The sequence below is a fragment of the Rattus rattus genome, chromosome 9 (genome assembly GCF_011064425.1).
Source record: "Rattus rattus isolate New Zealand chromosome 9, Rrattus_CSIRO_v1, whole genome shotgun sequence".
NCBI lineage: Eukaryota > Metazoa > Chordata > Mammalia > Rodentia > Muridae > Rattus > Rattus rattus.
Window position 1 is genome coordinate 82,720,816 of NC_046162.1, and position 70,987 is coordinate 82,791,802.

Consider the following 70,987-nt stretch of genomic DNA (forward strand, 5'->3'; position numbering starts at 1 on the left):
ACCACTGAGCCATCCCTCCAGCCCTAGCTCTGGCTTTTATGATCTGTAAGTGGCAAAGAGGATAGTTCCATCTCAAGAGCTTGGAAATAGGAATAGCGGAGAAAAACCTTCCATTTTCCTTTGTAAAAAGCTTTTTAAATTCCATTTATCTATCGTGTGTGTGTGTGTGTGTGTGTGTGTGTGTGTGTGTGCGTGCGCGTGCATGCACGGGCATGCGTGTTAGTATGACTAAACACCTGCATGGCTGTGGTCGCAGTGCGTATGTGGAAATCAGAGAGGTGAACTTTAAGCCATCCTGGTAGTCCTGAGGTTTCTTGAACATTTACACTGTCTCTGGCTCTGTTTTAAGCACTTTGGCCTATGTTAATTAATCTTCAGGGGGAAGCTTGTCAGACATTACAGATGAGGGAACTGAGATACAGGGAGATCAAATAAGTCATGTGAAGTCCTAGAGAAAGATACAGGCTCCTCCGGACTCCAGAGCCCAGCACTTCGCCTTGCTTCTGCTGATAACATTAGTAGCAAACACACAAAGCTATTGAGCTGACGATCACACGGTGACTCACTGCTCAGTGACCCTGCAGCAGGTATCACCATCGTCCCCGTTTCACAGACAAGGAAGCTGGGCACAGAGTGATCAGAGCAGTGGCAGCTTTTTGGCAAAGTCATGGGCAGTCAGGCTGGGTAGTTTTTTGCCCACTAGTTTCATATTCAACAACAGATGGATGTCTGTTCTGCTTTTTGCCATTCTTACTTTGTTCTGAGAAAGAATATTCAAGGTGATCCTTGCATACTTGGAGAATATGAGGCTAGCCTGGGGTACCTGAAAACATGGGGAAGGACGGACAGAGAGAGGGAGGGAGGGAGAGAGAGAGAGACAGAGAGAGACAGAGAGAGAGACACACACAGAGAGAGACAGAGAGAGACAGAGACAGAGACAGAGACAGAGACAGAGACAAAGACAGGAGAAAAAATAGTGACAGAGGATTGGGTGGATTAGCATTCTTGACCAAAACTTGGAGCAGGTGCCACAGAGACTATGACGCCCTGGAGAAAAGCTCTTTCCTTCTTCAAGGGAAGCAGGTACCTCCCATTCTTGCTTCCTGGTGCTATCTCATTGATCCTTAAGCACTGGTAGAGATGGAGAAAATGTCTTACTCTTTTTTTTTTTTTCTATTCTTTTTTTCGGAGCTGGGGACCGAACCCAGGGCCTTGCGCTTCCTAGGCAAGCGCTCTACCACTGAGCCAGTCTTACTCTTTTTAGTTTGTTCGTTTTGTTTTTTGGGATAGGAATTCTCTGTCATAGCACTAGCTGTCCTAAAACTAGCTTTGTAAACGAGGCTAGCCTCAAACTCAGAGATCTACCTGCCTTTGCCTCCTGAGTGCTGCCTGGGCCACCACCACTGCAAATGTCTTCTTTTGTGGAAGAACCTCACTTAGGATGTCTGGCATAGTTCCAAAGCAGTGAGTGCCTCAGGGAATGTTCATTCAGCAGACAGTTCTTCATAAGACAAACCAGCCAGGCAAAATGACTCACAGCCTGAGGCCAGTCAGGTTAGCTAGGGCTGGAGAGCAAGACAGTGGAGATGGAGGAGGAAGAGGAGGGGAGGGGAGAAAGGAGAGAGAAGGGAGAGAGAGAGACCCTCCGCTTCCTGAGTTAGTATTAAGCCTTTTGGGTCAATATGACCCTAGGGAGATGGCAGGACTGGGTCCTGGGGACCAGCTCCTCAGCAGCTTCCACATTTAGCTTGCAGGGATTTCTCCCCTTGCCCACAGCACGGCTCAAGTCTCTTGGCTGGGAGTGTCATGTTCCTGCAGCTGGTCCTCTGGGGGAAGGTCTGGGATCAGCCTGGAAGAACTGAGACTGGGAGGGGGCCGGAGGAGGAAGAAGAAGAGGAAGAGGAGGGGGAGGAGGGGGAGAGGAGGAGGAGGAAGAGGAGGAGGAGGAGGAGGAGGAGGACTGGTTTATTTGTGTGTGCATCTTGGATTAGTGTTTTCATCTAATTGCTTCGTCCTCCCCAGTGTTGGGATCACAGGCACGTGTACCACAGTAAGTCTTTTCCTTACTTTTTTGTGCAGAGATATGCCTGCTCACTATGGTAGAGATTGAATTAAGCCAATTCTGTGCATTCAGTGGGAAGCCCAGACAAAGAGTAGGAGTTTTGAATAGTCCTAATGGACCCTCCTTCTCATTGTATATTAGTTGTGGGGAAAGAGGGGAGGGAAGAAGGAGAGAGAGAAAACTAGGTAGGCACCCTGTCAGAACTAATGTCATCTCTGTGAGTCAGAGAGGCATTTGTGCTTTCAGACGTGATACTCTGAGGACATTGCCCATGTAATATTCCAGGCAACGGTGAAGAATGTCATGAGACAATGTTAAGCAAACACAAAATGAGAAACTTTCACCTAAAAACAAAGTAAGGCAGGGGTCTGTATATTTAAAAAAAACCTTTTTCTGTGTATTAGTACTGGGTCTGCATGTGTGTCCATGCACCGTGTGCATGCCTGATGCCCACTGACATCAGAGGAGGGCATTGGATCCCCTGGAACTGAAGTTACAGGCGGTCATGAGCTGCAAGGGTGCTGGGAATTGAACACAGGTCCTCTGGAAAATCAAGCAGTGTTCTTAACCACCAAGCCATCACTCCAGACTCCACAAGGGTCTGGAGTCTGTATCTTTTTAAAATATCAGCTATATAATATGCAATGCGTTGGAGGGAAGAAGATATATTAATTATTTATATCTTTGCTGGGATCAACCTGCAAAAAGCAGCTTCAGGGAAGGTTTTCTTTTGACTCACAGTTTGGAGGAGCGCAGTTGACATGGCTGCTTGTCTACAGACCAACAAGGAGGGAAGAAAGCAATGACAAGACTCGTCTAGCTTCCTCCTCCCTCCCTTTGTTCAGCTGAGGTCCCCAGCTCAAAGGATGATACTATCCATATTCAGAGTCATCCTCTAAAAACCTCCTCATAGAGCCCAGCTGTGTGCCTCATCAACACCGTGTCTGGTCAAGCTGACAATCAAATTAACTGTTACGGAAAAAAGTTCGAATACCAGTGGATGATTAAATGAAAGTAACATATGTGAAGTTAATGCCCAGGCTGTGGTGTAAAAGTGTTTGGAAACATATAAGAGACGTCTTTACAGGTCACAGCTATGAAAACCGGAAAGTCCAGGAAAATAGCAACAACAAACTAACAAACAAGAGTTAGAAGAGCCCTCTGCAGTGGTTCAGGCCTTTAATCCCAGCACTCAAGGCAGGAGGAGCAGGAAGATATCGCCGATTTAAGGTCAGGGAAGTTTACATAGCAAGTCCTCAGCCAGACCAGGCCAGGTCTACATAAAAAGTAGTAAGTAAGTAAGTAAATAAATAAATAAATAAAATATCCATGGTGATTTAGCATGAGGAAGAATGTGAATTCTGCAATGCTAGGTAAAGGCATATAGGTGTTTACTATAAAGTTGAAAGCATTGGGGTTGGGGATTTAGCTCAGTGGTAGAGCACTTGCCTAGCAAGCACAAGGCCCTGGGTTCGGTCGCCAGCTCTGAAAAAAAAAAAAGAAAGAAAGAAAAAAACAAAACAAAACATGTCACCTCTGTTTTACTTTTTTGTTTGTTTGTTTGTTTGGTATTTGTTTTGTTTTGTTTTGCTTTGAGTTTTCCCTGCATAAACTCCGCATCATCTCTGGGGTCTGGGGTAAGGAGTGAGTTCCAAAAGAGCAAAAGCATTTAGCTACATTATAAAAATAGTTAAACGGGAGTGAAAAGCATTTCTAGCATATGGAACAGTATGACCAAAGGAAGCGGGTGTGGTACGTATAGATGTCCCTGGTAAAGCGGGTGCACGGGTAGCCTAGCAGTCGACCTTCCATGACAAGTGGGTTGCAAAATGTGTTCCTCCATTCCTTCATACCCTCGCTTGCTCTCAAAGGATATGGATGTAAGATACATAAACCGACTCAGCCAGCCAGCCTTAGAGGAGCTAGCGCCGGATTTGGAAAACCATGGAATTGAATTTTGCCTGTCTACGTGGAATGATTACAAACCATCTTGCCAAGTGTAGAAGCGAAGTAGCTTTCCACATACAAGCTTCTGCAGACGCATTTGCCCGCAATCTGTGAATGAGCAAGAGGATAAAACCAACCAATCAGGGCTCAGTACACCTCAGCCAATCCCAGCTCAGCGATGTTCTAGGCAGGGCGGGGCTGACACTCCGAAAGAGTTGTTTGTTGGCCTGGCGCCCCTCCCCCACCGCCCTGGCATTCAGTTCGAGGGAGAAAGAGGCCTGGAAGCTGCAGAGAGGCCCGCAAAGTAGATTAAACCAACTAAAGGTGCAGGCAGAGAACGCTAAACCTGGACTGCTGCAGCCATGGTAATGCCGCATTTGCCTAGTGCACTGTGCCCAGGACATCGTAGGAGGGCGGAAACTGCCTCAGGAGAAAGAAGGTCTAGAACAGTGATTTCTCAAGCTTCCTAATGCTGCGACCCTTTAATATGAAGTTCTTCATGTTGTGGTGACCCACAACCATAAAATTACGTTCGTTGCTACTTCATAACTGCAATTTTGCTACTATTGTAAGTCGTAATGTAAATATTTTTGAATTGTTAAAGGGGTCTCGACCCCACAGCTTGAGAACTGCTGGTCTAAAAGAATGCATGGGTGCACTCCCTTTCTTCCTGGGAAAGAAAAGGGAGGATGCCGTTGAGGTGGGATTGCTCAAGAAACGTGTACCCCAGTACCTCCAGTAGACACAGTTAAGATGGGGAGGGGAGGGAGAAATGCCTTTCCAAAATGCACCATACCCAGACTGGTACATAGCCGGTCTCTTGGCCTCCTGGTTCTTTTGGGATGCTAGCATAAAGCCCCCAGGCCACACCTCAAGCTAATCTCCAGCTGGTAGTCTTCCATCGGATTTCCTCATTCCAGTGATGTGGCCTAACAACAGCACCCCACCCCCGCACCCCCACCCCCTACAAATTGATATGGTCATAAAGGAGGCAGGAAATAAGAGGGCTGGGGGTGTGACTCAGTACAGAGCACTTGATCACTATGTATGAGCCTCGATGCCCAGCACCGCCCAAACAAAAGGACTTGGTAAGGACAGGATGCATTGAATTTGAGGTTCTAGGTGCTGGTGAGTTCTGTTCCTCCAGAGAACTCGGGCTCGATTCCAGGAACCCATGTGGAGCCTATCAACTGTAACTCCAGTTGCCGATGGTCAGTGGTGAGAGACACTAAGGGCACTAGGCACACATATGTACAAACATACATGCGGGCAAAACACTCATATACATAAAATAAAATCTTTTGAGTTTGAGGTCCCATACTCTGTATCAGGTCTTGTGCTAAGCACTTTATATTCACTAATATCGAAATTAAACTAGGTCTGTAATTAATGTTATTTGTCAACTGGGCAGGATCCAGAATCATCTGGAGACAGACCTCTATGCATGTCTATTCTGATTATGACGAGGTAGAAAGACCCACCTACTACGAGTGGCCTCATTCTCTTTTTTAAAGGTATCTTTAAATTTTAATTATTTTTAATTACATGCACATGCGTTTGTCTGTGTGCATGTATGTACACAGTGTTCCCAGAGGCCAGGGGTGTTGGATGTCCTAGAGCTGGAATTAAAGGCAGTTGTGAGCTTCCAGATGCTGGTGCTGGGAATCAAACTTGGGTCCTCTGGTCCCGCCTTAGAGGCTCAAAGAGAAACTAGACTCTACTCCCCAAGTTCAGTCAGCATTCAGACCCGAGGGACGCAGCATCGGCAGGGGCCAGGCCAGAGGTAGTGAGATTTACAGATTCACATAGGTGTGAATGGTATTTTTTGAGGCTATAAAACACTTTAAAGAAGAAATGGACAGGAAGCTGGGTCAGTCCAAGGACTGACCACACCTTCTGTCCAGTGGTCCTTGAAGATAATAAAGTGCAAACCTCTACCCTCTATATCCTGACCTCAGGTTTCTCCAGAGGACCAAATTATGGGGCCCCTGAAGAACAGAAACAGATGCATGGGGCTGGATCAACTAGCAACTCAGTGAAATGAAAGTTCCCTATTCCCAAGGCAAAACCATTACAAGGAATATGATTCCTCTAGCTGTATTCAGAATCAATCAGGAGACTAAAAGCAAGTATAACAGGAAATCTGGAGGCACCGAAAGGTTTCCACTAAATGAAGTATCAGAATATGGCCAGATACTTTGCAATATCGTCATTTGGGTACTTGTCACATCTGCCTTAACCACCCCCCTGGAGGCCTTACATGACAATTAATGTCTACCCTTGCCTTATTGTCAGTCCTTAGTGGAGCTGGGTCACAGGGGTGCTTACCCTTCTGTAGTCTGATGCCTTTCCACCTGCCCTCTTCTGTGGCACCATGGCACCAAACACCCCTCCCTTCCCAGCCCAGTAACAGGAAGTGTATACCTGGGAAGGAGGCGCACACCTGGGGAGTAATACGTCAATCGTTTTTCTACCATCGCAGGGGACCGAGGAAGCTTCTGCAGCATTAAGCAATCCATCATAACAGTTGTGACTGGTTAACTTTAATTTGTCAAAATAAATCTGCAGTATTTTGCATGTTAGTAATACAGTGCTGGTATTGACAGGTAAAATCATCATCTGCGTACATAGAAACCTTCATTTAGGAGCACACCTTAGGAGGGAAATGAATACACAGTAAAAGGTAGATGCAGGCCAAGCAGCGAGCCCTAGAGCAAGCAGAACAGGCTGGATGTCAGAGTTGAAGATTATCTAATACAACTGTTTAGCTGCCAATCTGATAAAGGGGAAGCTCTCCGCTGGGTTACAACCAGGAGGGAAAACATACTCTGCCTTTTGTAGAGTGGTGGCCGTCGGTGCCTTCTGACACACGGTTGAATCAGTTCATCAGCATCACAACTCAGTTTCAGTTCCAAGACACAGGATTTCACCCCACAGCCTGTTTGTGCCCCCTCTGCAATGCCCTACCCTCGCCCATCCCACTTCAACTCTCTCCCTCCCCAAAGAAGACACAGCGTGGCTTTATTATTGCAGACAAGCTTCTTACGTGAATAAAGTATGCATACAAAATAGCATTTTAACCGAAGTCATACAATGAAGTCTCACTCCTGTTTACAATCATTTCTAGTAGATACCTTTTGTTCCGTCAGAACTAATACTTTCAGGATCTTGTGACCACGCTGAAGCCTGGGGGAAGGGCCCACACCTGCCCACTTTGAGGACTGCTCCTTGGCCACTGTGGAGGAGGCCTGGGTTGTCTGGCCAGAAAGACCATGACTGCCAGCACAAGAGATGACAAGGCCCAGCGGGCAGAGCACATGCCAGGAAATGAGGGTTTCCTCCGCACGTGACCACTGCCCTCCAGGGCCTCAGCAGTGCCATTCCTAGGCCTTCCCCCATGAGCCCTTGCAGGAGCTCACACATAATGATCTACACTTAAAAACAAACCATTTTCAACTGTGGATAAGAACTGTTGTAACAAAGTCATAGCTACATATTTTTCTCTACATTTTGTTTATTGAGACAAACTAATTAAAAGGCACAAACATAGGGCATGTTTACATGGACATTATAACAAACATATACATTAAAAGTGTAGGAATGTGTTGCCTTCCTGCTAAACAGAAAGTTCCTAAGCTTTATATATACAAAAGTTGTACAATTTAATGTCCTAAAGTACAAAAGATCATTTATAAAATTATTTTACACTAGGTACTATTTATTTTAATTTCTTTACTATGTAGTTCATCCCCTAGAACTGTTTTGTATAGTGACACACAGATACCTGTCCCTGATGTAGGAAGTCTGCCTCAGACGCATGGTATTTTGATGTTTGTACTGACACAGTGGGGTATAAACAAACGGAAGTCATCTGGTGTGACAGTCCTGCATGCGTTCTGCAGGGCTAAAACTCATTTCCATATCTCTTAAATGCAAGATTAAAAATGAAAAAGACCCAAAACATATAGCAATGTAAAAAAACAATTACAGCATCTTGGTTTGAATGAACTCTTCTCTAACGCAATGCTTTGAAAACATGAAGTGTGGCATGATGGTGTATAGAGTGTCTGTTCCCCGAGCTTTTGGTTTCTACCGTATGTACAGGGGTAAAGCATCCTGCTAAGAAACAAAAAGCACATGTCTCAACGTGCACAATCATTGCAGGTGTTTCCATGGAGCATGCAGACAGCTGCCTCCCTGAAAACTCCAGAAAGCGGATACAAAGGAAAAGAACGTGATGTCCATATTTACAAAGCTGAACAAATCTGCACAATACTTGATTAAACAGAAGGAGGGGGATACACTCTGCTGTTCTGAAGGGGCATACTACCTAGTTAGTGGTTAGAATAAAAACTGTATACAATTTCATATAAGACATAAACTCTAGTGAGCATCTAGCACACCTGTGCCTGTTGTAGCATCAACAGACGCTGATTGGGAGAGAGAGGGGCATGTCACATCCCAGTGCCTCCAATGTCTTCCAATTTAAAGCAATAGATTTAAACTGTTCCAAAGTTCTCGTCACTCTTGAACAGGATCTACTGACCCGCTAAGGAGCCTGCTGCGTGCACACCTGACTTCCCCTCAGTCAGCCGCAGCCTTTTCTCATCAAAACACAATTTGTTGGTTTGTTTTTTTTTTTAAAGTTTTTGTTTTTTTTTAAAAAAGTCAACTACAATGCTATATTCCATCAGGATTAATATGCTGAGCAATATTTACATCTCCAAATATCAGGTCACAATCCCTATTATATGTTGAAGTTAGAATGATAAATTATCATATGCTTTGCATATCAGAGCTGGTATCACCTTTCCCATAGGGAATGCTGCCTGAAATTAACATATTCCCAAAGGTAAAATGCATATTCTCTGAGATGCATTTTATTATGACGGTGCCTCTATTCACTCATACAAACAAAACCACAGACACTGCTACACGGCTCTCAGTCTGTGGGTCAGACTCCAGGTTAAAACCACCCACCTTGTACCGAGGGAGAAACTCTGCTAGTGTTTACAATAAAATGATTCTGATGTATTAAAAACAAATAATGCTTCTTTATTTTGAATGGATTTTATGATTGGTTTGAATTCTGGCACTCACCTTGCCAGCTACTTTCCTGCGTAAGCAATGCTGTCAGCTAAAGGGTTCCTGGTTAGACTAAAGTGGTCCAGTGAGACGTTACACACACCCTACTTTGAACAACCCCAGCAAAACTGGAGCTACTACACTCTTATTAACTAATATAATAAAACCTCCCAATTTCATAGTCTGCTTTTGCTTTAATCAACTAAAGGTAAGTTGCTGGTAAATATTTACTTTTACCCACATTTTGACTTTATAATACTGTTTACCAAGGCGGTGACGTAGGCAAAGCTTGGGGCAGGAAAGGCATACTTTCTACAGGCCTCATTGCTATATTGAGAGGGGCAGCTAATGTCATAGGCGTGGGCAGGTTCATTGGCGAGGTGATGGTGACCGGGTGTGCTATGTTCACTGGGGCCGTTACAGGGGTCGGGAGGTTGACTGGGGTAGTGAGTGTTAAAGGAGAGGTCATGGACAACGGGCTGGTTATGGTTACAGGATGCCCTATGTTCATTGGGCTGGTTATATTAACTGCACTTGAAACATTTACTGGGCTTCTCATGCTCATTGCAGCTGCCACTGTGACTGGGTTTGACATAGTCCCAGACGACACAGAGGATGTTATATTGAATGGAGTAGTGAGAGTCACAGGTGTCGTAGCAGCCGTAGAGGTTTGGCACAGGTTGGCAGCTTCTAAAAGGAGAAGACAAAAGGGGGACTTTAGACTCTCAAAACTATAAGCAAAATTCAGCTTCTGAACTAATTCCTCTTAATTTAAAAGAACATGTAATAAATCAAATTACAGTTTCTACGAAGTGATCAAATACAAAGCAAGGACCTCCTAAGCACACCCTGGGGCCAGGGAGCCCACTATATGGACCTCATCTCTGATGCTTGGGAAGACCTGAGCGGCTTGTTTAGCCCTGAACTTCTGACTTCAGTTCGGAGTTACTTACCTACCTCACAGAGATGCTGAGAGGCTCTTAGCTTCTGCAAGTCATTCTAAGTAGGGCTAAACGTTCTCACGTCCTTCATGCAGTTCTCCTGAGTTCTATAGTCTTTCCTGGGAAGAGTCAACCAGCAGCAGGCCAGCAGGAAAGAGCTTGTCTACACAGAGCTGTGCCAGCAATTTCTCAGAAGGCACTGTACCTAGCAGGGTGTACTCATGCACACAACATGTCTAGGGCTTCTTAGATGTAAAGCCACATTCTGTTGAGGTTTTAGAACGGATAAAGAATGATGACCACTATTTCAGTGTCTGTCTGAGTCACTATAAATAATGTAATTTGTAATGTTTCTTTTCTTTCCGAGACAGGGTCTCACTATGTAGCCTTTGCTGGTCTGGAACAGGCTATGTAGACCAGGCTGGTTTCAAACTCACAGAGATCTTCTACCTCCTCTACTTCCCCAATGTTGGGAGTAAAGGCGTGCACCACCACGCCTGGTTTATAAAGCTTTTTATATTAAGGGAGAAGCTACTACTCCGTACTGTCTTCCTCTTTCCTCCCCACCCCACTTCCTCTTCCTTCGAATGCTGATGTAATTATCTAGGTAATGCCCAGCATCATCTAACTGTACACATTATCTATGTAATTATCTAGTAATGCCCAGTACCATCTAACTGTACACATTACGCACACCTCTAAGCACACCAAATAGGGCTAAGAAAAGCAAGGAAGTCCTGTGGCCTGTTGAGGAACCCCAGCCCTTGTTACCCAGCAAAGCTTCAATAGTTCTTTACAAGACTCCTGGGGCTGGAGAGCTGGCTCAGCAGTGAAGAGTACATGCTACCCTTGCAGACAGCCTGGGTTCTACCAGCACTACGTGGTGGCTCAGAACAATCTGTGACTCCAGTTATAGAGGAGCCGAAGCCTATTCTGGCTGCTGCTGGCATCAGGTATGCACATGGTACACAGACATACATTAAGGCAAAACATTCATACACATAAATAATAAATCTTAATTTATGAAAATCCCTAGAAGGTGACAATGCACCTCCCTCCCCCTCAAGAAAATCCAGTACCTCCTATCAATATGACATAAAAGGGCAGTAAGGAGACAGACCTTGGACGCCCATTCAAATCTACAGCTTGAGGTGTGCACAGCGTCAAACTGCTTCGGGTCAGTGAGCAGCCCTCTTTGATTGGTATGACTTAGCTGTGTGCACCACACTACACACTAGGAGCTGCCACACAAGACTGACGATGGAAACCAGCCAGAGAGGCTTCATATTTTTTTTTAAATAGACTGTTGGGACATTCGATTGAGAAACTGAAACAGCCTGGGAAATTTATAAAGCTAAAGTTTCCTCAACGATTATCTGATTTTTATCCAGGTTTGGGAATTTAACATTTATTCAGGTATAATATTTAAAGGACACTTCTGGCTAGGTGTGGCTCTCTGGATTTGAGGCCAGCCTAGTCTACATAGGGAGCTTCAGGACAGCCAGGGCTACACAGTGAGAACCTGTCTCAAAAAAACAAAAACAAACAAAAAAGTGACATTTCTGATTCATGTTTAGATTTTCATTAGGTTTTCAATATAGCAGTCTCCTCTCTCCCAAAATGTGTTACTAACAGAGAGCAACTCCAGCTACAAAGAGGAACACAATAGCATTCTGTTTAATGCATCAGAAGATGAGCTGAACAAGTCTCATTGTGCAAAGCAAACAGAAAAGACTCAAGTGCAACGGAACACAGCGTGCATGGAGTGGGATGGGAGAGGCACACGTGCTTTCTGCTTCCTGGGTGATGATGTCACTGCTGAGGTTCTTCTCATCTCTGCTCAAAGGAAGGCGTTTCTGTCTCGGGTGCCACTTCCCTGCCTCCCCTCCTCCAGTCTTCTTTTCACTCTAGAGGATCAAACTTTTGGTACTGTACACAGAAGGGAAATGTTTACCACTGAACTGTGCCCAGCCCTCAAGCATCCTCTTACTACAAACACTTTGACTCCTTCTCTAGTGAAAACATCCTTTGCAGTATTACTTCCAAGGATTCCACAGTTATCATTATTCTCTACAATGTCCTCAACAGCAGAGGTGCGGACATGCTAAGGTAGGGCCAGCCCTTCAAAGGTCTAATGGAGACCCAGAGCCAAGACCAGAGACGGCAGGAGAGTAAGGTCTGAGTTACGCACCAAGCAGTCACGGCAAGAGCAGCCCTAAGAAGTAGAAGATGAGCTGTGAGGAGACAAACTTACACAAGGGTAGCTCCTTCACCTCAAAATGAAAAAAGAAGCCCATGATGGGCATCATGGTGCACGCCTTTACTCCCAGCACTTGGAAAGCAAAGGCAGGCCAATCTCTGTGACTTTGAGGCCAGCTTAACTTAGTCTACATCCAGAGTTCCAGAACAGCCTGGCCTAGAGAAAGAGACCATGTCTCAAAACAAATTGGAAAAAAAAAAAAAAAAAAAAAGGAGCCCAGTCTTGACTGTACATGTTACAAAAAGTAAGTCCACAGGAAGAACAAGGAACGAAGCACTGAGGACATTTCCCAGTAATAAAGTCCTAAACGGAGGCTCTGTTGCCAATAGACTGCACTAAACCCTGTCCAGTAAAGCAGCACTGTGAGCAGTGTAGCAGGGTGGACAGTGCTGTGCTGCCCAGACTCCGTTACTGGACTACTAAACCCAACACTGCTGAGCCATGCCCGAGCACTGACAGCCCTTTCTTACCTTTCTTCCTCGCTTTGACAGCTTCTTCCCACAGTCTCAGTGTCTCTACCTGCTTCCCTGGCCAGCTCGTCACATGTTGTTGCTGCTGTTGCTGCTGCTGCTGCTGCTGCTGCTGCTGCTTCTGATTGCTGGTCTCCTCACTCATGCAAGCTATTCCAAAGACAAAGCACAAACACTGTGTTTACCTTGAAAAAGTGCAGCCACATTTTCAAATCTAAACCTAGGAACTAGAGATGTAGGTCAGCTGTAACAGTGCTTAGCTAACATGCAGGAGGGCCTGGGTTCCACTCTCAGCAAAAGACCCTGTCAGAAACAACAGCAAAGAAACTCAAGCCAGGCGTGGTGGCACAGTTTTAATCCCAGCACTCAGGAGGCAGAGGCAGACGGATCTCTATGAGTTCTCAATCAATCTGATAGTCTACACTGTGAGTTCCGGGCCAGCCAAGACTATTATACAGTAAGACCCTGTTCCAAAACCCAACAAACACACCCAAAACCAGATGCTTTGACTCCCTGTGCCTCTATAACCGCTGTCATTTAACTAACAGCTCTTGATACAGTACATCCCCTCCCCCCATGTATCTATATCAAGCAAGACAAATAAGCTCGCTAAAAATCAGGACACTAAGGCCACGAAGCTGGCTCAGCAGGTAAAGGCATCTGGCTTCACGTCTGATGACGTCAACCCCTGGGGCCTACATGGTGGAAGGAGAGAACCAAATCTCCGAAGTTCCCTCTGGTCTCTATGCTTGCACATGGCCTGTGTGCCCATCAAATATCATTCTCAATAATCTACACAACTAGAGAAAGCTGCTATAAGAAAGAGAATAATTCTTAGCTATATTAAAAAGGAATTATCTTTGCAAAAGGAAGTTGGATAATGTAAGCATGGGTTTAGTAATCTATCAAACATATTTATCACAAAGACACACATTAAATGTAAATTTTCATAAAGTGTAACATGCTAGATAATAAACCCAATGTACTCACAAAGATGCACAAGTAGATGAGATTAGAACACATTAAAATTAGCCAAGTATGGTGGCACATAGCTTTAAAACTAGTACATGGGAGGCAGAGGAAGGCGGATATCTGAGTTCCAAGTCAGTCAGGGCTACAAAAACAAAACTAAACAAAACAAAATACATACTTAACCTTTCCATTTATTTATGCCATTTGTGAATATTTACTTATACAACCTGACATTTCTGTTGCATGAAATACATATGTAATAGTATACAGAATTATGAAAATAACTTTGTTCTAGTGGTTAGGGAAATTTGCAAAATAAAAAGTTGGATAAATTAAGCATTAAATTTTATCCTTAAGTCTCTGGAATATTTTGTCTTCAATTCTGAAATTAAGGCAAGCCAAATATTCAAACCTGTCATGATATGACCCCCCTCCGTGTGTCTGTGTGCGTGTTTGGACAAAAGGTCTCATGTAGCCCAGGCCGGTGTCAAATTGTTTCTGTTGGTGATGCTAGCTTTAAACTCCTAATCCTCCCAATTCCATCTCCCAAGTGCTAGGATTCTAAGTATGTGCCACCATCCTTGGCTTGTTTTTTTACTACTACTACTACTACTACTACTACTACTACTACTACTACTATTATTATTATTATTATTATTATTATTATTATATTAAGTTATACTACATTATTTTGAGATAGTCTCGTGTATAGCCTCACATGTACTGTATAGTGAGCTCTGATCTTGGACTTCTGATACTCCTGCTTCCACCTCCCATGCTCTAGGAATACAGGTGTGAAGGGCACGCACACTCAGCTGCTTCAACTCTAAGCACCAGCGCTCCTATGGAGCCTCCTAAACAACCCTGAAGCAGCTGGAGTGAAACTCTGCCCTGCGGTGTTATTAGTAGTAGACAAGTGTGGAACTGAAGCAAGTGAATGGAGAGTGTAGCATTGTTGTTTGCATGTATGCATTTAAAGCACTGTTCCAGCACCAATGCGCTCTCTCCCATGATAGGAGGAAACAAGAGAAACATTAATACAGTCCTGAGAGTACAGTACAGTTATCTTTGATACACTGAAAACCCTAGATTTCTATCACTATGAAATGCAAAGCAATCTGAAACGCCACCTACTTTTGCTGATGCCTTGTTTACACGTGTTACAGTTGATACTTTGGCTCTGCCCATGTGTCTTTAAGTGGCTGGTGATATACGCTGCACTCAAGAGCTTCCCACAGATGTTACATGATACCTTGCCTTCATGGCGCACCATGTGTGTCCGTAGTCTGTCTTTGGTGGCAAAGGCAGCAGTGCACGTCTGCATGAGGGAGGAAAACTTTTTTTAAATATAGACTATCCTGTTCAACTCATTTTAAAGTACGTATATTTTACACATTACCCTACACAAATCAGCAAGCTGGCTGAAGTAGTATAATTTTCATTGCATGTGTTACTGAGAATCACAGATCACACTAAAACATCTGGTGAATTTTAGATGCTTGTGTCTTGGGGGAAGAAAACACATCAGCACAGAGCAGTGAAAAGATGTGAGGCCCACACTTAGTTAAACCTAGATTTAGGGCTGGAGGTGGGGCTCAATGATAGAGTACCGGCATCATGGGTTCAATTCCCAGCACTGCAGGGACAAAACAATACAAAACAAAAAGCCTAGACTTAAACTGAGTTGTGCAAATCACTAAGCGGTGCAATCCTGAACAAGACAGTTAGCTACCTGACGCCTCCTGGAGCAGGACTGACAGCTATCACAACATCCCTGCAGGACTAAGGGCCCGATCCTCACTCAGTGGCACTCGCCTCCTTCCTCCAGTTAGATCCTTCTTGGAGCTCAAGTCATTTACTTAATAAAGCAGTCGTTAACGAACAACTGCAGGGTGAACTAAAGAACTTCCAGCAACAGACTAAGATCGGGAACGCCTGAGACAGTCATTTGATTTAGCAAAATTCTCAATTTTTTCATTACCACAGTTTATATCAAATAAAATCACCCATCTAAATATATATTTTTTAATTTTCCAATTTGGTAACAGCATACGAAAATCCAGAAAATTCAGTTATCCCAGTTATAACAGAAAATGCACTATAAAATGACCCTCTTCTTTTGGCTGGAGACATGGCTGTTGTTTAAGAACAGTGGATGCTCTTGCAGAGGACGCACGTTTAGTTCCCAGCACTCACACGGTGGCTCACGAGCATCTGTAACTCCAGGTCCAGGACTGGACACCTTCTTTTCCCTGCTTGGGCACCAGGCATGCACACGGGTGCATATGTAAGTATATAGGCAAATGTTCATATACATAAAAAATTTTTAAAAAATTACAAAAGGGGCTGGCGACATGGCTCAGCAGTTAAGAGCACTGCCTGCTCTTGTTCATGACCCAAGTTCAGTTCCTAGCATCCACGCAGCGCACAACCATCTGTAACTCTAACTCCAGGAGATCTGATAACTTTCTTCTAACCTGCTCAGGCTCTGCACACACGACACACAGTCATACACTTAGGTATATACACATGCACATTTTTTTTATTATTTACAAAAATCATTTCCCATCTATCACCAAATAATGCCATTGCTTAAGGAAAGAGAGCTACATAAAATGTGTCTACACAAGATAATATATTTAAAAACCATCTTTTATTATAAAAATATACTGTGTTACATATTATAAAACTAGAATTCCAATGAACCAACCACATTCACTCCCATCAGTGACTTGAAGACACACAGGAGCACAAGATTCAACTGGCTCCCTCTCTTTGGATAATGTGCACCAAGGGCTATGTGAGGATAAGTCATTTTAACTCTTACTTGGCATTTGAAGGGTCTTTCTGTTGAATGCACATGTTTTACATGACAGCTTAGGTGGTCAGGCCTGTAAAAGAGTTTCAAACAGAAGATGTAGTGGAACACTCAGAGAGAATGCTACTTATGTGACACTGCACCTTGGCGACTACAGTGAGCATTCTGCAGAAAGCAAGAATTACCAACTCCCTCCACCCTCAGTGCAAATCTCCTTACCTCTCCTATCACAAACACAGACCTTAATCCCTCCCGTTATGTTTCCTCAGAGCATACTAAGTCCTGACTCTTTACGATCACAAACACTCAAGAGTTTTAGTTCAACACCAGAAGTAACTACCACTAAGTCAACTCTGATAGCTTTTTCTAAAAAATGAAATACACACATAAAAAATGAGGAGAGTTGGGGTACAGTAGGAATGATCTTCCTAAAAACTGCAATAAGGTCGGGCTGGAGAGATGGCCCAAAGGTTAAGATCACTGACTGCTCTTCCAGAGGCCCTGAGTTCAATTCCCAGCAACCACATACTGGCTCACAGCCGTCTGTAATGAGATGTAGTGCCCTCTTCTGGACTGCAGGCACACACGTAAGCAGAAAGAAAAGAATATTCAAGGTCACCCCAACTAACAGGAAAGTTTCTTTGATCGCACAGTGATTCTTCCATCTGGCTCGCCAGTGGACGTAGACAGTGTGGGGTATTTGGAGTTAGAAGAATCCATGTGCCAAATGAAGGCCTGGAGCTATCAAAGGCCCTCCTTAAACGACAGAACAGGTGAACTGCTGTGTCTCCACCTGTCAATCACACCATCCCAGCGTTAGACCTAAACACACAATACTCATCAGCGACCTCCTCCAATATGCAGCCCTGCTCATACACCTTCTCACATAAGCCTCCACCACAGACACAAACTGTTGCTAACTAATACCCTAATGAAAAGCAAAGCAAAGTGCAGTACCTGGAGAAGCCTTTCCCACAAACACTGCAAGTATATGGTTTGGTGATGCCTCCCTCATGAGACCTCACGTGGTAAGTCATCCGGTCCTTCCTCTTGAAGCGCTGGTTACAAATGGGACACTCAAAGGGCTTTTCGTCCGAATGGGAAAGCTTGTGTCGATTGAGGTGGTACACATCCCGGAAGGCCTTCCCACACATCTCACAGGCATGGTTCTTCTTGACAGGCTTACTGGGCTTCTTGACAGATTGGGGCACAGGCATTGCTGTGGTACTGGCACTGCTGCTGGGGTTGGTGCCCGAGGACGATGTAGTGACTGTTGACAAGATGCCTGCAATAGTTGAAACCAGCGAAGTTCGGCTGCTGTCCCCAGCAATGGTGGAGATAAGGGGGACCACCGTGGTGGGGGTTTTCTTTGCCCGAGACACCAGCTTGATCCCTGTGTGGCAGGACTGATGGCGCCTCAGGTGATAGCTGTCCCTGAATGCTTTACTGCAGTAAGTGCACACAAACGAAGTTTTGGGTTTTTCTTTTTTAATCCCAATGGCATCCTTTAATGTCTCTGGTGCAGCCTGAGGTTTCTGAGTAATTGGTATTGGAAGCAACGGTTTCTGATCAGGGGGCTCCACAGCAGAACTCAGGAGGGGCAGCAAGCTGTTCTGCGCTGCCTGCTGTTGGTGATGGGACGCTTCATGGGCCTAAAACCAAACATTTACACTTGAGAATTTGAGCCTCCACAGTGACCTTAACCATTCAACATGCTCCAGACAGAAGAGCAGAAGAGACAGTCCAGGAGCCTGTGAGCTGTTCTCTTGTTCTCTGCAGCAGACCTGCAGAGACTCTCAAGAGCTCTGGGTACAAAACGATGAAAACTGCAGCTGATCAAAATGTTTTTGCATCTACACTGCTGACAGCAATCATACTTTCAAACAGCTGACTAAAGTATACAGTACCCTGGTTCATGAGGCACGTATTAGCTGATGAAACCCCTTTGCATTTTGACTGTCAATACAGAAACCAAGTCTAAAGAACATGTCAAAAAATTAAATTCAAGACTAAGTGTTTAACAGACTCTTAGACTGCATCAACATACAAACTCTGTATATGACTAACACAATCATCTACTGCCTGTTACTCAGGACAAAAAAAGGAGCAAGTCTCTCCCCCTCTAAAAGAAGAGAACTAGTGATTGAGAAAGGGACAGCTAAGCAATGACAGGAATGGAGCTCTCTGAAGACATATACTAGTTAGTAAGTTTATGTAGAAATAGAAAGTTCATCACTTAACTCTACTAAAAGATTTGGCTGCAATAAAAGCTGTCATTTATCACCTGGGAAGGCATCTGGGAAGGGGCTAAACACCTGCCAGTTGCTTCTCAGATCACCAGTCCTCTACTGGAGTTTGCGTCCTTAACCAACACTAGTGAAAGAAAACCCAACTGCAAGCACATCCGCTGGTTTGGATAGGGTAAGATATATGCTGTCACGATGTGCTTCTCTACTTCAAGACTGGAGCCTGACTACCGTTTGGAAATTTTAGAAAATGATGGAAAAAGTTCCTGAAATAGCTCTCCCTAATATGTTGTTCTTTACCAACATTATTTTTGAAATACATGACAGTAAACCCAAGCCCCTATCCTTGAGTTTTGTAATCCTAAAAGAGTAAAGCTAAAAGTTCCTCATATTTTAAGCATATAACATCCTAGGAAGAGCATATTCCCCCATCTCAGACCCTTCGGTTTTTCTTACCATCACACTCTGAAGTCACTTGATTAGCTAAGTTGATTAAAGACACAGAAGACAAAACAGCAAATGCCCAAGGAGGCTGGCAGAGCCCCTCCTCTGACAGTTAGGGACATCTATCCCACAAGTTCATTTAATGAGAGATCAGAAGCTATGCCTGGAACCAGTCTCCCCCAAAGGTCAGGAGGCAAGGTAGTGGTCTGAATTTAACGATTTTGACTTAAATGTCTTTCAGGCTTTAGAATGATACTCAAAAATTGTAGCTAACTAATGGGTTACTGAATTACAGCTCACTTTCAATTTTATTTGTGCAGCTCTTACAACTTGGGGTCTACCCACTCAGGTGATATCAGAATTTGGTCTGATCTTACTCTTTTCCAAGCTAAGCAGGATACCCACGTTTCCATACAGACTGCAAACAGTTAAGAGCTGAAGAGCTCAGGATATACAATTTCAAAGGCTAACAGATCAGACGCTGCGGAATGCGAATCTTCTGGACAAAGCTCAAACTTAGAACATTCGAGCTAGTTTCAATTGTAAACTACCATTAGCAGGATGGACTACTAAAAGAAACTCCTGCCATTCACCAATTCAGATGTTTGTGCAGTACAAGTTGGTCTACAGCGTCTTGATGCTTGCTCACAAGAGCCACACCAGGTCCCTGTGTCTTGAGTAAAATGCTATAGAACCACCAGAAGAATCGGTCTCTGCAGACTGCTAGGAGCCGACACTTCTCCACTGGCTAAGAAAGCCAATTTTCCTCAGTGTTCTCTGAGGGAGAGTTAGATAACAACTGAGGTCTGCCTTTCAGTGATTTATTTCTCAAATACAAGTTCTTAGTAAGCTTTTATCTGACTAGCATCGTCGCATCAAAGTTTAAATTTCATCTTCTAACTCCAGTGCACAGCTCTCCCTCTGCTCAAGCTTTCCTTTCTCTGGGACTGGCAAAACAAACAAACAAACAAACAAAACAAAACAAAACCAGCCAACCAAAGAACAACAACAACAACAAAACCAGAAATATTATTTCATCACCCAGGGTGGTAGGATGTGGAACCATGAAATCTCCGTTGCCAGAGGGTAAAAAATTTTGTACTGAAACAAATTAGCATCAGTGAGTCATCTCCCGAATGTCCCGTACAAATCATCCATCAAACATTTTAAGAGCTACACTTTCACTTCCCACCATGTTATCTGGTAAGCAGGCAGGTTATTAAAACTTGCTTAAAGATATAAATTCAACATGATGCTCTGAGACACGGAGTTTAAGGGGGGGGGTGTCACTGAGAACTAGAACTGCCTGTCTTTGCCACCTTTCCATAGGAAGGGCTTTCTTTACTCACTGTCCTCAGCTCTAAATTACAGCTTTTGCAACGATTTTCACAGCACACACTGCATGTCCGGGATTAAATATGAGCTTTCACATTTCCTCATGGAAAAAAATTAATAGGTTGGCATTAGCTTTATCCGGGAAGGGAATAGTTTAAATAGTGTTTAAAAGTATTTTGTAGGATCTTTCAACTAACTTCCCCAAGATGAATTATGGGTTTCTCCTTTACATAAAGGACTTGTTTTGTTCAGCCTCCAAGTTTACAGATACTCATTCTAATATTGTTTAAACTACACCTTAAGTTCCTCAGTCTTCTACTGTAAAATGATCATTTGTAAGCTTCTCTTTGCACCAACTCTCAGGCCAGCTAGTTCTGTATTTCTTTGCCAATGCATTCTTAAGTTGACCATCACTTTATAACAAGCTCATCAAAGCACAATAAAACCAACACTAGATCAGGATGATAAAGTGGGACGTTCAGAAGTTGCAAAATCTTAAAAATTTCCAATTTTAGTAAGTCCATTTATTTCAACAATTACTTAAAATAAAATGCCCACATCTGAAATATGTCTTAATAGGACAAGCCAGATTACACAATGGGTAATTTTGAATCCTCCAATTCCCTATATTAACTCCACCGGGATGGGACCAGATGCTGAGAGTATAATCTTTTGAAGGTTCTGCATTTCCAAAGGTCTCAAGCGCCCAAACTATGCGTTTGGAATTGCGAGAAGTATTTAGGAAAATAACTCAAAAGAAGGAGGTGGGAAGGACACATTTTAAAAAACGACTAGCTTTCTAACCTTCAGTTCTGAAGTTTCTGCGTGTGCTCATCTCTACTGCACATCAATGCATTTGCAAACAGAAAGGAAGCAGGCAAAAAAAAAAAAAAAAAAAAAAAAAGTTCCAAACAGGGGTCCCGCATTAAAGTGGCAGAAGAACAGGGGAAGGGTATGGCTGAAGCATCCGCTACACTAGCTTTGAAGTTTCTGGCAAAAAGGAAAAAAGAAGAAAAAGACGCGAAGACCCCCCCACACACACACACACTCCACGAGTGACTCAGCTGGGGGCTTTGTAAGCGGACTTTGCGCTCCCTCTCCGCTTCCCGTCGCCCACTGGGCCGGAGCGAACATTCGAGCGGGCCGCGGAGCGAGACTAGCAAGACGCGCTCCGGAGAAGGTCGGGCCTGCAGGAGTCCCGGCCCCCGCCGCTCCCCGCCCCCGCCCGGCCCGCCGGTCCGGGGATTCCCCAAGCTCAATGGGACCGCAGGAGCTGGACAGAGGCGAGGGGACCAGCTGCCAGGGATCGCTTAGGACTTGGGCTAGGGACCGAGAAAAGTTTACAGAGGGGAACCACGCTCGCAACACCCCCCGTCGGGTACACCCGAGGGGGCGGCGAGAAGGGGGAGTGGCGGAGAAGCCAGAGATACCCGCTATTCGCGGGATGTGGGAGGAGGGTCAGAAAGTCAACACACAAGCACACACACAAAAAGAGAGGTGACGCGAAAGCGCGAGCGAAAGATGGATGGGGACTTGGAGCGGGACCCGGGGACCCCCTCGCAGCGCCGCGCGCCCCGGTCCGGCGCGCAGTGGCCGAGCGGCCCGCGCTACCCAGCGGCCCGGCGCCCTCTTTTCTCTGGGCCGCGGGGTGGTGACAGCGGCCGGCCTCCTCCCTTCCCCTTCGGGGCGGGAGGGAAGGGTGTGTGTGTGCGTGTGTGCTTGGGGGGGCCCGGGTTCACCCCGAGGCCTGCTTCTCCCCCGCACCCTGCGAGGCCGCCTCCTTTCACCTCAGCGGCCCGGCTCCGCCGGAGCGGGCGGGCGGAAAAACAAAGGGGGATTAAGGCCGGGCCGGAGAGCGGAGCCGGGAGGGGAGGAGCGCCCGCCCGAGCCCGGCCCGGCCCCCCTGGCCCCCCGGCCCCCCCGGGGCCCCCAGTACCTGGAACAGGAACGCGGTCCAGTTGGCCTCCATGGCTGCGGCGGCCGACCCCCCTCCTCCCCACTCCCCCCGCTCGGGGAGCCTCCTCAGCCGGAGGAGGCGACAACAAAGCGGCGGCGGCGGCGGCGGCAGCGGCAGCGGCGGCTCCTCAACATGGCAGCGCCGAGCGCGGCCACTTCCGGTAACCTCCGGGACGCACCACCGCGGCGGCGAGCGCGGGCGGGGGGCCCGGCCCGGCCGCCGCCGCCCCCAGCCGCTCCGACCCCCCTCCGGGCGTCCCCGCAGCCGGCGCGCCGCCTCGGAGCTCAGCCAGTGCCCGCGGGCGGTGGGGTCAGGGCGCCCGCGCGGGGGCTGGGGTGGGGCCGGGGGCGGGGATGGGGCGCGGCGTCCCCCCCCGCGGGGGTGTGTGATGCTGCGGTCCGTGGCTCAGGCAGCTGGAGCAGGGGGAGCTCAGGAGAGAAGATGGAGGACGCCAGGGTCTGGCGCTGGCCCGCTGGGCACAGCTGGGCTGCCTCTCGTGACTCTGACTCGGCGCCCAGCGGCGTCGCGTCCCTCTCATATCTCCAGCGGCAGTCAGAGCTCCAGTTGGTCACCTGGCTCTTCAGTCGGTCAAGCACATCACAGCTTCAACCTACTAACTGGGGGATGCTGGCTTCTAATGTCCCCTACCCTCGGGTATTTTCATTCCTGACCAGCTAAGCCCTCAGTGCTCTTGCTGATATCTCCATCTTCCTTTGCGTGGTCTTCCAATTTGAGCAGGGAATTCCACTAGGGTACAGCCTTAGATCCTCCTAGTGTGGAGGGAAACACTTCCCACGCGTTCAGATGTCATTACTGGGTTATTCTTGGGTGACGGAACCGTGCTTCCCCATCCTTCCAGATTATAGGAAATTCTACTTGAAAACCCCTCTCCCGCCAGAATTAAAAACAATAAAAACAAATGAGAAATATGAGAGACGAAATATTTTAGTCTTTTAGTACATTCTTCAATTCCTGCAACACACAAGTCAGACTTCTGGTTGGACAGCGTCAGATGTCATGTCCAGCCTGTTTGTAGTTCCCAGTCTTCTGTGTAGGAGTCAGCCACTGCTACTGGTTGGAATCTGTAGATCGTAAGCCCGTATGATGTCTTGAATGTTTTCTATCCTTTCCTCACATAGAGGTAGCTACTGTGAATATCAGAGACAAGCTATTATTAAACATGTATCTAGTCCAAGAAATCTGTGGTGGGGAAATGAGGAGGCAGGCTCCATCTATGGTATTTTTATAAAATGTTTTAAAAAAAACTCAGATGGGCACATCATTTCAAGACTGTATTTCAAACTGACTCTTATCCTCTCCAGACAGTTCTAATGAAAGACATCTTCAACTTCCATATATATATCCAAATAGAATAGTTGCAAAATTCTATGGGAATAGAAACTGAAGAGGTATGGTAATTTGATGTTTTTCCAACCATTAAACAAATATAGTTCCCTCCCACTCTTCCATCAGTCACCAGAATAAAAGGGCGGGCTGGGAAATGATGGTCTGGTTCCTTTAAGTTGACTTCCCATTAGATACTGCCTGAAGACCTTGGGTATGAAGAAGTCCAGCAGTTTGGATGGATCAGTAGCAGTAACCACCAGAGAACTGGTCAGCCTAAGACAGGAGGGACAGAAAATGAGTTTCTGATATCCTTCAGCTGAATTGCTACACATCCCCTGTGTCTGTCAGGCTCATTTGATGTTTCAGGAAGCATATGTTTACATATGCATGTAAACTAAGGAGAGAACAAAGTTGCAAACCCAAGGAACAAGACAAAATGTGTTCTTGCTCTGACCTTGGACATGGTATGTTCTTGCATTTTGATTCAATGGATAGAAGTCTCTGCTTCTTCCCTGCCTTAGAAGATTCACCTTCAAGGTCTCTATGTATGTTTGCGCTCTCCTCCCATGTATAGACACTTCTCTTTAGCTGCTCTTTCAAACTGTAATCAAAATGAAGCTTCAGAATTATAAAAACTAATAATATGACTCTTATGCTAATACTGTGGTATCTCTTATACTTATTTTGGGATCTAGAAACCCCTTCCCCAGCAGTTTTTCTCACAGCACCTCTTAGTAGTGGTTTCCCCATAAAGAGGAAGTAGAAGTCAAGTGAAAACAGTTAAGCTGTCATACAGAAGAGTTAGGATTTTAGGGGAAATGGCTAATTACATCTATCCATAAGGTAAAATCATAATTCCTGGTTGTTCCCCCAAATCTTGCCTTAAAAGGAAATTAACCATCTTTTCAAAGTTTAAGTTGTACTTTTAATTATGGTGTGTGTGTGTGTGTGTGTGTGTGTGTGTGTGTGTGTGTGTGTGTGTGTAAAGGAGATTCTGAAGGAGGTCAGAAGAGGGACTGCAGTTGTGAGCTGCCATGTGAGGGCTGGGAACTGAATTCAGGTCCTCTGCCAGAGCAGTACTCTTAATCACTAAGCCATCTATCTCATCCATCTCTTCAGTTCCAACAAAATTTTTATGAATTTAAATATTATATATTTTTCATTAAGAAAAAGTGTCTTAGAGTTTGGAATATGTACTCAAAAACAACCAGGTTCAACTGTTACCAGAATAAATCAAACCAACCAGGATCAAGGAATCCATCCTCAGAATGGGAATGTCTAACTTTAGCAGAATTTTTTTTTTTTTTTCAGAGCTGGGGACCGAACCCAGGGCCTTGCGCTTGCTAGGCAAGCGCTCTACCACTGAGCTAAATCCCCAACCCCTTAGCAGAATATTTTTAAACAAACAAAATGAGTCCTCCTTCAAAGCCCTGTTTCCACAAACCTTATATTGAAGTTCAGTCAAGATAACAAATGTCTGCATACAGTACAGTATTAAAATCAGCTTTCAGTGAATGGATCAGACTAAGTATCTGAACTCTTCAGTGTCCATACAAACAGATCAACAATAGTATCTGCATCCATTCCAAACAAGTCAGCTTCCAAATTCACCCTGTTCAGATTCCCCTTTCACCTGAAGCTGTGTAACCTGTCACCTACCCAGTTCTAAACAATGAGAACAAAATACCTATCCCCACAAGGGCAACCTCATTTCAACTAAATGAAAAATGTATGAGAAAATTCCTAGAATACTCCTAAATCTAACAGGTGCTAGGTAAGTACTTTTACTGGTTCAGTGGTTAAATTTGGGTCTGAAAACTAAACTCAGCATGCAGATTCTGAGCTAATTCATCAGTCCTCCAACTTACTCTGAAAGGGGCAGGTTCTCTCTCATCATCTTGACAGAAGTAGAAGTAGAGTCAAGAAAGGAAGGAAGGGAGGGAGGGAAGGAAGGGAAGGAAGGAAAGGAAGGAAGGAAGGAGAGAGGGGGAAGGAGGAAAAAAACCAAATTGTCAAGTCAGACAGTATCCTGTGTATGCTGAAACACATATGAATACACATACACTCAAACTACACAGCAAGCAAAACAAAAACAAAACTCCAAATAACATTAACCAGATTTGTCTAGAGTGGCGGCACAGGCCTACAAATTACTCTACTTGGGAGGCCAAGGAAAGAATATTGTTGAGTGTTTGAGACTAGCCCGGCGGGTTTCAGAGTGAGTACAGCTCAGCTAGGGCTGCTGGGGGGATGGACGGAGGGGGTACCAAAAAATAGTGGCCATAAAGAATTGTTAACCCTCAACATCAGCCTCAATCCACCTGTGGGAGAAAGTACACCCCACAAGAAAACAAGGGAAGACTTGCCTGGAAGGACAGCAGAAGTACTCTCCTCCCCCTTCTACTAGGTACCAATCAAAAGTACCATGGCTAGTTGTCTGTTTTAACTGGCAAGGAAAACAAAGATTTCTTTATTCCTGAATACTTATTTAAGTTCCTTTACAGCTAGAATAGTCACAAGGAATAAATCTACTCACATGTCTAGTAAAGTCTAGCTGGTATTTGAGAGAACTTGATTAAAACACTTTTTACAAAGGTCATGACCCAAGACTTCAAAAACTGAGTCTAAGATCACAGAAACAAATCACCTTAACTTTTTGTTAAGTCAACAATATACCAATTTCACCAATAAAGCATTTATGTCAAATGCTAGCTTCCATTTTATTCTTGGATGATACATTGTCCAACAAATAAGGGCTACAGATATGACTCAGTGGTAGAGCTCTTCTCTAAGCTAGGCAGTGGTGGCGCAAGCCTTTGATACAAGCGCTCGGGAGGCAGAGGCAGGTGAGTCTCTGTTTGGGTCCAGCGTAGTCTACAGAGTGAGTACCAGGGCAGTCAGGGCTACATAGAGAAACCCTATCTCAGGAAAAAAAACTAACCCTCCACCCTCTAAAAAAGCACTTGCCTAGCAGGTGATAAGTCCTACATTTAATCCTCAGTAAGCAACAGTAAGCAAAAAGGAATACTGAACACAAGCAAAATAGCATAGGCCACAGCAGGAAAGAAACTAAGACAGGTCAAAAATACACTAAGTGAAATTCAATACATCTGGAAAACACATTCAGGCACCAACATTTCTCCTTTGGACACCTGTTCCTCACTGCCCTTAGATGCCCCAGGTCCCTAGTGCAATGGATGACTTAACAGTCCTATAAACTAAACTGGTGGGCCTGATTAAACCACAATGCTTACCCTCAGTTGTCATCAAAACCTTCAAAGTTGCTTAGAGATGGAACCCTTCTTAGTGGCTATTGCTTCTACAACAAATATATTGAGAATAAAGTGAAAATAATCAGTTTTGTGCCACCAATCTAAAAATGCTATTCACTAATTGTAATGACTCTCCGAATGTTTCTATAAAAGTGGAACAAAATCAAGCTTTTTGTGAACAACCTTTACTTCAACAGAAACACTTCTCTTCAGTTTCTCTTCTGCTGGGCCAATTAGATTTCAGTCTGCTGAGGTGGGTTGTCCCTCAATTTTTGATAGTGAAAGAACAAGGAATCACAAAACGAGTGTTGAGGAACCTATGCAAGTTCTCTCTCTGGGTTAAAGAAGTGAATGTGACATCAGAAGACTAGTCAGATTAGGATCTGAAAGGCTATTCTGGTCTAGAAAACAAGCCAACTGACAACAGAAGACTGGGTAAACCTAAGATCTGGCTCAGCTAACTCTATTCAAGAATGCTTCTGGGGCTGGAGAGGTAGCTCAAGGCATTGTTCTTCCAAAGGTCCTGAGTTCAGTTTTCAGTAACTACGTGGTAGTTGACAACCATACTGGGACCTGATGCCCTCTTCTGGCATGCAGGCATACATGCAGATAGAGTGCTCATAAAAATAAATCCTAAAAAAAAAAAAGTTTCTCAACCATGAATCTCTGAATTACAAGCTACTACATTTTGTTATCCAATTCAGTCATAAATGATATGAAAGGGCAGGTGCAGTAGTCACTGCTACACAGTGACAGAAGCTGTACTCAGCATCCTCCCCCCATTTACTTTAAATTGTAAATATGTACCTGCTGTTGTCAAAATATTTTAACCTTTTTGTGCACATTAGCAGCAGGCTCTCTGCTAAATCTGAAGAAATTCTAGGCCACCACAGGATAGCTTTTGACTCTATGAACTATGCTACTATGGTACACAGAGACTATTTCTCTTGAAGTACCTACTGTCTCAAAGTATTTAAGATTCTACTCAAGTGACAGAAGTTAGCTATCTACTCTCAGGGCTTGATTCAGCCCTCTGCTTTTGTTTTATAACCTATGAAAGGCCTTCCTTACCTTCCAGCTGTTTCCTTTTTCCCCAACTTCCTTTTCCTTCCCACCTCTCCTTTCACTTTCTCCCCAACTTCAGTACTGAAAGCACAGGGAACAGATGGTGGTCAACCGAAAACAGTGCAAACACTTCCTGTACGTTAGGTATAAAAGCCCACTGCTAAGTTTGTAATACACATTATTTCTGCTGGGTTGTTTTGTTTCGCTTTGTTTTTGGTATTCACTTTAGATAAGAATGTCACAATGTAGCTATGTTCCTTATATGAAAATTATTTCAGATCAATTTATTAAACTACATATAGTCTGGAATAGAAAACACCCCTTAGTGATTCTGATATATTAGAACTGGTAACTTGTAGAAATTTGTCTATGGCCACCTATATAGGTATACTTAATACAACTAATGTTAACACCTGAGAAATCCCCCATATATGTTCAATACACAACTCCATTTCAATGAAACAATTACCCTGCTCTCTTAAAAACTCTACGTAAGGGTGTTGGGGATTTAGCTCAGTGGTAGAGCGCTTGCCTAGGAAGCGCAAGGCCCTGGGTTCGGTCCCCAGCTCCAAAAAAAGAAAAAGGAAAAAAAAAAAAACTCTATGTAAGCCAGGCATGGTAGCACATGCATTTAATCCCAGCACTTGGGAAGCAAAGGCAGACAGATTTCTGCGAGTCTGAAGTCAGCCAGGTCTACACAGTGAGTTCCAGGACAGGCAGGACTGTACAATAGACCCAGTCTTAAAAAGCAAACAAAACCAAAAAGTACTACAACATATGATCTGATCTGACTAGTCTCTCAGAGAAGAGCAACTGTGAAAATTCAAGCTAACCTGACCAATGGTAAGATGGAAAGTTCATAGCTGGGGAGATATCCAACACTTGTTTAGCATAGATACTCGGAATTTTGCTTGATCCCCAGAATTGAAAAAAGGGTGGATGTGTGTGTGAGATGGCTCAGTGGGTAAAGGTACTGTCGCCAAGTATGACAATCTGAGTCTAATCCCTAAAACTCCCTTTAAGAATGGAGGAGAAAACTCCCGATAAGTTGTCCTCTGACTTCCCATATTTACACTATGGTACATATAAATATAATAAAAAATTTAAAATGGGCTGGAGAGATGGCTCAGCAGCTAAGAGCACTGGCTGCTCTTCAGAGGACTGAGGTTCAATTCCAAGCACCCAATTGCAGGGGATACGACAGACACTCTGGTCTCTTCAGCCACCAGGCACTTACACAGTGCAGACATACAAGCAGGCAAAGTATCCACACACATAAAATCAAGTAAAATTTTTAAACAAAATCAAAAACCTAACAATGTGTTGAAATGTTTTGGGATGGAAACACAAGAAGAAAGGGAAAGTGACATCATAAATCCAGTATTTCACAACAGCAGTATACTCCATACAGTCTCTCCCAGCAGCTTGAAGAGTCACTCAGCCCTCAAGGTATCATTTAAAAAGAAATTGTTTAGACATAGTCCCCAATCAGGCCATGATCAGAATTCAAAATAGAAAAATGCATTGAACATTTTGAAAGGTTAGTCAGGGCATCTCAAGGACAACCTTCCCAGTTGACATTTATTTTAATCAGTTGTAGGCTGTAGAATTTTGACTGCATTCTGAAAATTGGCAAGTTCAGCGTACCAACTTAAAAACTCACATATCTCAAATCATAACAATTCAATTTTGGGACAGGCAATGGTGGCACAGGCCTCCAATCTCAGCACTTGCAGAGGCAGACAGGTCTTTGTAACTTAAGAGGCCAGACTGGTCTACAGAGCTAGGTCCAGGACAGTCAGGGCTACAGAGAAACCTTGTCTCAAAAAAATCCAAACCAAATAAAAACAGAACAATTTAAAAAAATTAACACCTCGAGTTTGCTTTTGTAGCTCTATTTACCAATATAAACTTTAGTGCATATTCAACCAAGGTAGAAGCTGGGGATGTAGCTCAGTCGGTAGAATGTTTGCTTGCCTAACACTAAGAGACCTGGTTCCACTCCCAATACCACACAAACGAGGTGGGCGTGGCAGTCTCTAGTCCCTGTAATCCTCATTTTCAACTACAGAGCAAATTTGAGATCAAGCTAGACAGCAGAAGACCCTATCACAAAAACAAAATCACCAAGCAGGGATCTGTTGACATTTACCATTGGCAGGTTCTTTGGCATCCTACTGCTTTTATAGGCTGCTGCCTAGTTACTCAGGCTGGCTAAGTCCAACCTCTGAATGACCTGTTGTCCTTCCATGGGGCCAAAAAAAGGGCAAAGGTTTTCCTGAGCTGAGCTGTCTGTGCACTGCAACTGTAAAGCCAGGAAGTCAAGCATTTCACTGTCTTAAAGCTGGGCTCTGGGCCAAGGCCAGGGTTGAGAACTCAAGATCACAGCACCATGGGACACCCTGGTGGCATTAAGTAGATATTACAGGTGGTATTCACTTTAGTTACTTCTGAAAAAACTCCCAATTGGAAGGGAGGTCAAGAAAAGAGGAGGGAGACTGGGAGGGAAAAAGGGAGAGAGAGAAACCTAGAAAGAGAGAGCTAGGGTTTGCAGTAAGCAGAAGACCTGGATTAATGTTTTGGCCCTACCATCTTTAATATCTCTGAACGTTTCTTCAAACTCCAAAATGAAGTTAGACAGTATTTAAATGAAATAAAAAAAAAGTTAGTCATTACTTTAAGAGCCATCAAATCCAGATTTGACTATACATGCCTTATATTCCTAGCATTTTGGACATGCATGTAGGTAGATCAGAGTTTAAGGTCAGATTTAGAGATTTTTTTTCTTCTCTTTTTTTTTTTCGGAGCTGGGGTTAAGGTCAGATTTAAACTGTGTTGTGATACCCTGTCTAGAATCAAAATAAAAACCAGCCACAATGAACATCATTTATCCATCTTATCCATTTTCCTATTGAAGACAGAACATGAACCTGAGGCTACTACTCTGGAAACAAGCCCATTCTGATCAGAGGAGACAGGCATCTCAGATCTAAACTAAGCACACCATCTGCCTCAGATTTTGCAAATATATCCATATTTACTCTGTTGTGCATACTGGTTTAACTGGGCATCTTAGAAGAAATGCAGAAAATTTTAAAAATAGGTCTTACTCAAAACCATCCATGACTCTAGGACAGGATCACCAGTTCCAAGGATTCCAGCAAGCATGCATGTGACACATATACATGCATAGAGGGAAAACATTGACATACATAATATTTTAAAGAGACGCCCAAAACAGGCTTCCAAGAGCCACATAGCTGGCAAAGAGCAAATCACATGAAAACTAGAGTAATCTAAAGAAAATGTCTTTAATGAATACATGTGACATAATTAAACAGGCAAAAGGCAGAAATGCCTTTAGTTCTTCAGCTATTAACTAATCCAGGGATAGTGACTTATTTTAGAGGCTCACTGTGTAAGCTCCAGCTATCTTGAACTTCACTACGCAGTCTAGCCTGTTTGGAGCTCAAAGAACCATCTCATCTACCACTACCACCACACCTGAGTTAGTTGTGGTTTCATTTGAATTGTTTAAAGATTTGCTTTTATGTGTATGCCATAAGAGGATCTCCGATCTCCTGGAGGTTGAGTAACAGGCAGATGCAGGTCCTCTGGAAGGGCATGAAGTGCTCTTGACCATTGGGCCATCTTTCCAGTCAGATGGAAGTTTGATGTTTCCAGTCAGATGTTTAAGTTAAAGGAATGGGCTGCTGTGGAGATTTGAGTATGAGGAGTTAAATATCTGTATTTTGGGTTGTGTGGCTTTAAGTTGACTGCCAAATTTGTTCTTTGTTCTATTAGCCTGAAGACTAGTGCCAGGATCCTCAAGTAAGAGTTTTCCAACCCCAATAGAACCTTAGATGTTTAAAGTATGAATTGCTGTAAAGATACCTATTCAAGTCCAACAAAAAGAAAAATACTGAGGAATCTGTAAGGATTCTAAGGGAGGGTCACTAAATTCACAAGACTTCCTCTTTAAGAATCAAAGTCAGGGAAAAATGAGAAAATGAGACTAATAGAACCGCTTAGCTTTTTGACAATGCCCTCAATTTCTTAAAAATAAGCTGTCACCGGACATGGTGGAACATGCTTTTGGTCCCAGCACTGGGGAGGCAGAGGCAGGCAGATCTCAAGTTCAAGGCCAGCCAGCTCTACAAAGTTCCAGTATAACAAGCACTACATAAAAAATAAAAACCAAATACCCCAAAAACAAACTGTCTAGCTGTCTGTCTTGCCTAAGCTTCCTAGTGATGGGATTACAGATACTACCAAATTAAGACCACCTACTAGAGGGTCTCACTGTACAGCTAGCTAGCACATGATGACCTTGACCTCAAGTCGTTCTTGTTTCAGGCTCTGGAATAGTGGAAGGCTTGGATTAGTGAGTACCACCAACCCTGGCTTGTTTTGAGATATGTGACCCAACATTAGCAGTAAAATTATTTTATATAATCTCAGTTGATTAACAGCTTAGAAAATAAGATGTCGGGGGCTGGAGAGATGGCTCAGTGGTTAAGAGCACTGACTGCTCTTCCAAAGGTCCTGAGTTCAATTCCCAGCAACAACATGGTGGCTCACAACCATCTGTAATGGGATCTGATGCCCTCTTCTGGTGTGTCTGAGGACAGCAACAATGCACTCACATATATAAAATAAATAAATCTTAAAAAAAAAAAAAAAGATGTCTATACCACTTTTTAACATTTCCTGTCAAACTCAAACCTTCAACAGCATTGTATCTGGTTCTTGGAAAATACAATTACTAAAACCCCACAAGGCACGAACATTTAACATATAAAAACATTAAATAAAATAGGGGCTGAAGAGGTGGCTCAGCAGTTAAGAACACTGGCTGCTCTTCCAGAGGTCCTGAGTTCAATTCCCAGAATCACAACCATATGTAATAGAACCTGATTCTCTCTTCTCATGTTCATAAAAACAACTCATGTATGTATATGTGTATACACACACGCACACACACATATATAAAATAAACCTTTAAAAATACATCTTGGGGTGGGGGTAAGTACCATTAAGTGTTATTAAGTGTTTACAGAAGTGCTAGAGATGGATCAGCAGTTTACAGTGCTGTGCTCTTCCAGAGTTTATCTGGCACTACCTACATTCACATAGAGGCTCACATGTACCTCTCATCCCAGTGGCTTCTCCTACACCCTCTCCTGGTCTCCACAGACAATGCATATGTGGTGCAGAAACATGCATGCAAGGAATGCACCCATGCACATAAAAATAAAATGATCAGCAATAACCTGAGATGTACTCATGAGGCCCATTAAGATTTGAGGCACTAGCCAGGGCAGTGGTGGCATAAGCATTTAAATCCCAGCACTTGGGAAGCAGAGGCAGGTGGATCTTGATCTGGAGTCCAGACTAATCTAGAGCTGAGTTCCAGGACAGCCAAGGCTACACGGACGTTTGTTTCAAAATAACAAGAAAAAGTTTAGAAGCAGTTAATGGGAAAGATGTATGAAATAAGTGACCCACTAAAGCAAAACCTAAGGTTAGCATCCACATGTCAAAGGGGCATGATTTAATGGTTACAAAAAGGAAAAAAAAAAATGGAATGGTGGCCTGGAGAGATGGCTCAGCGGTGAAGAGCACTGTCTGCTCTTCCAGAGGTCCTGAGTTCAACTCCCAGCAACCACATGGTGGCCCACAATCATCTGTAATGGGATCCAATGCCCTCTTCCCCTGTGTCTGAAGACAGCAACAATGTGCACCAACATACAAAAAAAAGGTAAGATATATTTAAAAAGATTGACTATGGAAGTGATGTTTAAAGAAGGCCATATTTGATAGTGGGGGATGAAGGCTTATCACCGAAATCAGGTAGAATACAGCAGTAACAGACCTGGGTACAGACAAGAGTACTGGAATGTCAAGTGAAAATGTAAGGCAAATTTACATAACAAATTTCTCTTAACTCCAGCAACTAAAAGAGACAACTGTGTATAATCCTCACACATGATTTCAAGTTGAGGTCAGCCATAGTGAGACCTTATCTCAAATGAAACCCAAGAACTAGCCTGGTTCAAGTCAATAGGCATGATGGCACTGAGGCAAAGATGACCTTGGCTATTATCTTTCTGAAACTTATTTGTCAACTTCAGAGAAGGGGGAAAAAAGAAAAGGCCGTTTGCTTTACTTCTAACAATGACTATTGTACAGCTCAACATTTTACATTTCTAGTCTTAAAGTGTGATGTCACTCTAAGTACTCTGTAGATAAAATGTGACATGCTAATGTAAAAATAAGTATATATGTGTGTATGTATATAATATATACATATACATAATATGTATGAAATATATATATATATTTCACAGACCCTTTCAGGTCTCCTTTTGACTGCTGAACCAACTCATCCCTAATTGCTATAGCCTGAAAGTAACCCCCAACTTAACTCTTAAGTCCTCTAATACTTGGCTGACATCTTAGTAATCTAAACCTAGCCCTTCTTTTACTAAGAGAATCATCTGTGTAACACCGAAGCTGGAGTTTATCAAGGGATATTAGAGTGGTAAACAGGAAAAGAGCAGTATATACCTAAGACAAAGGTATAGGCTTACTTAAAAGAATTATTACAAAGTGTGGATTCAGAATGCCTTTCATGTGTTCACTATGGACTCAGCTGGCCTTCAAGTGGCAATCTTACAGCTTATCCAAATGCCGTGGCTTTTGGTGTATATAACCATACATTATTTAAGAGTTCAAACTTGCAGCCGTGTTGCCTCCAACACAACTTAATAAGCAGGGAAATACCTGTTATATAAACCTGATCAATGTCTTCTCAACTGCAAAATGGTATTTACTGTCCACTTATAACATCCTAGTTTCCAAGTGACATGTTAAGTTTTGGGTGTTCCTACAGCCAAATTTCATTTCAAAAAGTGGCAAATTTGTGTCCTTAAAACTGTAGGCTTTGGGTTTTATTTTGGCAGAGTGAGGTGTGACAATAGTATAAAATTGAAACAAAGAAGATAATGGTAATAAACTTTCATTCTCAGTAATCTCCAGCTCTTAAAATTTCAGTAATCAAAAGAATGGTATTTACTTTTCATCATTGCATACTGCCTATACGTAGCTAACCTGTCAGGACTTGGGTACACATTATCTTTAAAAGTTCATTAGCTGGTTGGGGATTTAGCTCAGTGGTAGAGCGCTTGCTTGCCTAAAAAAAAAAAAAAAAAAAAAAAAAAAAAAAAAAAAAGTTCATTGTGCGGGGTGGGGGATTGAGCTCAGGGGGAGGGGCTTTCCCAGGAAAGCGAAAGGCCCGGGGTTCGGGCCCCCAGCACCCCAAAAAAAAAAAAAAAAAAAAAAAAAAAAAGTTCATTAGCACTACTGAAACGTCATTCCTAAACCTGCCAGAGAGAAAAAGCTCTAAAATACTCACTGCCTCTTATTACATTTAATTTATATAAAGGGAAAGTACCTTTTAAGGTAACCACTATTGAAAACCTACATGGACCCAGAAAAGGGCCCTGCTCATGATTACAGGCAGAAAACTCACCCAAACCATCCAACAGTGTAAGTGATCAAATATCCGTAAATGGCACTATAGTAGAACTTATTTCCTGGGTGGGTTTTGTGAGAGCTCCCTCTTGTGGCCAACTGTTTTCCCTATCACTTAAAAACACTAGAAAACCAGGTGACAGACACTAGTTTTTCATATACTTTAAGTCTCTCTATTTGTAGAACCACTTCCTGTTTATAGCTTAGTTACTGTATACCTAAATGGGAACCTCACAAAAAAGGCATGCATTACTTCTTTCCTGTAACCCACTGACACTATGCAATGCTGTATTTTAAGTTTGAAGTTGCAGCACAGTGATAAAGCACTGAGGACCTAAATTCAACTAATCACACAATATAAAGTACTATTCCCCTCTCTCTGAATCAACTACACAGGATATCTATTTTACCTCTTCTATCTTATTTCTATGAAGCAACAAGACAATACCCTTCCTTTGATCACTACAAGCACAACCAAATTCTGTCAAAGCTTTCTAAATAAAAAACCAGCAAGCATTCAAACCAGCAAAGCATATTAACATCTTTGCTCTAAGGTAAATAAATAAAATAAAAATTCACCATTCACTATTTCTTCAATAATCAAACTTTTACTATTCCAACTCTAATCTTTCTCACAGAACCATAATGGGCAAGGTTCCTTGAAAATAGAAAGCAGGGTGTAGAGTTGGAGCACCTGTTAGGAGCACTCATTGCTTTTCCAGAGGACCCTGTTTTGATTCCCAGCACTCAGCAGCTCACAACTGTCCAGCCTCCAGTTCTGGGGGAGTGGGGAACAACTGTTCTTCCTTGCTATTCAAAACGTGTGGTGCACTCTCTATCCCTCCCCCCCACCCTCACACCCACACCCACCACTCTTGCAAAACACTCGTTTTAAGTTTTTTTAAGTCTTTAAAAAGCTGGTTGGCAGTGCATGTTTATAATCCTAGCACTCAGGAGGTAGAGGCAGGCAGTTCTAAGAACTGGAGGTCAGCCAGGGATATTAGACACACCATCTTGAAGAGAAAAAAAAATATAAACCTGACATCAAAACACCTACCTCAAAAAGTACTACACTATGTATTGTGGGTATTATCTTCTATGGAGTAAGTCTGCTACAGTGTTAACTATTTACTAGTGGAACATACTGTGTGTGACACCTTTTCTTTTAGTACCTGATTCAGTCTAAAAGGATAGAGAACTTAAGTCTCAATAAAGGTTCCAAAGTAACAGCTTTTTATTCACTCCCAAAATTACACACAGCAACATTAATCCTCTGCAGTACTAGTACAATTCTACAACTCCTTGCCCACCCAAACTAGAGATGTATTTGGGATTCATGGTGGTTCAGACTTTACATGAAGATCTTATCACATATACTTTATATATATAAAACACCTTCAACAATGCCTATGTGACTGTTACATGAATTACACAATAAAGGCATCTATTCTGGCCAGATTTTACATTCAATTGGCTCAATAAAAATCTGTGGTATTCAGGTATTGTGGGTTGTCAATCTGTCTTCAAATCATGATGGAAATAAGCCACAAGTGGTTATTACAACAGTCTAATACTTCTCTCCTTTTAATACTATTTAAATACATATAATTTATTTCATTTGTAATTTCACTACAAATTTCATATACAAAGCAAAAAAGGCAAACACCAAAAGTTGATTGACCTTGACCACAGAAAGCTGACAATAGCACCAGCCCTACAAAAGCATGGTCACAGACAAAACTAAGAAAAACAGATCTTAGAATATCATATTCAACTCCAGAATTGAGATGGGTAGATTTATACACTCAAAATTAAAAATATAAAGTTGGGAGGAGGAAAGTAACATTGCAAGTCAGGAGCAAATAATTATTCATTACAAACTTTAGTTCTTAAAATCCAGATCCCAAACTAGGTATCAGAAAACGTTTCTTACCTTTGTCTCCAGTAGGATGAGCTGAACAGCAAGTTGGGGTTACTCAATCAGATGTTATGAAAGTACTTGCTTAAAGAGATTTAAGTGCTTTCTTGGTTAGAAAAACTAATCATAGGTTCCCTACAATATCCTAAGGGAACAGAGAAGGGGAGGGGTGGAAATCAAAGTAGTATTTGTAGTTCCAAAAAAAATTGTCAGTATGGGTATAGCCCTACTTCCTAAGTCTTAAAACCTACTATACCCTTTACAAACACTGTGCTCTCTAGTGTTCAAACACAAGCCTGCGTAAGGCAAAAATTGTTTTTACATTTCAATCTATAGCTGAACTACTTAAAAGAGGCCATTCTTGGTCTGGTTTCCAAAGCATTCAAAATAAACCCACACTTGCTTTTATCTAGCTCATTTAACTTATAAATACTATTTTAGCAAGCTGGTTGTGGTGGTTCATGTCTAATCCCAGAATCTGGAAGACTGGATTTATTTTTGGAGTTTTGAGCCCAGCCTGACATCTACGAAAGTCTAGACCAGAGCAGAATGAGGCTCTATGGAGGAAAAGAACATTTTCCTCTGATCATGCAATGTATTTAAAAACACTATAAATTTCCAATTATATCATGTTTAACTATGCTAATTCCTCATCCTGTAGTTATACTTTGAATTCTGTAACACAGCAACTTTACCTTAATGAGTCTACTAATTTGCTTTACCTAAAGTGAAATCCTAGTTTTGATCATAGAATTGGCTTATAGGGTCATTAAAATGAACAGGTTGAGATCTCATGCAAATTTCTTGAAACCTGTTTTGTTTACTATCAAAACTCCTAATAGGTTGGGGATTTAGCTCAGTGGTAGAGCGCTTGCCTAGGAAGCGCAAGGCCCTGGGGTTAGGTCCCCAGCTCCGGAAAAAAAAAAGAAAAAAAAAACAAAACTCCTAGTCTCCCCTAAATTTTACATTACATCTGAATAATCTCATATTCAGCCTGCAACTCAAGGAAAGTTAAAAATAGCTTTTATCTAGATATTTCTATTGTGGTACTGAAAGAGTGGTTTATTCATTCTAACCAGGAAGAAAAATCACAAGCTTGGGATTTTAAATAAAATTTCCACTCTTCAATCCTAGTAAGATGAAGATTCAGCTTCAAGGGTTATCAGTAGAGATACACTAGTAGACTAAACTATAATTGCTGACTTAATACAGAACAGTTTGGGGACAGAATACTCAGAGTATATGGCTGAAAAGATTTACAATGTATTGATTCACCCAATAAACAGTTAAATTTGTCCAAAATTCCAAAAAAAAAAAAAATCTGTATTGTATTCTAATACTTCTGCTAATGTTAATTACTGAATTTGAGTTCAATGGCTATCTCAAAGCTAAAATTTACTAGTTATTAACCAACTTTGTACAAAGGCCTATTTTTGTCTAAAGCAATACCAAAATAAATAGCAAGTTCTGAATCATCCTTTAGCAAACTATGAAAGATTACTTTCCAGACCATTACCCCTAGACAATTGTTACATCGTAACTGCCTTACACTCGGTTTATTACGCTCTTAAGATTTCCACAACAGAGACAGTTATCATTTATTAGATTAGAATCTTTAATTTACTAACACATAAACAGAATCAGAATCTCATCAAATTAATTAACTGATACACTAGTTACCCAGTCAAAATTTTACATGAAGAGGAAAAAGGACAACCATGCATCGTTTTTTAAAAAATGTTTATTTTTTCAAAGAAAAATGGCAATAGCCAATTGGAAACCTACTTATTCTTCAACTCCAATTTTGTTTTCTTTAAATTTAGAAGTGACTTACTGATTTACTATTTAAAGCAAACCCCCCCTTTTCCCCTTTAAATGTTTACCATCTACTCGTGCTGAATCCTTCCAAGGAGATTGCTCCAGCGTATATCTCCAGGTCCTCGCTTTGCTCCTTTTACCAAAAAATGCAAAACACAATTCCATCGTGCATCTTAAGGGCTCCAATCGTCAAAAATAGGAAAAAAATTCTTTGGAATAGCCAATTAAGTTGAATGAAAAAAAATCCACACGAATGCGGTTTGGTTGGGGCAGGAAGGAATCCACTCCTATGTTCCTGGTAATCTGATCCCGCTCCATGAATCCTGGTAATTCATCCTCCCTATCCTATCCACATTATGATTTGAATCCAATGATCCAGCTCCAAGGATTGGGATCCAGTGAGCCCTCTCCAATCCAAACCTTTATAACCAGCAAAACCAAAAAAGAGGAGGCAAAATGTTAGATACTGTAACCAAAAAAAGTTTCTGGGGAATGATGAGTTATGTCTGTCATCAGTTTACAGATGTACATCAATAACTATCAAATTCCCCAAAACAAGTTTTCTGTATGGTGTTCAGATAAATTTTAGAAACTTAATCACTATAGAGACTAACTGGAAGAAGCACTTTATATTTACAGTTCAACTGATAATGCCAACATTTGTTACTGTACAGGTATCACAGGTTTTGTGGTTGCAAAGTTATGTAATTGAAGTTTACTGGTATTACTACCCACCTAAATCTAAACTAAATCTATTGCTCCCATCTGCAATTTAGCTTGTAAATTAAAGTGTTCTAAACATGAGTCAATTATGAATATTAAAAGGGAAAGTGAGACAAAGTATTCCCAACTAGATTATCTACATTAATATGTTGGAATTCTATATTTTGCTGTCATTTTTGTCTTTAAAAAATGAAATAACAACGCTCTATCAGTCACACAGAGGACATGCAGATTTAGCAGTATTGATATTATACTCTGTTTGGAAATAGACACCCTGTACCCACATGTACACCAACAGCAGGCCACACATTAACAGTTGTAACTAAGCACTGTGACAAATTAGCCATTCTTCCCACATTAGTCCCTATTAAAACAAAAAGGGGGGAAGGGAGCAAATAACTGTTACAAAACGGGCAATTTTGCCACAATTGCCAAGGTTTTAAAAAGCAAAGCAATTGTAGCTGAAGATAACTGCATAAGATGTTTGCAAGTCTTTTAAGGTAGATAAAATTTTAACCCTCGCCTTTTAGTATAAGGTCAATACTGCCAATTTCATCTGTGACAATAGCACTTGGAGTCATACCATTGCCTCCATTATTGATCTGATCCTCCTCAATCCTCCTTTTGACAATCCTAAAATGATTGAAATGTGCTCCACAATCCTTAATCCAAAGCATTCTTAATCCATCTCTTCAGATATGTCTACAGAAAGACACATGAAAAGCAAGATAAACATAAGAACTTCCCCAAGTAAGATAACCACAAACACCCCCAACATCCCATTTCACACAAACCAGAGCAGAATAGACATTTACATAATATCACAGTCTGAAGAGCATGGAAATTAACTAAATTTAAACAATCCTGTCTATGACATCACTTAAAATACAAGTTACCAAAGACATGAGGGGAATGTAGATGTTAGGAGCAAGGGGATATTACACAAGAATGCAATTCAACACTTTAGCCCATTCTGAACAAAACAGTTTGAATTAAAAAAAATGAAAAGATTGTACTGAGTAAAGGAAAACTGTATACAACATGGGTTCTACAAAAAGTGTCACCAATCATCTTATGTACGAGAGCGAGATCTGCTATGACGGGGAGAATAGCGTGGTGATCCTCTGCTTCTCCTTGGGGAGTAACTGCGACTCCTGCTGTTGCTTCTGCTACGGCTTCTGCTACGACTACGGCTTCGAGATCGAGATCTTCCATAACTTGGACTTCTGGGCCCATCAACTTTAACCCGGATGTAGGCAGTTTCTCCCTATTGGATAGACAGAACTTTCCATTGAAAGATCTAAGCTTTTACCTGTCTTTCAGACAAGCTGAATGATACAAAGACAGACCAGGTCTCTGGTAATTTACTCGGACACCCTTGCCTGTATCCTTACCTTCAAATTCCACTGTTAAGAAAACTGTATCCAATTCTGGCCAAAAAAAAGAATAAGTGTATAACCTACCTCATGAGATCTAAACTTAGTGTTATCCAGTTTTCGAACTGCATACGTCATATCTTCTTTCCGTACAAACTCCACGACACCAGTGCCATCTCGGTAAACATCAGCATAACATACATCACCTGCTTCACGCATGTGATCCTTTAAGTCCTGCCAGCTTCCACTCGGAGGCAGTCCTGAAAAAGTGAGTCCCTCCAACTTAATACTACTTAACCTGTCCCACATCAAACGTGTAAGTACATTACAACAAAGATTAGTTTAAAATACTTAATGATTGTACTTAAGTGTTTCCAGGTAAAGAGCTGGTAAGAGTCAGATCCAGAGTCCAAATTTATTTGTAAAGGATCTTCATAGGCTAGTACTGCAACCTAATTTGGGTAAATCACCACCACAGTAATCTTCATTTACTAAATTCACCCGAAAGACCGAAGTAGTTTAAGACCCCGTGTTTAAAGCAAAACAACAGAAAACTTGCAGACCTCAAAACGATCACGCGGGAAAAATTTTAACCCGCACGAAGTCAACTCACCAGAGACAACCACTCTGTTTTCAGACCGCCTGGATGGCGGGCCATAGCGGCCTCTCGGGGCTCCGCCGCCTCCTCCCCCGCCGCCGCCTCGGCCGGTCCCACGGCCGCTTCGAGGAAACTCTACCCGCAGACGGTAGCCGTCGTAATCGTAGCCGTCGCGACCGTACACCGCATCTTCCGCGTCTCTGCGTGTGATCACAGAAAGCAAAGGGGATGAGGAGGGAGCCGCTGGCAAAGCTAACTCACTCGGGAACCCGCGGACAGCGCACATGCGCACCCATGGTGCCAGAGCCCACATGCGCTGCATAATAGGACCGGCCCCTCCCCCACCCAGAAACACGCCGGGCAGACTCCCGACCACCACGCCAGCCCTCAGCGCCTCAGTTTCCCGCTCCGGGGCTGCGCATGGGCTCTGGGGACGTCCGAGGCGGTCAGCCACCGGAGACAACGCGCCGACTCGGCTCCTTACTCGACTCCTGCAGGGGCGATAGCGCCTCGCTCCCAGCCTCGGAGCCCCTCCTTCCCCCATTATGTTAAGGCCTCGGAGCCTTCCCCAACTACTCCAGCCTATCTCCTCAAGGCCGCAAGCCCCACGCTGCCTCACCGCGGGTCCTCGAACTCAACGAAGGCGAAGGGCGGTCCCCCGCGGCGGTTCTTCAGGTCGATGTCGCGGATAGCGCCGTATTTGTAAAACACGTCCTCAATGTCCTTGGTTCGGATGTCTGGAGGTAGGTTACCCACGTAGATGCGGCAGTCGTTGTTCCCTGCCGGGCCACGAATCACACCACCTCCTGACATGGCGGCGACGAAAAGCGCGGACTCGAAAAGAGGCCTTCCCACCAAGCCTAGCGTACGGCAGAGCGAGCCCTCAGCGGCACCACGTCTCCCGCGGCCGGTCCAAAATGGCGCCTTTATCAGCTCGGCGCACTGATATGGGGGGGAGGGGGAGGAAGAGAAGCCGGAGGAAGCGGCTATTCCATTTCAGTGCGCACGCGCACGAGCGTAACGGGTGCTGAGAAGTACGCTCGCGCACGCGCGACGTCACCCTCCGCACGGAGGGGAAAAAGTCCCTCGCGGCCTGGGCTTATGGGATGATTGGCTGGTGGAGCGGCCAGACGTTTGGGAAAAGTCACATACTCTGGTTAAAGGGGTTATTACCAATCCTGCTGAGTCCAGGATAGTCGGTTTCCTCTGGCGTAAACTCTCTCTGGAAGCAGCTCGGCGCTTTAAAAAGATTGGGTGAAACCTAGCCTGCAACTGTGTCCCAACATGCTCCGCGGTGGTAACGGCCTTTGGCGGGAAAGGCGTAGGGGGCGGAGCTAGATGACGCTGGGTGTTGCTCCGGAAACCTGGGCAGCTTTAGCACTTCGGTGCGGCCGGCCGAGTTGCAGGTGATTCGTTTAACAGCCTAAGGGGAGCTGTGTGGCTTCTGCTTCTGCGAACCTGCGGTGGGCTGCATTTTATACAGTTAAAAGTGTCTAGACGGATCCTCCATATCTATTTAGATGAACCGTGCCTTCGCTTTTTTTTCCTTCCTCCTTTCAAAGGATGAAAAAGGAAACGTGATAAAATACTAACTGCTTCTTTGGGCCGAGATCCGGGTTCGGTGCTAGTCTAGGGAGATAACTTTTTTTCCCGAGATTATCTGAGATAGGATTTTTGTACTGGATACCACAATTTTGCCTCTTTGCTTTGTAATAACGGGAATAGGAGAGTTTTATTTGTGAAATCATACGGGCTTTTAGTGTTAATGAATTCGAATTGTAATTAAAGCAAAACTAAGCTGGACTTAAGTCTGTGTGCCTGAAATCCTATCACTCTGGGAGCTGAGGCAAGGAGGTGATAAACCTACTCTGTGATACACATTTCTATTAAAGGTCAGCCCGGGACATGCAGGGAAACCCTTTCTATTAAAATTTTTTAAAAACATACCTTTTTCTTGGCATTGTTTTTGAGTTTCGGGTTTCTGTTTTGGTTTGAACAGCCCCTGGCTGTTTTGGAACTCAGATCCTGCTGCCTTCTGAGTGCTAGGATCAAAGATGAGTCACCACCTCCTGGCTAAAACCAGAACCTTTCCTGTTTAGATAATAAGACAGCCAGGTGTGGTGGCGCATGCCTTTCAAAGTAGGCATCAGAATCTCAGAGTTCAAGGCCAGCCAGAGCTGTGCAGTTCCTATTTCTAATAAGTATGCTAAATCGGATCCCCGCAGATTTTAAGGTTGATTCTCTACACTGTAATTTTTAGTTTTCAATTTTATTTTATGCATATTGTGCCTTGGGGTGGTGGGTCATGCATGCCCCAGCCCATGTGTGAAAGTTAGAAAATAAAGTGCAGTTCACCACTTGCACTATGTGAGCCCCAGAGATCAAACGGTCAGGCTTTTGAGGAGCATCTTTATCAGATGAGCCATCTGCTGCCCCTATACATTATCATTTATTTACCACAGTCCAGGGATGTAGGGCTGCTTAAAATGAAACCATTAAATATTAAGACTGGCTGGAGAAATCAAGGGCAATGGGGATGGGGGAGGGGCAGAAGTGTTGTATAAGATTTCTAGGCAAAATGCCTGAAATAACTTGTTGAATTTTGAGAGATCAACTTCAAATTTGACTAGTCTCCCCAGAAGAAGAGGAGAACATAGTATATTCAAATTTTAAGTGATTTTGAAATATTAAATATTAAACAATTTTGAAATGAATTTTACAGCAAGCATGGGAGCCCACATGGATAATCTCAGCACTCAGGTTTAGATAACAAGGAAAATAATGAAAACACTGTAGGTCTAGGTTACATATGAGACCCTGCTTCAAAAAACAACAAAATTGCATTTTGTAAATGTCTTAGTGACCAAAACAAAACAAACTCAATTTGAAATGATCAAAGATATTTGTTGAAATATGGGGGAAATGAGAGATTTTTGTGGGGAAGGAGAAAAAATGATTTTTGTTTGATTTTTGAGTCAGGGTCCCTTTCAACTTCTTAGGCTAGCCCTCCTTCCTCTTAGGACCACCTTTTTGAAAAGTGAAATTTTTGTTAAATCTTAAAGGTGTATATGGGTGGCTGGTATCTCTGCCCTGGAGAAGCTGAAGAAGGGAGATAAAGAATTTAAGGTTATCCTCTATTCCCAGTTCAAGGCTGGGCTGATCTATGGAAAACACTGATTCAAAGTCATGGTCAGGCATGCATTTAGTCCCATAGTTCATAAAGCAGTGCTGAGAGGCTGGCTGGGAGTTCAAGGCCACACTGGGCTATGTCGTGAGTTCCAGAACAGCCAGGACTATGTAGAGAGACATGTCTCAAAAGGAAGGGGGCTAGGGTCCTCTGTTTTTCTATAATCAGCAAAATTGTTACTTAGCAGAGTTCTATCATGGAAGGTGATGTTGGGGTAGAGCCTGAGTAATTTGAATTGAAATACACATTTTCTTATGTTTTTAAAGTGTATATTGACCTCTCTGGTGATTACTGTTATTTGTACTACTAAATAAAAAGACAACATTCTAAATGTTCGACTGCTAACTTCTAGGAAAAATTGACTTGGTCTTTGTTTTAGTAACACATATTTTCAGAAAATGAAAGAAACAGTACATATCTTTTTTTCATCTTGAAAAACTAATTGCTCACTGGTTATAAACATATCAGTCATTTTTGTATTATTATAATAAAATACCTGAGGTTGAGTAACACTTCAGAAAGATCCAGTTCAAAGACCCATTTCTATGGCTTCTCATGTAGGCCTTGCTAAGCAGCATATATCTTTTTATTTAATTTATGTGTGTCTCATTTTGCCTAGGAAAATTATGTTACAGATACTTTTCTCTCATAACTTCTTTATCACCAGTCAATTCCCCATTAAAATAAATATCGATTATTTACTGACTGTTCCTTGAAAACTGTAGAGCAGCAAGGGAGCAGAATGTTGTTTCCATGGAAACTTGATATGACTGTCAGTGGATAGACAATGCCTATAAGGCTTGTTTTTCATTTCTTGGATAACAAAAGCCACCTTTGAAGCCCAACTAAGACATCTAAAAATACTGTTGTGGTAATTTTATTCTAGAACTGGCTTTCTTAATTCTTTGATTCTGCTTTCTTTTTGACCAAATTAACCCATCTTTATTCCCATTATTAATAACAATATGATTTTGCAAAAAAAAAAAGTTCCTAAAATGATCTGTAACAAAAAGATTATCTTCAATATGACTTGTTCCTGTATTAATTACTATTCTAGCTCTTGTCTTCCAAGGTCAAATTTAGTTCAAGTTGAACACTTACTAGGTTAATTAGGTTTTGGTTTTTTTTTGGTTTGGTTTTGGTTTTTCCAGGATTTCTCTTTGTAGCTCTACTGTCCTTGAATTCACACTGTAGACTAGACTGGCCTCAAACTCAGAGGGCCACTGGCCTCTGACTCTAGGATCAAAGGATTACACCACTACTGGTAATTATTTGAAATTTTTATAATGCTGATAAGTCTTTTTTTTTTTTTTTTTGAAGATATGTACATAGGTAGATGGCGTATCCTTTCCCACCTTTTATTACATTTAATTTTTGTTTTTGAGATTGGGGGTCTGACAGTGTTGCCCCAGGTGATCTGAAGTGCCTCATCATACCTGACTGCAATTTCTTCCTATAATGGGGTGAGAATAAGCCTTAGATATTTTGACTGCTACTTGTTCATAATCCTGCCAAGTACAAAATTAATTTTGAAAGTATGACTTTCTCTTATTGTTTTTTAAAGATTTATTTGTTGGTTTTGTTTGTTGGTTTTGTTTGTTTTTGTTTTCCTAGACAGAGTTCCTTTGTGTAGCTTTGGCTGACCTGGAACTCACTGAAATCAGTGATCAATTCACCTCTGCCTCCTGAGCGCAGATTAAGTGAGTGCCACTACCTCCTGGCTTTGCTTGTTTTTAAAGATTCATTTCATTTTAAAAAAATATGTACATATGTATGTATATATACACGTATGTACGTCTGTGTTTTGCACATGCACAAGTACAGTTGCCTGTGGTGACAAGAGAAAGGCATTGGGTCCCCTGGATCTGGGATTACGGACATTGTGAGCGACCCAAGGGTCCTGGGAACTGAACTTGGGGTCTTCTACAAGAGCAGCACATTCTCTTAGCCACTGAACTGTCTCTCCAGCCCATTGGTTTTGTTGTTTGGCTTCCCATTGCTGTGAACAGACACCATGACCAAGGTAACTCTTAGAAAGGACATTTAACTGGGGCAGGCTTACTGGTTCAGAGGTTCAATCCATTATCCAGGTGGGATACATGGCAGTGTCCAGGCCCACGTGGTGCTTGAGGAACTGAGAGTTTTATTGTTCTGAAGGCAAAAAGACTGTGTTCCAGGCAGCTAGAGGGTCTCAAAGCCCACACCTACAGTGACAAACCCACTTCCTCCAACAATCCACGTCTCCTTGTATCACTCCCTGGACCAAGCATATTCAAACCACCACATTGTTGTTGCTTTGTTTTGTTTTTCTACTTTTGTTTTTTGTTTGTTTTCTGAGATGAGGTCTCACTCTGTAGATCAGGCTAGCCTCTGCCTCCCAGGTGCTGGGATCAAAGGTGTGAGCCACCACACCCAGCTATATTTACTTATTTTAATTTTATGTGCATGAGAATATTGGCTGCCTGTATCTATGCCACATGTGTGGAGTGCCCCTTGGATGCCAGGAGAGGGCATTGTGTCCCCTGGAACTGGAGTTACATGGACTTTGAGCTGCATCCATTTGGGTGTCGGGATTGAACCAGGATCCTCTGGAAGAGCAGCTAGTGCTCCTAACCATCTTTTAAGTAAATGCTTAGATTTGCAGTGCTGATGGCTGAACCCACAGCCTTGGGCATGATAGAAAAGTGCTCCGCCACTAAGTTCCATCCCTTGGGCTCTTTATTTCTCACAAGTTTTTATCAGCTTATATTAATTAGCCTTGGTCTTTGTTATGACATCTTCATACTTGTAGGTTATGTGTTTTGATCAGTCACCCATCCGTTAACCTCTCCTCCTTTCCCACTATATCCCTTCCCTCTTCCCAACTGAGCTTCCTTCTACTTTCACTTTTATGTTAAAGTAGAAGGAATTTTATTGCTTTTTAACTATGTGTATATGTGCATTTGCGCCAGGGCCCTAGGAAGCAAGAGACATTGAATCTTCCGGAGCCAGTTTTTTTTTTTTTTTTTGTTCTTTTTTTTTCGGAGCTGGGGTCCGAACCCAGGGCCTTGCGCTTCCTAGGCAAGCGCTCTACCACTGAGCTAAATCCCCAACCCCCGGAGCCAGATTTACAAGTATCTGCGAGCCAGAAGCTGAACTTGGTTCCTCTGGAAAAGCAGTACATGCTCCTTAACCACTGAGTCATCTCTTCAGCCCTCATTTATTTTAAAATTGTATTTAGTTTTCATTTTTGATGTCACAATAGTCACCCATCTTGTGTTACAGTACTAATCTTGTGCTGCTAATCATAGTTGTTGTGAGTTCAAGACTAGAAGCGCTGAGGTTAGTGAGATGGTTCAATGGTTGAGTGTTTGCTGTACATCTTGCCTGTATTATGACATGCAGGATTACTCTTGGTGACAATTCTCACCCCACAACCCCTGCCCTCAGCAGCCTGCACAGCACCTTTGTGCACTACGAGGGCTAGCCAGTGGGGAGGAATCTTCCATCTCAGTTCCAGCCTGACTTCCCTGCCATGACCAGATTGTGTGAGTCTTAGCAATAGGGTCTCATCATCTCATCTAGTACTGGTAGGCAGTCAACAGCAGTGGCAATGGCCTATATTGTTTTGGGGGCCTAGGGGACTTACATGGCCAACAACTTGTAAGGAAGTAGCCCTCTAGTGCTGGAGTTTTCATTTATTAGCCTGTGGCTTGTAGGGGCAGTTAAATCCACCCCCGCAAGAGTACCTCCGTTCACTTTTTTTTTTAATTATTTTTCAGTTAGCACACCAAACATTAGGTTTCCTCGGGGCTTTTTAAATATATGTAGCTTTAGTTGATTTTTGTTTTCTCCTTACTGAGGCAGCTTTTTCTGTGTAGCCCTGGCTGTCCTGGAACTCACTCTGTAGACCAGGCTGGCCTCAAACTCGGAGATCCATCTGCCTCTGCTTCTTAATTGCTGGGACTAAAGACGTGTGCCACCACCACCAGGCCCTTTTATTTTTTAAAGATACTGTAGCTTAAACGAGCTAAACGTGTCCCAACTTTCTCCTTTTCTAGATTTACTTGCAGAGATTACGCCACGGTTTATAGTTAGTGAATGACCATAATGAGGTTAGCAAAGCTCCCTGTGAATTAAGAATGTTTGTTACAGTTTTCAGTAGTTAGAAAAAAACCAAACAGGGTTGGGGATTTAGCTCAGTGGTAGAGCACTTGCCTAGCAAGCTCAAGGCCCTGGTTGGGTCCCAGCTCCAAAAAAAAAAGAAAAAAAAACCAAACAATATTTTATAGCATGAAAATAAAACTTCATTGTACACGGGTAATGGGAATTAAGCCACACCCCCTTCTTTACACGTCACTTAGGTCTGGCTTTGAGCAACACAAGCGAAGCGGAGTAGTGGCAATCTAGACTGACTGGCCACAAGGCTGAAATGTGTACTCTCTGGCCTTTTTATAGAAGACATATTCTGACCTCCCGACCAAACAGAAAATAACGCCATTTTGCGTTTTGCTTAATCCAGTTATTCAGTTGTGCCATCCCCTGCCTCTCTTGTTGATGTCCTTGCGGGAGATACTCTGTCATTAGTTGTAAACAGCACACTGTTTTCAAATGATGTTCACATGCTTTACCTGCCTCTACTACAGGTTAGTGAGAGCTGTGAGGATAAACTTGTCTGCTCTCTGCCTACCCCACGAGTGGTCAGGTTAGTAGTCTCCATCCTAGTCAGGAGCATTTTTTATAATCTAATTGATTAAAAAATATCCACAACAATCTATCACTTGTTACAGGGCATCTAATGCTGTCTTCTGGCCTCTCATGGGCGCTGCATATGCACAGTGCACAGAAGCACATGCAAGCAAGTGTTCATATGAATCAAACTTAGTACAGCTATATTTCTATATCAATTAGTTCTATAATTAATTTCTCCCTGAGTTAGTACTACTGCTGGTTTGATGTTATTCTTTGGGCTCTCCTTTTTTTTAATCTATAAAGAGGATCCAAGAACAAACCAAGTTTAGATTCCCCCAAGACCCCCCAGTCTTTCCAGTTTCCCTTTGATTGCCCCTAGGTTTTCCCTCCATAATGACCAATCCCACTTGCCCATGCCTTGCTTCCTATTTTTACTTGTGGTGTTGGAGGTGGATGGTGGTGTGGTTTATTTATATGTATGCGTGTCTGTGAATATAAATATGTGTAGGTGTCTCAAGGCTTGAAGAGGATGTCAGACCTCCTGGAATTGGAGTTAAAGGCAGTTGTGAGCCACCTCAGATTGGTGCTGGGAACTGAACTTGGGAGCTCTGGAAAATCAGCCAACATTTTTAACTACTGAGCCATCTCTCCTCTCCTCTCTCCCTCTTTCTTTCTTTCTTTGTCTCTTTTCTTTTCTTTTTTTTTTTTTTTCCATCTTAAATTTTAAGAATTAAAAAAAAAAAAGGCAGAGGTGGAACAAACTCGCTGCTTTGGAACTGTGACAGACAACCTAATTCTACAAAAGAATAAAACATTTGCAGGGTTAGCAGCCCATCCCTTTAATCCTAGCACTTGGGAGGCAGAGGCAGGTGAATTGGGTTCAAGACTAGCCTGGTCTACAGAGAGTTCCAGGATAGCCAAAGCTACACAGAGAAACCCTGTTTTGAAGAGGAAAAAAAAAGTCTGGACAGTGGCAGTAGCCCAGAGGGTAGTTAAAGCTACTGTAGTTCAAGCCTGGCTACCTACCTACCTTAGATCCCCAGAACTCATGTTGGAAGGAGAGAACCAACTCCGGGAAGTTGTCCTTCGACTCCCTGATGTGTGCTGTGCATGTGTATCGCCACCACCCCTGAATGTCATGTACACACTCACTATCAAGTGGTTTTTATTTTATCAACATCTGTATGTGTGTTCTGGGGAATCAGAGGTCATTGGGCTTGTAAGGCAAGCACTGTTACCCACTGACCATTTCTCTGGTCCTTGTTTTATTTTCTCTGAAACAGGGTCTCATATAACCTATCTAAGCCAGCCTCAAATTTGTTGTGTTGCCGAAAATGTCCTTAACTGTTTACTTTTTTTAAATAAAGATTTTTAAAATTTATTTGTATGAGTTTTTGCCTTTGTGTATGTCTCTTCACCATGTGTGTGCCTGAAGTCTTCTAAGTCAAGAAGAGGGCATCAGATTGCCTGAAACTGAGTTACAGACGGCTGTGAGTCACCCTGTGGGTGCTGGGAGTCAAACCCAGTTCCTCTAGAGCAGCAGTCAGTTCTCTTAACTGCTGAGCAGTCTCTCCAGCCCTCTTGAGTTGATCCCAGTCCTGCCTCCAGAGTGCTGGGATTAGGGGAGTGCACAACCATGTCCAACTCAGAGGTTTGCATTTCTGAGCATTGATACCCTTCCTGACAATCCTATGCCAGAAGTCCAGGCTAGCTCAGACTTGCTTTGTATTTGGAAGGTGATGCTAAATTCTTGATCATATTCTCCTACCTCCCAAATGCTGGGAGGTACATATCCCAGTGTATGTGCTACCATGCCCCACTTAAACAGGCAATCTTAACATTACTCATGATGTTCTTGGACTGTAAAAGTCCCCATCCAACCTCATCCACTGATGAAATTTCAGTCTCTTTTGGGTTTTGAAAATATTGCACCTAATCCTCTAGTCGTCTTCTTCTTGAGGATACTGTTCTTGTGGCCTCAGGTGAACCCAGAGCCTTCTGTGGCCAGTAAAAGCTCAGACAGAAGAATCTGTAAAATCTTTAAGCCATTTGAAGCAAGTATTCAAGCCAAGCAGTTAACACAAAAACACCAACACCCAGATCCAAGAGGTGCCTTTTGTTTTGTTTTAAAATAGGGTCAAGTTAGCTGGGCATGGTAATGCATACCTTTAGTCTCAGGCAAAGGCAAGTGGATCCTTGAGTTCAAGGCCAGCCTGATCTACAGAGCAAGTTTCAGGAAAGCTAGGACTACACAGAAAAACCTTGCCTTTAAAAAAAAAAAAAAAAAAAAAAAAAGCAAATTTTCTCTACATGTTCATCTCTCTATGGAGAACCAAGAGAATAAAAATGTTCATAAAGGGTGGTAGAAGAGTTAAGTAATGTGTTATAACGCTTAAAAGCTTAGATGACTCAGGCCTGGGGACGTCCTGAGTCAAAGGTTTGCTGGGTATGGTGACACACGACTTTAGTCCCAGCACTGGAGAGGCAGAAGCAGGTGGATCGGTTTGACGCCAGACTTGTGAGCGAGTTCCAGCACAGCCAGGGCTACACAGAAAAACCCTCTGTCAAAAACAAACAAAAAACCTAAGTAAGCCAAAGGTTTGCTTAAAAAGCATGTTGATCGGAGAATCTCAGAATTGGGGTACTAGTGCCTCAAAGTTTTTACTTTTTAAATTTTGTTTTCAATTTGTTTATACTTATGTGTGCATGGATGGGAGTGCACATATATGTGCTTGCATGTGCTTAAGGAGGCTAGAAAAGGACTCAGATCCTCTGGAGCTGAAGTTAATAGGATCTGAACTCTCATCCTTCAACGTCAAACGGGCTTTTTTAATTTCACGATGCCTCCTCTTGAAGGTCTCAGGTCTAAGCCAGTTGTCTCCAGGTATCTGTTTTAGTCCTCTGTGAGCCATTTAGTCCGGGGTGGCTGAGGCTTCATAACAAAGTGTTTAGGGATTTGTAAATATTGCTACATGACTGTATTTGTGACATGGTTGTGTGCAAGGGAAGCCTCAGAGGAGGAAGGCCAGGTGATCTGAGCCCTTGCTGGGCTCAGGGCTAGGGGTTGTGTTAAGAAAGGTAGGTTTGGGGCTGGGGATTTAGCTCAGTGGTGAGAGCGCTTACCTAGGAAGCGCAAGGCCCTGGGTTCGGTCCCCAGCTCCAAAAAAAAAAAAAAAAAACAAAAAAAAAAAAAAAAAAAAAAAAAAAAAAAAAAAAAAAATGGTTTTGGGGGGGGGATTTAGCTCAGGGGTAGAGCGTTTGCCTAGGAAGCGCAAGGCCCTGGGTTCGGTCCCCAGCTCCAAAAAAAAAAAAAAAGAACCAAAAAAAAAAAAAAAAAGAAAGAAGGTAGGTTTACCCTTGAGCAGGGATAGAGTTAAGGTGGAGATGAGGGACATGAGTCTGGTGGTGGTGTGCAGGCTGCATCTGGGGACAAATGCTCTGAGATGTATGCAATGGTGACACAGTGGCAATGGGAAGGAGTGTGCCAGTTGTGCTAAGTTCCACTCTTGGCTGTTTGTTGTATTGTTTTCTCATCACAGGGATTCTCCGGGTATGTAACAACTCTGGCTGTCCTGGAACTCCCTCTGTAGACCAGTGCGGCCTCGAACAGCCTTGGCTTTTTAATATTTCGTTTCCCAGTGCTGCATTTATACACATGTGTAGGAGCGGGAAAGAAAGGAGCAGGACAATAGATCCCAGCCTAATGCTCAGCTTGGATTCAGATTTTCTGGGACTCGTCCGATGAACACACTGGGCAGCCTTCCAAAAGCCTGACCTCCAAACTACCTTGAGTGATTTCCACACTCTGTTTCCATCCTCCCTCGCCCACCTGCATGCTTCAGCTGCAGGGAGCCCACTTACCCATGCAGTCAGTGGTGAGTACAAAGAGGCCTGTTGACAGTACATTATGAACCGAGAAACCGGCAGCACCAACTGCTCGGCGCCCCTCCTACCCAGCCCAGGGTTGAATTCCTCCCATCTGGACACATGGGACAGGAACAGAGCTCATGGCTACTTTTATAAAAAGGCTCAGCTGCACAGTCTCCATCTCTCCAGTGCAAGGCAAGCTGGCAGTCTCCAGCCTCAACACCCTCAGAACTGCCTGCTGGTAGTTTCAGCAGCTGCAGGCTATGACAAAGGAGCGGGCCTGAGAGATTACCCAAGGGCAGGCCCTTGTCACTGCGGCTGGCACATCTACACAGGAATAAAAATTCAGCCAGACACCATTACTTCTTTTTTTAAAAAATACTTGTGAGGTTGGGGATTTAGTGGTAATCCTAGCAAGCACAAGGCCCTGGGTTCAGTCCCCAGCTCCGAAAAAAAGAAAAAAGAAAAAAAAAATACTTGGATTTATAATTGATATTATAATTGTTCTTATCTATCAACTTATTAATAATGTTTACCTTTTTGGAGTAACTTTTTGACACATGTATAACAATGTTATTACCACACTGGGGATATATAAATTTTTTGTGTGTGTTAGAAACATTCAAATGCCTCTCTAAAGCTTTGCAGGATTTTTAAATGTGTCTGAGTGTTTTGCCGGTGTGTATGTATGAGTATGGTGTGTGGACTGGTGTCTTTGGAGGTCAAAAGAGGGGATCTCTTGGATCCTCTGGAACTCAGTGACATATGCTTGTTAGGCGCCATGTATGTGGATTCTGGGAATCAAACCATTGTCCTCTAGAAAAGTAGCCCATGCTTTTTGTAACTACTGAGGCATCTCTCTAGCCCCATAGCTTTTTTTTTTCTTTTTTTCTTTTTCTGTGTGTGCGTGTGTGTCAGAATCTTTTGTAACACAGCAGGCTGGTCTATAAATCAACATGTTACTGAGGATGACCTTAAACGTCTGATCCTCTGTCTCCACCTTCTGAGTACTGGGATTGTAAGATTGGCTGCCAGGTTTATGTTTATTCATTGCTGGGATCAAACCCGGGGCTTTGTGTATGCTGGACTCTACCTGCTGAGCCATATCCTTGCCTGGCACAAGTCATTTTGAAACATTGTCATTATCCTCATAACTAGATGAACCTCTGAAATTCTGGTGTTTCTTAGTTCCCTGAGGTCTGAATACAGCCTCACTTCAGTAGTATGATCATGAAGATTCCAAAGATGACATAAAGTTAAGGTTCTTTCTCTGTCTCCAGTTCAAACTGCATATCTAGAAGAAATGACCCTAAAATTTATTTTTGTTATTTTAAGCATGTCTGTGTATAGGTATATATGCACACATGGTTGCAGGTGCCCAAAAGGAGTTGAACTCTCCTGAAGTTGGAGTTACTAGAAGTTGTAAGCCACCTGACATGGATGGCTACTAGGACTTGAACCCTGGTCTTAGAACAGCAGACAAAGCCTGTAGCCACTGAGCCATCACTCTCTCCCTGGAGGTTGAACTCTGAAAACAAATTATAGAGAGAGAGAGCTGGAGAAATGGCTCAGCTATTAAAAGTATTACCTGTTCTTCCAGAGGACCTGAGTTTGAATCCCAGCAACCACATGGCAACTCACAGCTGTCTGTAACTCCAGTTCTAGTGTATCTGACATTCACATACATACATGCAGGCAAAACATCAATGTACATAAATATAAGAATAAGTAAATCATTTTAACAAATGTTCATGAGGCTGGAGAGATGACTCACTGGTTAGGAGCACTGGCTGCTCTCCCCAGACGTCCTGTGTTCAGTTCCAGGCACCAAGATGACTGTTCACAACCATTAGTAATTCCAGTTCCAGGGGATCTGAAACCTTCTGACTTCTAATGGAACCAGACTCACATTCATAGATATATGGAAAGGCAATGTATGTATGTATGTATGTATGTATGTATGTATGTATGTATATTTTTAACCTATTTTTATATGCTTGTGTGACTATGTGAGTTTATATGCACCACGCGTGTGCAAGAGGCCAGAAAAGGGCTCAGGATCCTCTGGAGTTGGAGTTAAAGGTAAGTTGTGGGACTGGAGAGATGGCTCAGCAGTTAAGAGCACTGACTGCTCTTCCAGAGGTCCTGAGTTCAATTTCTGGCAACCATATTGTCTTAGTCAGGGTTTCTATTCCTGCACAAACATCATGACCAAGAAGCAAATTGGGGAGGAAAGGGTTTATTCAGCTTACACTTCCACATTGCTGCTCATCACCAAAGGAAGGACTGTAACTTAAGCAGGTCAGGAAGCAGGAGCTGATGCAGGGGCCATGGAGGGATGTTACTTACCAGATTGCTTCCCCTGGCTTGCTCAGCTTGCTCTCTTATAGAACCCAAGGCTTCCAGCCCAGGGACAGCACCACCCACAATGGACTGGGTCCTCCCCACTAGATCACTAGTTGAGAAAATGCCTTACAGCTGGGTCTTATGGAGGCATTTCCTCAACTAAGGCTCCTTTCTCTGTGTTAACTCCAGCTTGTGTCAAGTTGACACACAAAACCAGCCGATACACGCATGGCCGCTCACAACCATCTGTAATGGGAATCTGATGCCCTCTTCTGGTGTGTCTGAAGTCAGCAACAGTGTACTTATATATAATAAGTAAGTAAATATTTAAAAAAAAAAAAGGTAAGTTGTGAATCACCATATGGGTTCTGGGAACTGAACTCCGGTCTGCAAGATCATTAAATGCCTTTAACCACTGAGCTACCTGGGATCAAACTCTGTTTGGCAGTAAGTGATTTTACCTACTAGGCTATTTCAATAGCCCCTTTAATACTTTTCTTTGTTGTTGTTGTTGTTGTTGTTGTTGTTGTTGCTTTTAGGGCTCTGTGTAGCCCCAGCTGTCCTGGAAGTCACTCTGTAGACCAGGCTAGCCTCAAACTCACAGAGATCCACCTGCCTCTGCTTCCCGAGTGCTGGGATTGAAAGTGCGAGCCACCACTGCCCAGCTCGCCTTTCTTACTTTTCAGGCTGTGGTTTTAGATCCTTGCAGTGTTGCAGGGGTACAGAAGCAGGTAAATTTCCACTGGCTTGTCCCTGGCATGAGCATCTGGCATTGCTGTTGTCTGCACTTGGCAGGTGTTTATTGCTGACACTTCTGTGGGTGCTTTATGTTCTCTCATTACTGGGACCTCAGCTTAGGCAAACATCATCCTTGGGCTCATTTCTTACTCCTTCAGCCCTAAGAATCTGGCCGTCTCTTTAGCTACTGCTGGCCGAGATCTTCTTGTCCCTCCAAGCTGCTCTCTTAGGTAAGACCTGCAGTCATGCCAGATGTTAGGTATGAATATGATGGGGGAGCAATCGCATGTATCCCAGGCTGGCCTTGAGCTCATGATGCAGTTGAGAACGATCTTGAACTCTGGGTCCTTCCGCTTCCACCTCCCCGGTGCTGGGATTACAGTTGTGAGTCATCATGCCTGGTTTATATATAAGGCACTGAGGAAGGTGGCCAAGGCTTTGTACACAGTAGGCAAACACTTTACCATCTGAGCCACATCACTAACCCTTATAATTTGAATATGAAATGTCCCCCACTGGCTTAAGCACTGGGGGTGAGGTCGACAGTGGAGGCTTCTGGGAAGTGATTAGATCATACTACTCAGTGCACTATATGTTTGGTGGGTTTAAAATGTGATGTCATTCCTGGAAGGCGCTTAGTTAGAAGAAGTAGGTCACTGGTACATGCTGGGAAAGTGTACATTGTTTTCCACCTTTCCCCTTTCTCTCATCTTTTCCTCATCTGCCATGAGGTGAGTTGGGCCCTTTGCCACATGCTCCCCACCATGATGTGCAGCCTCATCTCAGACCCATAGCGATGAAACCAATCAGTTATAGACTAAGCCTGTGAATGGTTAAAATAAATCAATCTTTTCTTCCTTAAGTTCTTCTGCTCAGGTATTTTGCCAGAACAATGACAACCCAGCTGCTACTCTAGATCAACTGACCTGTCACCCAGAGTACACACCTTTGCCCCCAAACTCTAGTCCAACCCTCACCGTTTCCATTCCTCCGGTTTGACACCTCTCATTTCCTAAGAGTGGGATGTGACTCAGCAGAATTCTTCCCAAAGAATGTCTCACCTAGGGTATGGGCATCTGACTGAGTCAATAAACTGTATTTGCCTAGCATGGCCAAGGCCCTGAGCTCCTTCCCTAGCAGTACAAAATCTCGGTGTAGTACATGCTTGACATCCCAGCACTCAGGAGGTAGAGGCAGGAGGATCAAAGACTCAGGTCAGGCCAGGTATGGTAGAATATTACTTCTACACTTGGGAGGCAGAAGTAGACAAATCTTGTAAGTTTGAGGCTATCCTGCTCTACATATGGAGTTCTAGGCCAGCCTGGGCTATATAGTGAGACCCTGTATCAGAAAAATAAAATAAAAAGCCCTACGTCATCCTTTAATGAAGGCCAAGTGAAATACATGTGACTGTCACTCAGTCTTTTTTAGAAATTTCCATCTAGAATCTTCCCCCCATCTTTTGTTACCTTAAATATACCCTGCCCACTTTGCAAATTCTGTTATTGTAACACTGTATTTTGGAGTTTAACATCCGTTTGTTATTCGGCTAAAGTGTCTATTTTAACATATAATTACATGTGATTGATGACACATCTTGAAGCACTCTGCCATCTACCATTTAGATTTATTCCCAGGCCAAGCCTTCTATGGAAAGGAGACTAATTAGAAAGAGTGAAAGGCTGCTGGGTGGTGGTAGTACACGCCAGCAGAGGCAGGGGATCTCAAAGTTCAAGGCCAGCCTGATCTGAGCGAATCCGGGAACAGCCCGGACTACACAGAGAAGCCCTAGCTTGAAAAGAAACAAACAAAAAGACTGAAAACATTCATTTCGATCAAGCTCTGAAAGCCTGGGAGCATCCCAGGATGGTACCCTGGTGGAGGGGAGGGAGCTGTTCCTGTTTCCCAGCATCCTCGGGATGGTGAGAGAAGGTGGCAGGTACCAAGTCCCCAAGTGCAGACTGGAACACTGCTGGGGACTTCCGGAAGGAATAGCTGAACTATGAACTGGTTTGGAAACTTGGGCCACGCAGAACCTGAGACTAACCTTTAGTCTCCTGAGCCTTTGTTTCCCGGATGAGATCTTGTGGAGGGCTTCCTGAAAGGTAGGCGCCCTGCATCTGTCCGGTGCTGATGGCTGCACTCCGTTTAGTTGTCTTTTCAGACTGAGGTCACCCTCAAGTCAAGAACTCCTGTTGTTTTTCTGCTCTCTGTGTGAGCACGGGTTCTCAGATAGGATTGTGTTGCTGTTGGCATGTGTCCGTGTGTCCATTTGGAATGTCTGGGTGTGGATCTGCTCTGCGTAAGGACATGTTTATCTCTCACATGCCCTCCTCCATCAGGCCAAGATTGAAATCAGAGATGCCAGTCCAACCCAGCCTCACCGGACTACTCAGAATGGGGCCAAAGTCCTTTAACTCTTTATCTGATTATTTAGGTTCTTTTTCCTAGATTTTTTTAAACGCTTTTGAAACATTGAGCCCAATTCCTTTTGCTTCTGGTTTTGCTGTGATTCAGATCCCTACCCCGGAGATTTCTTCCTCCTCCTGTGTTCTCTCGATCGTCTCTTCATCTGACTGCCTCTGGGCTTTCAGCTTGCCCCGTGAACTGTTATTCAGTTGCCCAGACAGGGGTGGAAGAAAGCATAGGCTAGGAAAACCCCAGCAACCTTGAGTTATGCACGGGAGCCCTCAGCTTGGTGATTACTACAATTGTTACTTAGTGGGAAAGCGCACCATTAACTAGGCGCTCAGCCTCCCATTAGTACCACCCTGTAATTTAGTGACAATTAGATTCCCAGAAACCTAGACATAGGAAACAATCTGGCAAAGGAGGCAGATGGCAGAAAGCAACAGTAGTCAGGGGGTTTTAGTTAAAGGCACTGCTCTCCAGAAGGTGCTAGGCCAATGATGAGGGGGGGGGGGGGGGCTTGGAGCAGGGTAATCATGCAAATGATTAAAGGAATTTCGTATTATCGGTCTTGAGGTTAGGGGCTGCCATGTTGATCCCTGATCTGGGCTAGGCCTGGTGGAGAGCAATGGGAGCAAAAGAAATCTGTTAGATCCTCCCACCTGCCCTGCTTCGTCTCCTCAGGATCTACGGTGAAGACGTTGGGCTCCCAGAGTGCTTCATCTAGCTTTCTCCCTAAAGGAGGCTATGTTGGAGCCAACATCCTGTCTATCCCAGCCTCTCTGAGACCACAGAAGGCTCAGGTCTGGAAATAACCATCCTCATTGACTAGGTATGCAGCTGGAGAGTGGAGATGAGGGAAGTGTGTGTAGCTATGGTTTGGGTGTGGGGATTTGTTTGATCTTCTAAGTTTGATCCAGTGCTTGTGAGGAAGTGGGACCTTTAAGAGGTGGGGCCTAGCGGAAGTCATTTTTCTAGGTCTCCAGTCTCTCTCTGGCATCCTATCTGGCTTATCTCTCTCTCTCTCCTTCCCCCTCCCTCCCTCCCTCCCTCCTGCTATTATGTCATATGTCATCCACCATGAGGCCTTCACTGGAGCCAAGCTGAGCTAGCACCATGACCTTGAATCTCCAGAACACCTTTTCTTTATAAAACCTGTAGCCTTGGATGTTCTGTTATAGTAAGAGAAAGCAAATCTATGCTGAAAGGAGAAATTGTGAGGCAGGGAAGACTGGAGAAGGATGTTCATAGACCCTGTCATAGAACTATTTTTCTGTTCAAGCTTCAGAAGGATTTTATCTGTGTCAAGCCCTAGAGTTTGAGATCCCAGTGGTAAATATTTCATCAACTCTCTTTCATGGACCTGATCCAGGAAGAAAAGAGCCAGTTGTGAAATTTCAGCCTAGCCCGGTCTCCCTTCATTCTTCTACAACAGTGGTCACCTTCGGCTACAGTCAAGCTCCTGATAGCATACTAGGGGCGTGTGGGAGAGAGAGTCAGAGACAGAAACAGAGGGAGACAGAGAAAGGTATGTGTATGTCTCTGGGGATGAGGTAGGAGTGGCCCCTGGCCAGGGACAAAGGATCTGCCAGCCCAGGCAATGTGAGGAACACTGGGAAACACTTTGGAAGACCCCCACTTCCCTTCACTCTCCACGTCTCATCCCTCTCAGGGTCCAGTCGTTCTAAAGCACTTAAACCCACTGAAGTATTTAGTACTGAAACACTTCTAGGATATTAGAAGATTCTAATATAGCAGGGAGTTGGAGAAACCCAAAACATTCACCCACAAATTTGAGGGCAGAACCTGGATTCATGGAGGGAGGGTCCCCTTCTGATTTTTCTTGGTGTCAGTTCTCCATTTCTCCCTGTAACCATGTAATCCCTAGTGATCTGGGGGATTTCCAGGACACTTTCAGTTTTTAACCATTATAGCCTATTGTCCTCTGAAATACTTATGAGGCCACATGCCCTGATTTTGTTGTGGAAAAAAACCAAAAGTACAGTCCTAGCTTAGAGCATTTCCTGTCTGGCTGTGACTACATAAATCTTTACCTTCTCTGGCACCTCAGAATTGTGGCATTTGGAAGATTTGCAGGAACCCCACCTAAGAGTTTTAGCTTGCATGTTGAAGAGACAAAGTTGGGTACCTTCTGTGATTCTTCTGCAAACAGCTTGATTCTGAAGCTCCCAAAAAATGTACAATCCCCCTTGTCATAGACAGGTTCAGCCCTCCACCTCCACCATTAAGCCTCAGTGGCTTCCAGCTCTTTAGAATTCTTTCTCACAGTAACAGTCAAAGTGCCTTCCACAGAGAACAGTCTGTTTTGTTTTGTTTTTTAAGACAGCATTTCTCTGTGTAGTCTGACTGTCCTAGAACTTGATCTGTAGACCAGGCTGGCAAAGTTAAGAATCTTAGCTGCCTCTGCCTCCCAAGTGCTGGGATTAAAAGTGTGGGTCACCACTGCTGGACTTGAACAGTTTTAATTTATAATGTAAGCGGTAACTGACCTCTTCTTGTGAGGTGCTTTGCTTACACTGGTCTCAATCCAATGCTGGGTCATAAATTCAGATGTATGTACCGAACCGTGGGCAGAACATCAAGGCTATTTTGTGTTTAGTAAAACTTAGGGTAGTAATATATGGCCTATAAACTATTATATACTACACACACATGGATACATTTAATAGAAGGGAAAACAGAACAAGCCAGACTGCAGCACACTCAGTTTAGATGAGGATTTCTTTCTTTTTTTTTTTTTTTAATTTTTGTTTTTTTTTTTTTTTCTCTCTTTTTTGAGAAAGGGTGTGTGTGTGTGTGTCTACAGAGCCCTGGCTGTCCTGGAACTCAGTGTGTAGGCCAGGCTGGCCTCAAACTCAGAGAGCCACCTGCCTCTGCCTCCCACATGCGCTGCCATCACCATGCATGGTTCAGATACGTATCTCATGAAACTTTGTTTTCTACTTGCTTATACATATGTGAGTTCTCTATCACTAGGTAACACAAGCTTTATTTCAAAGGACACAGTTTAAAATGTTTGAAGCCATTCTGCTGGGATGGGTCACACACAGTCACATAGAAAATGAGCTAGAAATAAGGCATGGGGCCCATTAGATGGCTCAATAAATAAAGGTACTTGCCATCAAGACTGATGATCTAGGTTCAGTCCCCAGGCCCCACCCACATGGTGAAAAGGGAGAACCAACTCCCATCAGTTGTCCTCTCACCTCCATTTATGCAGGTTTCTACCCCATAAATAAATAAATGTAAAAAAATATTCTATGAATGATGCCACAGGAGAAGAAAGAGGAGGGGCAGGAGTAACTTTAACTTTCTCAAATCCTATTTTTAACAATGGTTCTTAAATGCTTTAATCTCCCTTGTAGCCCACTACCCACCAGAGGTAGTGGAAAAGAAAGGATATGAGGGAAGCGGATCTGTTTAGAAAGGTTCTTTAGAGCAACTCTCATCTGTGTTGTCTGAAAATCCAATAGTTTGGTTCACAGGTCAGCAGGCAGCGACAGCTCGATCCACTCACACCATCTCACGGACACACCAGCAGTCCAATTTGGTGGAGTCCAGTTAGCCACAGCAGTGACATGACCTAGCAGAGACAGCCAGGCCTCAGCCTCTGCTTAGTCAGCAGGAGAGACCAACAGGAACACCAGGAGAAGTTCTTGGCTATGCCTCTCAAGGAAGCAGAGATCATCGAAGACTCGAGACCCACAAGCATTGCACAGACAGCTGTACCAGCAAGCCAAGCTCTGTCTCCATCACTCCTTTGAGTCCTATTTATACCCTTCAAACATCACATGTCCCCCACATGCCTTGCCTCAGCACGGGTCTTGCCTCAGCATGTGCACCCAATTAGCCTGAGTTCTTGAGTCCCGACAATGAAGCTCAACCGTACAATGTAAGGCGGACCAATACACCCGAGCTGTCCTTTCGCGTGCTTGTTTTAGCAGAACATCCTTTCTCCTTCAATGAAACATTCCTCTAGGAGTCTTTGTCTTTCACCTGTGTCCACTTCAGGTAGACACTTCATGTGTTTGCCCCAGCAAAACACCATCCAACATAACTGACTCTCCAAAGAATGCAGGGGTTGGGGATTTAGCTCAGTGGTAGAGCTCTTGCCTAGCAAGCGCAAGGCCCTGGGTTCGGTCCTCAGCTCTGAAGGAAAAAAAAAAAAAAGAATGCAGGCTGCTAAGTGCCCTTGGGAGAGGAGCCCGGCCTGGGCCAGTGAGACAGTACAGAAAGGAGAAAGGAAGGGTCTGTGAGTGTGCAGAGTCAAGCCACCTCCTGTCCCTCTGCCCAGCTGTCTACACAGACAGCCTCTGCCAGCAGCTTACATTAGTTACTTCAGCCTTGCCACACCCATTAGAGAAGCAGTACTGTTTCCGCTGTCCCCATTTTATAGATGAGGAAGCTGAGGTTCACTTGCCTGCAGTCACCTTGCTCCTATATTGCAGGCAAAACTTGGCCTAGAGCCCTGGGTGGTCCATTTTCAGCCGACTTCCCCACTCCTTCATCCCCCACCCCCACCCCCTTTTTTTTTTAGACAGGATTTCTCGGTGTAGCCCTGACTGTTCTGGAACTTACCCTGTAGACCAAGATGACCTTGAACTCAGCGATCTCCCTGCCTCTGCCTTCCCAGGGCTGGGATTAAAGGTTTGCACCACCTCCCAAGCTCTTCTTAAATCTGCAAGACAGCTCTCCTTTAGCATTTCAATGGGGTTTGGGGTTGGCCCAGAATCAGTGGTCAAGGTTAGCCAGCCCCAGGACCCTGCCTGAGGGTGCAGGATAGGCAAGGCTAGAAGTGGAGGAGCTCCTGCTTTTGCAGCCCAGGGATGGGGACTGGTGGCTGTGAGGGTGGCAGCCTTTCCCTTCTCCCGCTCTTGCTCACCACCTGCTCTGCCATCGCAGAATATGCTGCTAATTATAACCGAACACAATGAGCAATCAGAGCCTGCTGGCGCTGGAGCTCTCCTTAAAGTTCTGGCAGGCTTTTCATTAGAACTTCCCAGTAGCCCAGAGGCTGCGGCAGTCAACGCTCCCTCCTCCCCTCCCTCTTCCCCTCCCTCCTCCTCCCTCTCTGGGTGCCTGGTGCACCCAATGCAGTCGATACAGGACTTCTTCAGCTCCCACTGTGCCCAGTTCAGTGCTGCAGCAGGAATGGGAGCGGGACTTTGTTCTTGCCTTGAATGAGCTAATCATCTTCCCATCAGTCTCTTGATTAGAATAAAAAGGCCTGGCCTAAGGGAGCCATGCATGGGGTCAGGAGAGTTTTCAATGCCCTTGGCTGCTTTTCTCTTAGGCTTTCCTTTGGGCATTTGTGAACATTTATTCAGGCACAAAAGCACTCACTGTGGCAGTGGTAGTCTCTGCAGTATATGCCAGGGAGCGGAACCCTTCCCAAATTTGGGGGTATTTAAACCTGAGTCAATAAATATATGCACGAAGCCATTACAGTCCTTAGGACAGTGCTCACGTGTTTATTTTGAGGACTCTGGAAGGAAGAATGTAAGGGGAAAGGCACCCGGGGATACCAAATCATCTTTCTTGGCTTTTAGAGAAATGCACGTCGCTGTCTCCGGGCTGAACCCACCCGCCTGGTTATCAGCAGGGCAGCACTCTTGTGTCCCACCCGGAGCTTCTATGCTGCAGTTTTAGTCATTTCTTTTGTTATTCAGACAAAGTGCTTGACAGAAGCAACTTTAGGAAGGGAGATCAATAGCAGCCTCTGACCTTTAGGCCAATAGGAAAGCAGAGGGCTTAGGCAAGAACCCCTGGCAGACATCCTCTTCAAGGTCCTCCCTAGAGACTCACCCACTCTACAACTTCCCAAGACTGTGCCACTGCCAGGAGACCACGTGTCCGAACTCAGCTTGTGGGACATATTTCCGATGCAGTCCACAGCACTGCTGTTGCCCAAGGCACATTAAGGCTGTAGTTGGAAAATCATCAAGACATCATCATCCCTCCGGGGCGCCGGCATGGAGTGAGGGATGGTTGGGTCCCATCCGTTGAGGATTCTACAAAGTCTCTGGGGGAACAATGCCAACAACAACCCAGAGCAGCACAGCAGTGACGCGTACTGTAGAAAGGACGAAGGGAGATTGGAGTATCAGGAGAGGACATCCAGTCCCAGGCCGCCCTGGACGGAGGGCATTTCCAGGAGGTGAAGATGTGAGTCGAGTGGGTAGGTAGGGAAAAGGATGGCAGGGTGTGTGCGTGTCTGTGTCTGTGTGTCTTGTTTACTGTGACGATGACAACACAAGACAGAGACTGGAAAAGGAATTTTTTTTCTTTCATTAAGACAGGGTCTTCTTGGGTGCCCTAGGCTAGCTTGTGATCTCCCTGCTTTAGCCTCCAGTGTGTTAGCAGGACCACATCATCATACCTACCTAAGTGAGAAAGCAATTTGAGGCCTTACTTAGCTTTACAGTGCCTACATAGCGAAGGGTGACCTTGAACTGTTTCTCCTATCTCTTCCTCTTAATGTGGTTGGGTACAGGACTTATGCCACCATGTTGAATTTTATACAAGTTTGGCAAGCACACTACCATCTGAGCTACATCCCCAAGCCAAAATGGATTTTTTTTTTTTCTTTTTTTTTTTTCCAGAGCTGGGGACCGAACCCAGGGCCTTGTGCTTGCTAGGCAAGCGCTCTACCACTGAGCCAAATCCCCAACCCCGGATTTTTTTTTTTGAGACAGAGTCTCACAATGTGTGTCTGTCTAGCTGACCTGGAACTCAAACTCACAGAAATCTGCCTCCCTTCCTTTTGCCTCCCAAGAAATGGGATTAAAAATGTGTCACCACACTTGATCTACACACAGATTTTTAAAAGCAAAGACCTAAACCATCAGTGGTGGCACATGCCTTTAATCCCAGCACTGTGGGGTTGGGGGTTGGGGGTTTGGGGCAGAGGCAGGCAAATCTCTGTGAGTTTGAAGCCAGTCTGGTCTACCAGAGTGAGTTCCAGGACATCCAGGGTGACACAGGGAAACTCCATCTGGAAACAAACAAGCAATAACAACAAAACCCCACAAAAAAGCCACGAAGACATGGATATGGTCACTAAATACACAGAACAAAAGTTCAAAGTCACCAGTAACATCAAACTCAGACTAAAGAAATTTGTGCGAATTTGTCAGAGATTTGTCAGAGGACTTTCTATTTACTCCCCCAAAATTTAAACTGCTTCAGTCTCTCTGTAGAGAAATTTGATTCCAAATTAAAAAAAAAAAAAAAAAAAACAGAGGCTGGAGAGTTGGCTCAGCAGTAGTTAAGAGGACTTGTCAATTATCCTGGGGACCCAGGTTCAATTCCCAGCGTGGAGGCTCACGACCTTTGTTATTTTAGTCCCCAGGGGATCTCTTGCCTTCTTCTGATCTCCCTAGACACCCAGCACAAAAGTAGTTCACATACATACAGACAGACAAAACACTCATACACATAGATAACACTTAAGTATAAAGACGTGAACCAACAAAACCCAAGCTTTACTACATCTGGTGATGCCAGGAATAATGCTGTATGTCTTTAACCAGTGGCTCTCAACCTTCCTAGTGCCAAGACCCTTTAATTCATTTCCTCATGTTGTGGTGACCCCGCCTCCCCACCATAAAACTATTTTGTTGCCATTTCATAACTGTAACTTTGCTACTGTTATGAATCGTAATGTAAATATCTGATATGCAGGATATCAGATATTCAACACCACCATCCCCTCCCCCGACCCCGACCCCACTCTCGTGAAAGGGTCATTTCATCCCCAAAGGAGTCACAACCTACAGACTGAGAACCACTGCCTTTAATCCTAGCACTCTGGAGGTAGACACTGGCAGATCTTTGTGAGCTCTAGGTCAGCCATAGTCACATTGTGAGATCCTGTCTCAAAGTCAAACAAAACAAAACAAAACAAACAAACAAAAAACCAGTATACTGAGAACAATTAATCATTTTGTTGGGATTTGGTCTTTAGAAAATGACCAGAGTTATGATCCAAGTTTGGGGTACTGTGCAAGGATGCCACTTCAAAATAAAGTCAAATTGGAGGCAAACTAAAATTTTCCTCCACCAAATGTAACCCCAAGCTCCCCGCCCCCCCAAAAAAAACCCAACTACATTTCTCTCAGTCTTTAGCAAAGCTATTCAACTCTTTCTTGTTCTGCCCTCAATTCTCCATTTATGCCCCACAGCCTATATTTTAGACTCAAATGCTTCTTTTCCAAAGAAAAATGTTACCATTAGCCCTAAGGATATTTTTTCCCCAGTCATTCTTAGCTTATACAACTCATAGGCTGTTTGGCGCTTTTGGCTTAAATTCAGTCAGCATTTTTGGCTGTAAGTACTAAAAACCATCTCAGGCTGGAGAAGCATGAGGCAGAGGATGAGGAGGAAGAGTGAATGTTGGAACTTCATCTAAAATGCCTTGGGTTGAGGCAACACACGGTGGTATATGCCTTTGATACCAACACTTGGGAAGCAGCCAGTGGAGTCTGTGAGCTTGAGGCCAGTCTAGTCTACATTATGACTTCCCGAACAGCCAGACCCTATGGATAAAATAAAGTCAACAAGTAAATAAAAGTGCTTGGGGGGTGGGGGTGGGAGAGTTAGATAGATGGCTCAGTAGGCCAAAGCACTGGCTATTTATTAAAAATGATTCATTTTATGTATATGAGTACACTGTAGATGTCTGCAGACACACCAGAAGAGGGCATCTGGTCCCATTACAGATGGTTGTGAGCCACCATGTGGTTGCTGGGAATTGAAATCAAGACCTCTGGAAGAGCAGTCAGTGCTCTTAACCACTGAGTCATCTCTCCAGCCCAGCACTGGCTACTCTTATAGAGGACCCAGCTCTGATTCCTAGGACCCAGATGGCAGCCCACAACCACTTGTAACTCCAGTCCCAGGGGATCCAACCCTCTCTGGCCCCTGTGGGGCCATGAACTTGGCACAGTCATACATGCAGACAAAACACTCATACATATAAAATAAGATCCATGTGAATACTCGGGAAGTGGAGGCAGAGGCAGCTGGATCTCTGTGAGTTTAAGGCAAGCCTGGTCTACAGAGTTCCAGGACAGCCAGGGCTACACAGTGCAACTGTCTCAAACAACAAACAAACTGGAAATGCCTCGGGTTGGCTCTTCCTTTAATAGTTTTTCCTTTTATTTTGACTTTGACTGTCTACTTGACTCCTTACTGGCTGTGTGTCTACTGGCAAGTTACTTTACCTTTCCAGCGTCTTCCCCTGTAGATTATCTCATCCAGTTTATTACTTCCCAAGCACGTTGTGGTACAGAAACAAATATTCCCCTTAAAAACTGCATTTATGTTGGGGATTTAGCTCAGTGGTAGAACGCTTGCCTAGCAAGCTCAAGGCCCTGGGTTCGATCCCCAGCTCCAGAAAAAAAAAAAACAAACAAAAAAAAAAACCCTGCATTTATGTATTTAGTTACTTTGTGAAGTGAAACCTAAGGGTTCTTTGGAAAGTCAGTTATGTTGGATGGTATTTTGCTGGGGCAAACACGGGAAGGAACGTTTCACTGAAGTGGACAACAGGTGAAAGACTAAGGCAGACCTGTGAAAGAATGTTTTGTTGAAGCAGACACAGGTGACAGGATGTTCTATTAAAACTAACACGTGGGGGTTGGGGATTTTTTAGCTCAGTGGTAGATGAATTGTCTTCTTAGAAGCGAAGGCCCTGGTTTCCCCAGGACTCTAAAAAAGAATTGAAAAAAAAAAAAAAACACTTTGGTGATGAAGCATTTTTTTTTTTTGTTAATGGCATTTTTGTTAATGGCATGTATGAATTTGTTCTTCTTAGATTGTGTAGTTGAGCTCCATTTCCTGGGACTCTATAGAGAGAAACACACCAAAAAACTTTGGTGGTGGTTTCTTGTCACTTCCTCAGACTCGGCTGATTGGCAGAGTGATGTCAGCTGAGACAGACCCACATGGAGTTTTGTGAAGACTCAATCATGTGCTGGGGCAAGACTCATGGAGGACACATGGTGTTTGGAGAGAGTATAAAAAGGACTCGATCGTGTGACTCCAGCTTGTTTGATTTCCTTGCATATAGCAGAACACTCGTTGGTCTCCTGTCCTCATTGAAGTTTTTCTGGCGTTCCTGTTGGTCCCAATCTTTCCTGTTGACTTGTGCTGAGGCTGAGGCCTGGCTGTCTCTGCTAGGTTGTGCCACCTGCCACTATCCCGACCCTACTGAACTGGACTGCTGCTGTATCTGTGAATTTGTAAGTGGATCGAGCTGCCGCTGCTGACTTGTGAACTGAACTGCTGATTTCCTAACAACACAGATGGGATTTGCTCCTAAGAACCATTTTTTTTTTTTTCCCCAGAGCTGAGAACCGAACCCAGGGCCTTGTGCTTGCTAGACAAACATTCTACCACTGAGCTAAATCCCCAACCCCTAAGAACCATTTCTAAACACAACCCCTTCCCCCGCCCCATATCCTTTCTTTTCCACTACCTCTGGTGGGAACCATCATTAAAAATAGGGTAAAGTTACAGACAATCGGCCCGAGTCCACAAAAGTGACAAAAAAAAATCTCAACACACCACCAAAAGGTTTTTGGTACATTTCTTTCTATAGAGTCCCCACAAATGGAGCTCAACTGCACAATATAAGGGCCAATACATACCTGTCGTTATCAAAGAATCCTTTATCTCGTGACCTTTCACATGCTCGTTTTAACAGAACATCTTTTCACCTATGTCTACACCAGCAAAACGTTCCTTCAGGAGTCTGCCTTACCTTTCACCTGTGCCCACTTCAACAAAACACTCCCTTTCTGTGTTTGCCCCAGCAGAACACCATCTAACATAACTGACTTCCCTTAAATTTCCACTTCAACTTTGTAACAGTAGAGGTTCAATTGTTCCACAGTGTGTGTGTGTGACAAAGGACAGCTTGCAGGAGGTGGTCCTCTGCTCCCACCCTGCAGGTACTGGTGGTCAAACTCAGGTCTTCAAATTTGGTGTCTAATACAATTTACCCACTGTGGTGGTTTGAGTATGCTTGGGCTTTGGAAAGTGGCCCTTATTAGGAGGTGTGGCCATGTTGGAGGAAGTGTGTCACTGTGTAGGTGGGGTTTAAAACCTAAACTAAAACACCCACTCAGTCATCCTGCCAGCCTCCTATTTTGTTTTTTGTCCCCAGCTCCTCACACAGCTCTTAAAACCCAGGGAATGGGGTTGGGGATTTAGCTCAGTGGTAGAGCACTTGCCTAGCAAGCGCAAGGCCCTGGGTTGGGTCCCCAGCTCCAATAAAAGAAAAGAAAAAAAAAAAAAAAAAAAAAAAAAAAAAAACAGGGAATTTCCAGAGGTGGTAGTAGTTGTTGTTGTTGTTGTTGATTTTTGTCGTTGTTGTTCCTAAGAAGTGGCCTTAATCACTGAGTTTATCATAGTGAGGCAGAGTGGCCGCCATTACCAGCTCTCCCTACAAGCCCCCAGCTCCAGAGATCACCCCTCCCAATCCCTGAGCTTTCCCAATCACCCTCAAGTGTATTCATTCATCCCTCCACACCATCACCACCTTAGCTTCTCAG

General features: G+C 43.7%; 2 protein-coding genes and 1 long non-coding RNA gene across 8 annotated transcripts; all 3 read right to left on the reverse strand.

Moving 5' to 3' along the window:
• Positions 1 to 6,530: 6,530 nt before the first annotated feature.
• On the reverse strand, positions 6,531 to 22,721 carry Vezf1 (vascular endothelial zinc finger 1). 2 transcript variants are annotated; one of them, XM_032912258.1, is made up of 6 exons: positions 22,517 to 22,721; positions 17,513 to 18,207; positions 16,565 to 16,628; positions 14,872 to 15,073; positions 12,766 to 12,915; positions 6,531 to 9,784 (listed from the first exon to the last, which is right to left on the reverse strand). In XM_032912258.1, the coding sequence occupies exons 1-6, from the start codon at positions 22,547 to 22,549 to the stop codon at positions 9,357 to 9,359; spliced, it is 1,572 nt and encodes a 523-aa protein (XP_032768149.1). In that variant the 5' UTR covers positions 22,550 to 22,721; the 3' UTR covers positions 6,531 to 9,356. The 2 variants fall into 2 exon arrangements, with proteins under 2 accessions (XP_032768149.1, XP_032768150.1); XM_032912259.1 differs by having other exon boundaries at positions 14,872 to 15,055; positions 22,517 to 22,718.
• Positions 22,722 to 23,468: 747 nt separating this feature from the next.
• LOC116910589 lies at positions 23,469 to 38,507 on the reverse strand. 3 transcript variants are annotated; one of them, XR_004389162.1, is made up of 5 exons: positions 27,139 to 27,268; positions 25,753 to 25,781; positions 24,339 to 24,485; positions 24,015 to 24,157; positions 23,469 to 23,685 (listed from the first exon to the last, which is right to left on the reverse strand). It is a non-coding gene; the product is annotated as an uncharacterized LOC116910589 (long non-coding RNA). The 3 variants fall into 3 exon arrangements; XR_004389163.1 differs by lacking the exons at positions 25,753 to 25,781; positions 27,139 to 27,268 and adding an exon at positions 37,691 to 38,507; XR_004389161.1 differs by lacking the exon at positions 24,339 to 24,485.
• An 891-nt stretch (positions 38,508 to 39,398) lies between these two features.
• Srsf1 (serine and arginine rich splicing factor 1) lies at positions 39,399 to 43,439 on the reverse strand. Of its 3 annotated transcripts, XR_004389160.1 has the most exons (5): positions 42,810 to 43,439; positions 42,206 to 42,390; positions 41,680 to 41,852; positions 40,800 to 40,918; positions 39,399 to 39,913 (listed from the first exon to the last, which is right to left on the reverse strand). XR_004389160.1 is itself a non-coding variant. In XM_032914511.1 (4 exons), exons 1-4 carry the CDS (start codon positions 43,001 to 43,003, stop codon positions 40,880 to 40,882), a joined length of 591 nt encoding a protein of 196 aa, XP_032770402.1. In that variant the 5' UTR covers positions 43,004 to 43,439; the 3' UTR covers positions 39,399 to 40,879. The 3 variants fall into 3 exon arrangements, 2 of the variants coding, with proteins under 2 accessions (XP_032770402.1, XP_032770401.1); XM_032914511.1 differs by having other exon boundaries at positions 39,399 to 40,918; XM_032914510.1 differs by having other exon boundaries at positions 39,399 to 41,483.
• Positions 43,440 to 70,987: the final 27,548 nt, after the last annotated feature.

Excerpts from the sequence above, each read along its gene's own strand:
- Vezf1 (XM_032912258.1), bottom strand. The coding sequence starts at position 22,549 with ATGGAGGCCAACTGGACCGCGTTCCTGTTCCAG. Across the intron at positions 16,629-17,512 it reads TGTGGGAAAGGCTTCTCCAG|GCCTGACCACCTAAGCTGTC; the intron begins GTACTGCACTTT and ends ACTCTTTTACAG. Across the intron at positions 12,916-14,871 it reads TAAACAAGGCATCAGCAAAA|CTTGCATGAGTGAGGAGACC; the intron begins GTAGGTGGCGTT and ends TCTTTGGAATAG.
- Srsf1 (XM_032914510.1), bottom strand. The coding sequence starts at position 43,003 with ATGTCAGGAGGTGGTGTGATTCGTGGCCCGGCAGGGAACAACGACTGC. Across the intron at positions 42,391-42,809 it reads GTTGAGTTCGAGGACCCGCG|AGACGCGGAAGATGCGGTGT; the intron begins GTGAGGCAGCGT and ends GATCACACGCAG. Across the intron at positions 41,853-42,205 it reads AAACAGAGTGGTTGTCTCTG|GACTGCCTCCGAGTGGAAGC; the intron begins GTGAGTTGACTT and ends TCACTTTTTCAG.